The sequence below is a fragment of the Sceloporus occidentalis genome, unplaced genomic scaffold (genome assembly GCF_023333645.1).
Source record: "Sceloporus occidentalis isolate IW3139 unplaced genomic scaffold, rSceOcc1.0.p SCAF_71, whole genome shotgun sequence".
In the NCBI taxonomy this organism is placed as follows: Eukaryota; Metazoa; Chordata; class Lepidosauria; order Squamata; family Phrynosomatidae; genus Sceloporus; species Sceloporus occidentalis.
Window position 1 is genome coordinate 10,621 of NW_028317051.1, and position 72,089 is coordinate 82,709.

The 72,089-nt window shown below is 41.9% G+C and overlaps 2 protein-coding genes across 2 annotated transcripts; both read left to right on the forward strand.

Moving 5' to 3' along the window:
* The first annotated feature begins 26,941 nt into the window (after positions 1-26,941).
* Positions 26,942-35,071, forward strand: LOC149286236 (E3 ubiquitin-protein ligase TRIM63-like). The gene is made up of 9 exons (XM_089494291.1): positions 26,942-27,100; positions 27,816-27,979; positions 28,210-28,378; positions 31,706-31,801; positions 31,889-32,122; positions 33,397-33,419; positions 33,834-33,958; positions 34,506-34,568; positions 34,893-35,071. The coding sequence occupies exons 1-9, from the start codon at positions 26,942-26,944 to the stop codon at positions 34,913-34,915; spliced, it is 1,056 nt and encodes a 351-aa protein (XP_089350417.1). The 3' UTR covers positions 34,916-35,071.
* Positions 35,072-38,275: 3,204 nt separating this feature from the next.
* Positions 38,276-42,012, forward strand: LOC149286237 (proton-coupled zinc antiporter SLC30A2-like). Its single transcript, XM_089494296.1, has 7 exons — positions 38,276-38,480; positions 39,417-39,563; positions 39,719-39,872; positions 40,003-40,186; positions 40,593-40,698; positions 40,784-40,918; positions 41,867-42,012. Exons 1-7 carry the CDS (start codon positions 38,318-38,320, stop codon positions 42,010-42,012), a joined length of 1,035 nt encoding a protein of 344 aa, XP_089350422.1. The 5' UTR covers positions 38,276-38,317.
* The last annotated feature ends 30,077 nt before the right edge of the window (positions 42,013-72,089 follow it).

The window sequence follows — 72,089 nt, forward strand, 5'->3', positions numbered from 1 at the left end:
GGCGACCGGAGGAAGTTTTTCAGTTGGTATGAAATTAGCCATTTTGGTGAGTCAATCAACTACCACCATAATCCTTGCATACTGTTTAGAAGGAGGTAGATCAACAATGCAATCCATGGATAAGGTTGACCGTGGGCGAGAAGGGATCAAAAGAGTATGCAAGAAACATGGTGGTTTCACTTGACGTATCTTAAAGCATGCACATATGGAACAGGTCTTTATATAACATTCTATGTCAAGGAGCATAGAGGGCAACCAGAATGTTCTTCCTGTGAGGGCCTAGTCATGGTGGTCTTGGGGTATCTCCTGAGGAGGTGTATATCTTGTCCTGATATTGACACATCCCGTTGTGTTCTTCCAAGGAAACATGAGGAGGATCTAACGAGGGACTGAATGTGAGGGATGAAGGAGAGGTTAGAGTCAAGGATGACCCCAAGGGTTAATGGTGATAGAGAATGCAGGTAGTAGAGTGGAGATAGAAGGAGGGAAGATAGTGAGTTCAGTTTTAGAAAGATTAAGTTTCAGGTAGCGTTTTGACATCCATAAAGAAATAGCAGACAAGCAATTGGTAATACGGGACATGAGAGATGAAGAGAGATCAGGAGAAGACAGGTAGATTTAGGTATCATCTGCATATAGATGATACTGGAGAGAAAACTAGTTGATTAGTTTGCCAAGAGATGAAGTATAAAGAGAGAACAGCAGAGGGCCAAGGACTAAACCTTGGGGGACGCCAACCGAAAATGGAAGGGATGATGATGTCTTGCCAGAGAAGCTGACAGAGAAGGAACGGTTAGAGAGATATGAGGAGATCCAGGAGAGAGCTGAATCTTGAATGCCTGTAGAAGCAAGTGAGTCAAGAAGAAGGTGGTGATCAACAGTATCAAAAGCAGCAGGGAGATCCAATAGTATTAGAATGGAGAAGTGACCTTTTGCTTTAGCAGAGATTGTAGAGGGTCAATGATGAAATTAGAGGAGAGGAAGTTAGTAAGGCGATTGTACACAATCCATTCAAGCAACTTAGAGGTATAAGGAAGCAGAGAGATAGGGCGGTAGTTAGGCAGACAGATGGGATCTGAGGAAGGATTTTTTAGAATGGGTGTGATTAGCACATGCTTGAAGGCTGTTGGTACAGTTCCAGATGATAGAGAAAGATTAAATAGGTGGGAAAGGGATGGACTAAGGGATGGACATAGAGACTTTATGAGCATGTACTGAGTCCCGACTCTGCAACACTCAGTACAAAACAAGGAAGAGAGTGTGAGGGTTCCAAGATCCCAATTGATACGTAGAATGTAGAGTCTTGCCAAGGGAGAACCAAAAGCACAGTCAAAAAGAGGTGAATTACCACTTCAAAGCATAGGTCTTGTTAATGATTTTGTCCCAGTGAAACGGTCAGTGGTATATTCTCAGAGGTAATGGGACCAGACTTGGGAGGACTTCCGTCCACCAACTGAACATGAAATGGTATGGATTTTCTTTTTTATAGGGATATTGTTACAGTGCACAAGAGTGCTGTATATAAAACAATCACTGGCCACTGAATCAATGAAGGCTATACCTATTTGTATAGGTTCCTCAGCAGGTATTATTGGAGGACATGCAGGATGTAGAGGCTGGATGACTAAGTGTGTGAAAAGTACCCACATGAGCTACTTCATCCTTAAGAAACCATTAAGACCCCAACAGAATTAATCCAGGTGAGTTGGTTTATAATCTCTTTTCAGGGACAAACATCGGAACTCGGAGATGTACTCTTCCACTGGACTTTTCCTCTGCTTAAGATGATGCAGGGATAACTCTGAGGATGCTTTTTGAGGATCATCGTACATGGCTCCAGTAGGCCCAGTTATCCAAAATGGGGCTTCAGATGCATAGGAGATAATGTGTCCAGGCTGGGAGCTGTATGGAGGTAGGAGCCAGGCCATGCCCCTTATGCCAACTCTCCTGCATACTGTGGACATGTTCCCATGATAGCAGTCACTCCCAGGAGGTGGGTAAGAGCGAGGTTGTGCCTGCATACTTGGATGTTGGTGAGATCACCCTTTTCAGGCTTAGGAGCCCATCATGAATTGGATCTCTCCACCATTGACAGAGGTAAGGCAGCTGGGGACACGTGTTTACTCCTTACTTTTTAAACATGTTCAAAAATGGGGTATATGCTTGTGGCAGTGATGAGGTCTGTAGATGAGTGTATTCAAAAATAGAGGTATGTAGGCCCACACACCAGCAAATGATGCAGAGCGCCGGGATAGGACGTCACCCTGGGATTTTGCATCAATAGCTGGCATGTAGTGATGAGGGAGCACTAAAGCAGAGGTCTGAAGTGACAGGCCTCGCGCTCCCATGACAGGATGAAAGATAAAAGATGATCGAAGATGATTGAAGATTATGGAAGATGAGAATAGTAAGAGATGGGGAGACAGGGCTGTAAGGGCAGTGAATATGTGTTTGTTTGTGAGCTGGTGTGTGTGTGTATGGGCAGTGTATGTGTATGGGCAGTGTGTGTGTAAGAGCAGTGTAGGATTTTGTGTTTGTAAGCTGGTGTGTGTGTGTATGTGTGTGTGTGTGTAAAGGCAGGGGAGTGTAAGGGGCAGTAACATAGTAACATAGTTCATAAGGTTGAAAAAAAGACCAAAGTCCATCAAGTTCAACCTATATACATATTGTGTCCCTACTGTGTTGATCCAGAGGAAGGCAAAAAACCGTTATGAAGCAGATGCCAATTGCCCCATACCAGGGGGAAAATTCCTTCCCGACTCCCAATATGGCATTCAGAATAAATCCCTGGATCAACGTTCTGTCCCTATTAATCTAATATCCATAACTTGTAATATTATTGCTTTCAAGAAACACGTCCAGGCTCCTTTTGAACTCTTTTATTGAGTTTACCATTACCACTTCCTCTGGCAGAGAGTTCCATAATCTCACCGCTCTTACTGTAAAGAACCCCTGTCTGTGCTGGTTTAGAAACCTTCTTTCCTCCAGCCGTAGAGGATGTCCCCTTGTTATAGATACAGTCCTGGGTATACAAAGGTCCTGGGAGTGATCTCTGTACTGCCCCCTTATATATTTATACATAGCTATTAAGTCCCCCCTAAGCCGTCTTTTTTCCAAACTAAATAACCCTAATTCTGATAATCTTTCTGGGTACTGTAGTCCTCCCATTCCCCTTATTACTCTGGTTGCCCGTCTTTGAACCCTCTCCAGCTCCACTATATCTTTCTTGTACACTGGTGCCCAGTACTGTACACAGTATTCCATGTGTGGTCTGACTAGTGACTTGTACAGTGGTAGAATTACTTCCTTGTCGTGGGCATCTATGCCCCTTTTGATGCACCCTATGATTTTATTTGCCTTAGCAGCAGCTGCCTGACACTGGTCGCTACAGGTAAATTTACTGTTAACTAAAACGCCTAAATCCTTTTCCATGTCAGTCGTCCCCAGTGTTTTCCCATTTAATACATATTCCCAGCCTGGATTTTTCTTCCCCATGTGCATAACCTTACATTTATCTGTGTTGAACCTCATCTGCCACATCCCAGCCCAGGCCTCCAACCTATGCAGATCCATTTGTAATCGTGCACTGTCCTCTATTGTTTTAACCACGTTACAGAGCTTAGTATCGTCTGCAAAGATTGTTACTTTACTATATAATTCCTCTACAAGGTCATTAATAAATATATTAAAATATGTGTATATGTGTGTGTGTATGGGCAGGTGTGTGAAAGGCCAGTGTATATGTGTGTTTATGGGCAGGTGTGTGTAACGGCAGTGTGTAAGGGCAGTGTATGTGTATATGCATGTTAATGTGCAGGTGTGTCTTACGGCACTGTGTACGTGTATATGTGTGTTGATGAGCAGTCATGTGTAAGGACAGCGTATGTGTATATGCATGTTAATGTGCAGGTGTGTCTTACGGCACTGTGTACGTGTATATGTGTGTTTATGGGCAGGTGTGTGTAAAGACAGCGTGTAAGGGCAGTGCATGTTTGTGTTTATGGGCAGGTGTGTATAAAGGCATTGTGTAAAGGCAGTGTAAATAAAATAACCTCTTTAAAAAATAGCTGGGGGGCACAATTTTCCATTCTTCCCTCAACCGCAAAAGGAGCTAGCTATGGCTCTGTTTGGATAGAATGGGTTTGTTAAAAATTATGTTTTTTTTAATAAACATACAGGAAAAGGACAATACATTGACAAATTTTAAAATATAACAATATCTAATATCTCATGTATATCAAAGAAAAAAGAATAGAGCATCAAGTTTAATACATGAGAACTCATTCATCCATTCATACCTGTAAATTTATAACTAGATTAATAATTTTATACGTTGGAGGAGATATTCTGCAATTATTCATATTAATATTGTCTATAATGATTAGATTATCTTCTATTTCAATTATTAATATATAAAGTCCAAGGGTCCCACAATTTATTGTAGTTTGGCACCATTTTATTCTAATAATAAAATCTATATTCCAGATTATGTTGTATTTCTATTTGGTTTATAATTTCGGATTGGCTAATTGGGATTGTATTCTTCCAGTTTGTGGCTAAACATAGTTTAGTCCCCATTAGTATATATATTAACAGTCCCTTGTTTTCCTCACTTAGAGGTGGAAGTCCTATATGGAAAAGAAAAAGATGGCTTGTAAATTCGATATTAATTTGGAGTACCTTATCAATTAGCTTAAGACTCAGTTTTAAATTATCTAGTTCTCTACAGCTCCACCACATATGAATCATATCTCCGTGTTCCGCTCCACATTTCCAACAAGTGGAAGTGATTGAGCTTTTAATTTTTTTAAGCCTAGTGGGGACAAGGTACCAGCTGTAAATTATTTTGTAATGGGTTTCCCATATGTTAATTCCGTGTATATATTTCTTAACAATATTTGTTCATTTTAGCCAATCCTGACTCTCAAATTCAGAGTTCATATCTTGTTCCCACTTTATCCAAGATTTGTCTTTCTGTTGATTTGACTGGGACCTCAAGAATCTAATGATTCTAGAAACTCCTTTTTTCTCTATAATTTAAACCGCCAGATTGTTGATAACCTGCTGTCCCCTAAGAATGTTCTTTATTCTTAAATATCAGAAGATTTCCTCTGAACCGAGGTTGAATTGTTTCTGGATTTCTGCAAACGAGCTCAATTTATCCTCCGATAATATATCTGAAATATAGATAATGTTCTTCTTAGTCCACTCTTTTAGACTGATATTCTCAATACATAAATTAATATCTAAGGGTGCAAAACTAATTATTGCTTTATTTAGATGGAATTTCTTTTTAAAATAATTTACAAAATATAAAATAGAGAAAAGGATTGGATTATAAATATTCAATTTTTTTATCTGCATGTTGTTGAGCCAAAAAATATATAAAGGATCAGTTTTTAATTTATTGATTTATTAATCAAACTGGTTTCCCATTGCAAATGGTACAAGACAGGGGTGCCCCCTTTCTTCTTTGCTCTACGTTCTCTCGCTGGAATCATTAGCGAGAGATATTAGAGCCAACCCGGATATTGTGCAGGGGATATCCTGTCCTCCGATGAACTTCCGGGTTACGTCAGCAGTGACGCAACCCGGAAGGGAATGGCCGATCGTGTCATCGGGCAGTTTGAAATGTAACAGCTTTCCGGGTTTCATGCCGGGAGCTGTTACATCAGATCGGACAGCAGAAAGCCGGTGATGCCGGCTTCTGCTGTCAGTCGGAAGTCCAGCCTGATCTCCCGTGCAGCGGCAGGGATGTGTCCCTGATGCTGCAAGAATGGCTGGACGTACTGGGACGTCCATAGGGGTTTCTTAATAGGCGTTGTTTGGACGTCCCGGTATGTCCATAGGGGATTGAAGGGGTTAAAAAGAAATCTATGCGTGAATATGTCTGATGTGTATTTGAAAAAAGGTATAATCATGTTCGTTTAGGGTGTTGTATCTGCCAGCAGTCGTATAGCATACTTCTATCCATGAGATCTTGTATATCTGATATTGTTAATCTTCTATCTTCAGCGGTCCCCTTACAAGATTTAATTTTGTATTAATAATGCAGTTGAATTCTCCTCCAATCATTAAAATGCCTGTTAATACTAAGTCTATTAATGAGCGGACAAATTTAGAGGGGTGGTAATTGGGAGCATATAGATTTACCAATGTGTAAGTTATATCATTAATCTTGGCTATCAGAATGATATATCTTCCTTCTTTATCAATCTCATCATAGATATGTTCGAATTTAACATTACTTCATATGATAATTGCCACTGCTCGTTTTCTCATATTCAGTGAGAAATCAGTGAGAGGAAAAGTAAAGGTTTTGTGTCATTTACTTTATTTTACATATTTTATTAACCCCTTCGAGACAAAGGCTGATTTTACTTTTTGTACCCTTTGTGACAATGGCCTTTTTAACATTTCTGCGCTGCTTGTGTTTAGCTGTAATTTTCTTCTTTCCCGTCTACTGAACCCACACACATTAGATATTGTTTTTTTCAGGACAAGAAGGGCTTTCTTTAGATGACATTGTTTTGATTGTATCATATTATTTACTATTAAAAAAATTATAAAATATGGTGAAAAATTTAGAAAAAAATGACTGTTTCTAACTTTTAGTTGAAAAATCTTTTACTCATCTATAAAAGGTAATGAAAAAACCTGCTAAATAGATTCTACTATTTGTCCTGAGTTTAGAAATACCCAATGTTTTTATGTTTTTTTGCTTTTTTCTACCCATTATGGGGCAATAAGTACAGGTAGCGTTTTGCTATTTCAAAGCCATTTTTTCCAAATCTGGTAATTCTTCCCCCCATGTGCCATTTCGGGTATCTTTGAACCCGGCCAATGCAATTTACCCCATCAAATCATATATTTTTGAAAACTAGACAGCCCAGGGTATTCCAAATGCTAGTATTTTAACTCTTTCCATGCACCATATCTACCACCAGTCTTTGTCAAACTTTGTGGTAGTCATTTTTTTGCATTTGGTTTTCCACACACATTTTAATTCAGGTATGAATTAAAATGTTCTCGTATATGTCACTATCACAAAACACCCCAATATGTGTTCAGCAACATCTCCTGAGTACAGCGATACCTCACATGAATGATTTTGCCTGGCTGTTTTGGGGCAAAAGGGCCACATTTGGGGCATGCGCTTTTTTCAATGTTGAACTTTGGCATTTGGGATCCACTGCCCATGCCCTATTTGGTACATCTTTGAGCCGGGCCATTTCAGTGTGCCCAATAAACCCATATATTTTTGAAAACTAGACACCCCAGGGTATTTCAAATGCTAGTATTTTAACTCTTTCCATGCACCATATCTACCACCAGTCTTTGTCAAACTTTGTGGTAGTCATTTTTTTGCATTTGGTTTTCCACACACATTTTAATTCAGGTATGAATTAAAATGTTCTCGTATATGTCACTATCACAAAACACCCCAATATGTGTTCAGCAACATCTCCTGAGTACAGCGATACCTCACATGAATGATTTTGCCTGGCTGTTTTGGGGCAAAAGGGCCACATTTGGGGCATGCGCTTTTTTCAATGTTGAACTTTGGCATTTGGGATCCACTGCCCATGCCCTATTTGGTACATCTTTGAGCCGGGCCATTTCAGTGTGCCCAACAAAACCATATATTTTTCAAAACTAGACACCACAGGGTATTTTAAATGCTGGTATTTTAACTCTTTGCATGCACATATTTTACCACCAGCATTTTTTCAAAGTTTGCAGTAATATTTTTGTGTGTGTATTTTTCCCACACACACCTACTTTATGTATGAATTTACAGCTCCTGGTATATGCCGCTGTCACACGACACCCCATAATGTGTTCAGCAACATCTCCTGAGTGCAGTGATACCCCACATGCATGGGTGTGTCATTTTTTGGGGGAACTAAAAGGCCACATTTGGTACGTGTGCATTTTTCTAATTGGAAATTAGATGTGTGGCCATCCTTCCCCCCGTGTTAATTGGGACGTTGTTGAACCTGGCCCATTCAATTTACCCCATCAAATCATACATTTTTTAAAAGTAGACACCCCACGGGCATTTAATATGCCAGTATTTTAACTCTTTCCATGTGAGAATTGTTTTAAGCTAATATGCTAATTTTAGGACTTGCTCACAAAAATATATTTTTTATATATATATATATATTTTTTTTATTTTTTTTTAAAAAAAATTTAACATTTTTTTTCAACTTGGAGGTTCCCCTGATAGTGACATCAGTGGGAAATGATTTTTACATTTTACTGTTTTTTTACTATTTTTTTCTAATTATTATTAATTTTATTTTATTTTTTAATTTATTTTTACTAATCACACTGTGATTAGAAAGCTGGGCTCCATTGACTTGCATGGTGAATGCAGTACCTGTATTCAACCTGCAAGTGGAGCCAAAGTTCTCTAGATGGTCTGGACCGTCTAGCGAACTTTTAAAATTTGTGGTTCCTGTTACAGGACGGCGGCCATCTTCCTTGATGGCGAAGATTGCCGGCAGCTGCGGCTGTGACCGCTCTCCGGAGCGGTCACAGCCCATCAAAAGGTTAGTGTTTGGTGTCGCTGGATGCCTCCTGATCGAGGCATTCCAGCGACACCATTTAAGTTTAGGAGGCGATCGTCGATCGCCTCCTAAACGCTTTTAAAACGGGCGTCCGCCGCCATACAAAGTATGGCGGATGTTGACGCCCCGTGGAGGGGCCAGAGATGGCCCCTTCGTGCCGATCGCGGCGTTGCTGAATGCCTCGACCTCGCTTTCTGCACCCGTTTAAAGACGTGCCGGTCCTGGCACGTCAATTGTCGTAAAGCACATGCTTTTCCGTGTCGTGCCAGGACCGGCAATTGTCGTTAAGGGGTTAAAGGCTATATTTTCTCACTGTGAAAAATGAGTGCGACCCTCGCACGTATACAATTCCATTTTTGTTTAAAGTATTTTATTTGCATTTTAACATAAAGAAAGCAACAGTTGCCTAATCCATAGTGTTTACAGGAGTACCGAGCAGGAGACATAGACGCTAATACACATCACAATCACCATGTCACAAAACCGCAGACAGAGGCAGATTAGAGCAACACAAGTGTAACACAGAATATAGGCATAGGCACCCTGACCCCAGAGGGTACCGGGCGTGATTACTGAGCTAACACATTGTAAGGTAAGCAACTTACTGTCAAACACTTCACATGATGGGGGGAAGAAAAAAGGGAAAGGAGGGAAGGAAAAGAAAAGAAAGAAGAGACAAAAGAAACAGAACAGAGAGAGAGAGAGGAGAAAGGCTAAACCGTCTGAGCCGGGTTACCAATGAAGTAGTGCATGAACCGGCCGAGGGCCTGGAAACGTAGAGAGCCAGGGCTCCCATATGGCCTCAAACTTTGACATGGTATCAGAGAGCTTGGCGGTGATCTTCTCCATGCAGATGAGATGCCATATATTAGCCTGAATTTCGCCAAAGGTCGGAGGGACTCCTTGCGATAGCCTGCTTGATTGCAGCGCATATCCTATGAATAAGTTGCTGGTTCGGGACAGACAAGGCGCAACCCGGAACATCCATCATAAGGAGCGCCACCTCAGGGGACAAGCAGACATCGGTGGCTAACGCTCTCGACAGACCATATAGATTGGACCATATAGATTGGACTAATCCACACGCCCACCACGCATGAAAATAGGTGCCGCGTTCCCCGCACCCTCTGAAGCAGCAGTCGCTGGAGCCCCTAACCATATGGGACAGTTGCACGGGAGAAGTGTACCACCTTGCGACTACCTTATATGCCCTTTTTTTAACCAGCGTGTTGATCGTGAGTTTGTGCAAAGTCGTTGCCGCCGAATCCCAAACGTCGTCAGGGTAAGTAGAGAGTAGGTCAGCATGCCACTGGGAACGATATAAAGGAGGATGAGCGGACGTAACAGAGATAAAGCTGGAGTAGAGCGCTGAGATCGATCCCCTAAGCCTTTTCCGAGCCATAAAGCGACGCTCAAAAATCGTGGGAGCAGGCATCTCGCCTCTGGTCAGCAGGGAGCGAATAAAATGACGTACTTGTAAATAGCGAAACGTTTCAGTAGACGGGATGTGCTTGGATTCCTGGAGCGTGGCAAAAGAGAACATCCGTCCGCCGCGTACTAGGTTGCCAAGAGTAAATAAGCCAGCTTCCGACCACCAGCGAAACGGTGACCGATGCATTCCTGCCGGGAAAAGGGGATTGGACCACAGCGGCGTGAGTGGAGACAGAGGCCCAGCTAGGCGTAAACGGAATCGCCAGGGACTGGTGCGGAAGAAACGACCGTTCTATATCTACCCACGGAAGGGTGTGTGCAGGTAAGGACCATGCCTCCAATTGTGATACTCTAGCCGCCACATAGTAGAGGAAAAAATCCGGAACGGCGAGACCCCCGAGGTGTTTAGGTTTGTACATAGTAGACCTTTTGACACGCGCCCTCCTGTCGGCCCATACAAATTTGAAAACGGTAGACTGAAAGGCCCCAATGTCATCTTTCTGAACTGGAATGGGTAGTGTGACAGAACCCTCCATCACTGGGGCCCCTGGAGAGGCCTGAGAGCCAGCCTCCTCCCTATCGACTATGGGCCCAGGCCTTGTAGAGACTTCTGTGTGTGAATACAGGGGTTCAGTCTGCTGATGTACCCCATGTTTTAGCACTCAGAGTATCAGAACTGTAACGTCAGCTGGACATCCTGTGGTAGGAAGAAGGCTGATTGTCTGTGCATTGTTAATTGTATAGGTGTGAAGTGTTTCCCCTGTTATTGTGAGTTAGCCCTTGTCTTAAGACCCCCTGTAGGTATGACTAGGTGTCACTGCTGCATACCTAATTATCAATTACACAACAGGTAGCTGTTAATCCTGTGAGCTCCTGTTATCCCTGTGTCCTGGCCATTGTCTGTCTTAAGCCAATTATATGTCTATCGTCATTCCACGTCTACGTCCCCAATTAATGTAATTATTTACGTCTCATGTCATTCTGTCCTTCCCCCGGATATTGTGTTGCAGGATTTGATCTAATTACTTCCTTCCTGCCATGGTAATTAGATCATGTGATATTTGTCTTGCCCCTTTTCTTACTTGTGTATATATAGCTCTGTCTTTGGTTTTAATAAAGGAGTCCTGTTTTCACCTCAACATGAGTGTTGCCTGATGTTTGGGGTGGGCTGTAGCCACACTGTGTAGCTAAGCTTCGGATAGCCACAGTGCCAATGCGGCTTCGGTGCAGCGACGTCCCTGCTTCTATCTACAACGCTGGTTATGCCCGGTGCTGAAGGGGTTACTTGTTGGTGTCCCGTCAGGAGGAAGCAACGTTTGGCGGGAGTACCCAGTCGGGGTACAGGTCGGTCCCGTCACATTGGTGGCAAGCGGTGGGATGCTTCCTTAAAGAAATTTGTTATGGTCTGATTTCCGGGGCCGGAAGTTTCCTCTTTCACACCGGAGCGGGGACATCCAAAGCACCAGGATTGGTCACCCTTCGGGCAGAGAAGGAGCAACGCCAGGATCCTCAGCTATGGAACTGGAGTTCAGATGGCGTATGCAGGAGGCATGGGCCCAACACAACGGACCTGTATCGGCTGAGGACGAGCTGCGGTGGAGTGATCATATCCGTCGACAACTCTGGTGGGAGACTCTGCGATGGGAACAGGAATACTTGGGTAAGTGCCTCCCAACCAGCAAGGACATTTACTGGTTCCAGCTGGAGGCACGAATGCCGTTGCTGGGAGAGCAGCCCAAAGAGGAATGGGTGGCAGAGTTAGAGGTGCTGGTCCAGACAGAGCTGAGGTTGGACGATGGATATCGGGCTCTGCGGTGGTACGCAGCACAGCTATGCCCGGGGCTGGAGGATAAAGGTCCTACAGAGGGCTATGGCTTCGGCGGCCCGGGATTACTATTGGAAAGCATAGAAAAGGATCCCGACTTCGGAAGTACATCGGAGTGTCGGGGGGAAGACATCCAGGAGCGCAGGGCAGAGGCTATCCCATATGTGGCCGAGCTGTGGGCTGACCTGGATTATTTGGTCACACAAGAATGGGAACTGGAACAGGCATATCAAGAGTTGTTCGACCATGTTCAGCAGTATGCCCCAGTATCCATGGATTTTGTTGACTGTTTATACGAGGATGGTAACTCAGGATGGGTAGATGAGGCTGCGGTCTTCACACCGGGGTCCTCCGAATGCTGGGTAGTTCGCCCAGATCCATACCCCTCAGCTGAAGCGCTGACAACAGGGTGGAGAGCCCCTGGCTTCTGCCCCGTACCTGCAACAGGAATCCAGGGAGATGCGGCAGCCGGCCCATCTCCCCAGCGGAAGCAGGAGCACGAGGGAGTGGAGGGTATCGTCCCTCCTCCCCAGCGGCTGTTGGATGACCCGGGAGACAGCGCAGCCGGCTCATCTCCCCAGCGGCGGATCCCAGTTGAGGGAGCTGAGGGTATCGTCCCTCCTCCCCAGCGGCTGACGGATGACCCGGGAGACAACACAGCCGGCCCGTGTTCCCAGCAACAGAAGGAGCCTCAAGGAGGGGGTGCAGGTGGCATCCCTCCCCAGCGGCCAAGTGAGTGCACAGGAGATGGCGCAGACGGCCAGTCTCCCCAGCAGCAGCTCACAACTCTGGGAGCGGAGGAACCTGTTCTCCCTCCCCAGCGGCAGATCCCAGCTGAGGGAGCTGAGGGTGTCGTCCCTCCTCCCCAGCGGCTGACGGATGACCTGGGAGTGGAGGGTACCGTCCCTCCTCCCCAGCGGCCGTTGGATTACCCAGGACACAGCGCAGCCGGCTCATCTCCCCAGCGGCAGATGGAGCACCAGGGAGGGGATGCAGGCGGCATCACTCCCCAGCAGGTGGGTGAGTGTCCAGGAGATGACGCAGCTGGCCAGTCTCCACAGCGGCAGCTCACAACTCTGGGAGCGGAGGAACCTGTTCTCCCTCCCCCGCATCAGATCCCAGTTGAGGGAGCTGAGAGTGTCGTCCCTCCTCCCCAGCGACTGACGGATGACCTGGAAGACAGCGCAGCCGGCTCATCTCCCCAGCGACAGATCCATATTGAGGGAGCCAAGGGTGTCGTCCCTCCTCCCCAGCGGCTGACGGATGACCCGGGAGACGGCACAGCCGGCCCATGTTCCCAACAGCAGAAGGAGGATCAAAGAGGGGGTGCAGGTGGCATCACTCCCCAGCGGCCAAGTGAGTGCACAGGAGATGGCGCAGGCGGCCAGTCTCCCCAGCAGCAGCTCACAGATTCGGAAGTGGAGGAACCTGTCCTCCCTTTCCAGCCCCAGACCCCAGTTCAGGGAGCCAAGGGTGTCTTCCCTCCTCCCCAGTGGCGCACAGATGACCTGGGAGATGGCGCTGCCAACCCATCACCACAGCGACAACAGGAGCCCCAGGGAGAAGATGCAGGCATCATCACTCCCCAGCGACTGGGAAGATTCCAGAGAGAAGGTGCTGTAGGCACTTCTCTCCAGCGGCAGTTGTATTTTTCTGGAGAGTCAGAGGTGGGGCGGGGGAGTGCTGCTCTTGGAGGGGCAGATTATTTGGGGCACCAGTTTCGGGAGGGCATTGATGGGCTAAGTGAACTAACTGACTACGGAGTCAACCCGTTTGGGGTTTCCTCCTGTGTCAGTCCTATTTGGAAGGGGGAGAAGTGTGACAGAACCCTCCATCACTGGGGCCCCTGGAGAGGCCTGAGAGCCAGCCTCCTCCCTATCGACTATGGGCCCAGGCCTTGTAGAGACTTCTGTGTGTGAATACAGGGGTTCAGTCTGCTGATGTACCCCATGTTTTAGCACTCAGAGTATCAGAACTGTAACGTCAGCTGGACATCCTGTGGTAGGAAGAAGGCTGATTGTCTGTGCATTGTTAATTGTATAGGTGTGAAGTGTTTCCCCTGTTATTGTGAGTTAGCCCTTGTCTTAAGACCCCCTGTAGGTATGACTAGGTGTCACTGCTGCATACCTAATTATCAATTACACAACAGGTAGCTGTTAATCCTGTGAGCTCCTGTTATCCCTGTGTCCTGGCCATTGTCTGTCTTAAGCCAATTATATGTCTATCGTCATTCCACGTCTACGTCCCCAATTAATGTAATTATTTACGTCTCATGTCATTCTGTCCTTCCCCCGGATATTGTGTTGCAGGATTTGATCTAATTACTTCCTTCCTGCCATGGTAATTAGATCATGTGATATTTGTCTTGCCCCTTTTCTTACTTGTGTATATATAGCTCTGTCTTTGGTTTTAATAAAGGAGTCCTGTTTTCACCTCAACATGAGTGTTGCCTGATGTTTGGGGTGGGCTGTAGCCACACTGTGTAGCTAAGCTTCGGATAGCCACAGTGCCAATGCGGCTTCGGTGCAGCGACGTCCCTGCTTCTATCTACAACGCTGGTTATGCCCGGTGCTGAAGGGGTTACTTGTTGGTGTCCCGTCAGGAGGAAGCAACGTTTGGCGGGAGTACCCAGTCGGGGTACAGGTCGGTCCCGTCACAGGTAGCGCCCGAAAAAGATATAAAAGCCGGGGCAATAAGTTCATCTTGACGGCGTATATACGCCCTAGCCACGATATGTTGTACCGGGACCACTGCCTTAACTCCAATCGCAGCGCTCCCAGAAGAGGCGGGTAGTTGGCTTGGTACAGCGTTGTATAATCCCTGGTTAGGCGGATGCCCAAGTATATGATGGAGGACGGTTGCCAGGCAACTTTAATATTAGTAGCAATGAGTTGTTGAACATGAGGCTCTAAGTTAACATCCAACGCCTCACATTTAGCGTCATTTATTTTGTACCCGGAGATTCGGGAAAAATCCATCAGGAGGTGAAAGAGGTTAGGAAGTGAAATCCAGGGATTCGTCAGGGTGAGCAAAATGTCGTCAGCAAACAGACTTAATTTATATTGTACTCTGTGGACCACTATCCCCTGTATATCCGGACTGGCCCTAATAGCAGCTGCGAGAGGCTCCAAGCACAGGGCGAACAGGAGTGGAGACAAGGGGCAACCCTGTCGCGTGCCATTCTTAATATTCAGTACCGAAGACTCACAGCCCATCAGGGCCACCGTCGCCGTTGGAGAACTGTAGAGTGCCCGGACCCTGGCCAGAAAGCTGCCTTGAAAGCCAAACCGATGCATCACCTCCCACATATATGTCCAGTCGATTCTATCGAAGGCTTTCTCAGCATCCAACGCCAACAGCATGGACCTCTGAGTAGAAGCCTTGGCTGCCTCAATCAGATCAATTGTGCGCCGAATGTTGTCGGGGGCCTCTCTGCCAGGGATGAAACCGACTTGGTCCGGATGGATTAGGGATGCAATAACTGAGCTGAGACGGGTCGAAAGTAATTTAGCATAAAGTTTGATGTCCGAATTGATGAGGGAGATGGGGCGATAGCTCCCACAAGCAGAGGGGTCTTTACCTTCTTTATGTCTAACCACAATTTTAGCCTTCAACATTTCACTGGATGGAGGGTCACCTCTGAGGAAACGCTGAAAGAGAGCCAGCAGACGAGGAGTAAGCAGAGACCGGAACTTTTTATAGTATGAACCTGGGAGCCCATCGGGGCCAGGAGCCTTTGAGGTCTTGAGTGTGGCGATCAGCGTTTGGACTTCCTCCTCTGAGACAGGGCCGTTAAGTGACTCCAGCTGAGCAGGCGAGAGACGCGGTAGCGCTACCGAGTCCAAAAAGCGGCGCAGAGGTCGGTGGTCATGGAGATTTTGAGGAGCCTTGTTGCCGTCATATAAGACCTGGTAAAAGGTGGCAAATTGGTCAGCTATGTCTTTCGGATGTACCCAACTTTTCTTGTTGGGATCTATAATCCTGGAGATGTTCTGAATTTTCCGCTGCACTCTCAGGCGTCTAGCCAACATGGCATCTGGCTTGTTCGCTTTGTCAAAAAATTTTTGTTTGGTAAGGTTCAGGGAATATAAAACATCTTGACTCAACAAAAGGTTCAGCTCCCCCCTTGTCCGGACTATATCGTGCAGTGTCAAGTTATCAAGAAGCTGCTTGTGACGGGTTTCCAGGGCTTCCAGCTGAGACGTGAGGGACTCAATCTCAGCCTGTCGCAGTTTCCGGCGCCTCGCTGCAAGTTTGAGGAAGGAGCCCCTAACGTAGGCTTTGTGCGTTTGCCAAACTAGAAGAAGGTCAACGCCCGGGGTCTCATTAAAATCGAAAAACTCTGTCAAGTCCTTATTGATTTCCGAGACTAACGACGGATCCGTCAACAAAAACTCGTCTAGTCTCCACTGCCTTGAGCCGCCGTGCCAGTCAGTGAGATGAAGTACACACTCAACCGCGCCATGGTCCGACCAGATGATGGGGTGGATCTGTGCAGCATGAAGGGAGCGAGCCATGTGTTGACCAATAAATATATAATCTATCCGCGAGTAAGTCCGGTGAGGATGGGAGAAAAACGAGTAATCGAGGACTTTAGGATGAAGCAACCGCCAAGCATCGACCAACGCCACTGTTCTGGCAAAGTCCTTAAGGCGACCAGAGAGGAGAGGCACTCTTCCTATCCAGATAGCCATCCCAGAGCGTGTTAAAGTCCCCACCAACGATAAGATTGTGTTTGCGGTATGGCAACAGGAGATCCGTGATGTGCGAGTAGAAAGCAGCAGCCGCCGTAGAAGGGGCATAAACATTTAGGATTGCTGTAGGTTTATTTTGAAGGAGCCCCAGGAGCAGGATGTATCTGCCCCACTTATCCTTGTGTACAGACTGCAGTTGAAATCCTATGGAAGAGCGAAAAAACACACTGACCCCATTTTTCTTTTGACTTGGATGCACGGCGTGGAAGTGTGACCCGTAGGATTTATCCCAGTAGGCAGGTAAGTGAGTACTGCGCAGGTGAGTTTCCTGAAGGAGCAAAATGTCCCCACGTAGTTTACGGTAGTAACGCATGGCAGCTCTACGCTTCTGGGGCGAGTTCAGGCCCTTGACGTTGTGAGATATAATTTTAAGAGCACTAGCCATGGTGTCTGAGATAGTGGCACCGCAAGGTAAGTCTGCAGGTGAGTGGGGAGATCAACGCCAATCGCAACCTAGAAGAAAAGAAGAAGAGAAGAGAAAGAGAGAAAGAAGAGAGGGAATGAGGGGAAAGGGGAGAACAACACAAATATGTATGCACAATGCACAACCGACACAACGGCATAGAACATAAACACTGGTCTCTTGAAAAGGTGCCATATGAAGCGCATATAACCAGTAAAGCACTGCTCTGACTTAGCAGGTGGGGCAGTGTGTAAGGCATAAGTGTACGTCAGGCAGAGCGTGGACCAACTCAGGTCAAGGGGGGTGTAAGGAAAGGAACCTCAAAATGGAACCTCCAGCCCTTCGTGAATGAGAATCACCTGACATGGATGAGTAGCTGAGGCCCGAGACTATATAATCTCAAGAGCCATTGGGGAAATAAGCCAACCGCTCAATAACTTTGCCCAGTTTAATAGCCAACTAGGCTGTAGTGTGTGCAGAAAATTAAATCATAAATCAAAATAACAGAACGTGCGTGACAGTGTACCGATAAAGTGAAAACACAAGATAAACGACGCAAAAAAAGAGAAAAATACGCGAGACGGATATAACGAAGAGCCGAACTTAGCCGTGTCAAGTCCCACTGAACCGCTGCGGTGATAGCAGCACTGCACGGATTTAGAGCCGTGAACGGTGACCTGACCTACCCGGGCACACCGGAGCTGTAGATCTCCATCAGGGAGGTACCTCCGTTGTAATGGCAGTGTCCCAACGCGACCTTGGACGCCGCCTGGGCAGGACCAATCTGACATCTCCGGAATGCCGAAGGAAAAGATGGAGTCCCGGAAAATAAATCACGATCGGGTAAGCAAACGGCCGAAAAACATAAACAAGAAAAGCAATAAAAGCACAGCTAGTCATCCGTCGACCTGTCCATGGGAACGGAGTCTTGATCGCGCCTCCTCGGTGTCGAAGGAATCTCGAACCATTCCCCCGCTGGTAGTGATCCCGGGTCCTGGCGGCTTCTTTTCCGATTCACAGGCAAGGGCAGCAGATCAAGATAATGCAGGAGCTCGGCGGCCTCCGACATGTCTTTGATCGTGTAGCTTTTGTCAGGGGTTTGTGGGCCTTTCGCCGCAGCAATGTCCGCGGAGACAAATCCGCAAATATTTGGATCTCCAAGTTGTCGAGGGATAGCTTGGTAGCTCTGGCCGCTCTCATGACCTCTTCCTTGACCGCATAATCCCGGAGCTTCACAATGATGTCACGAGGCTTATCGGAGGGCCTAGGCCTAGGCCTCAAAGCTCGATGAGCCCGGTCTATGATAACCTCGTCGGTAGGCTTGTTCGGTAGGAGTTGCTGGAGGATAATGCCCAACACCACCTCGGCATCTTGGTAGGTCTCAGGAACGCCTCGTATCCTGAAATTAGCTCTTCGCGACCTGTTCTCCAGGTCTTCATGGGCCTCCTGCAGATCTTGAACCTCGTGGCGCAGCGCGGCTATGTCAGCCTCCATTGATCTCTTGTCCCGCTGCATGGCAGACTGGGCCCTCTCCAGTTGATCCGTACCCGTGCCTATGTCATTGATGTCTTTCTTCAGATCTCGAATTTCGTCCCTGATGTGAGCCATCAGGTCGCGCTTGACAGACAGGACGAGGTCCTTGAGCTCATCTATGTCGCGCCTCGTGCAGGCCACCGCATCGCCATCTGGATCCTGGCTGTGGGACGCCATTGGGGAAAGTGCGGGCGCTTCGAGGTAAGTCGCTTTTTTCTGAAAAATGTCCGGCACCACTTTCTTTTTAGCGGACTTGCGGACACCTCCCGGCATTCCAATATACAGTCCTGCCAGAAAAGCTGGAAATCGTCAGGTGAAACGCTATTTTTAAGTGCTTAATACAGGGCGGCTTGGAGGAGCAGAATCACTGCACAGCCATTTCGGAGTCCAGCCAACCACGCCCCCCCGCACGTATACAATTCTGATGAAGTGGCCCACTGCAGAAAAAACTTGGACACCCCTGCACTATAACATCTCTCGCTGCAGATGCCGCTATATTCATAAATTGTAGTAAGAAATTTTGTAAATACGTAAAAAGTTAATGGTTACCAATTGTTTCTGGTATTCCTCTGATACATATATTTTTTCTTCTTAATCGATCTTCTAAATTGATACATTTAATTTCCATCATTTGTATTTTATTCCTCAATTCAGAATTTTGCAATAGTAGGTTTTTATTCTCTTCCTGAATCTTGTTGAGTGTTTCCCCTTAATCAGATAAGGAGTTGGCTAATTGGCAAATATCTTCTTTTAGCTTCTGCACATTACATCCCAGATTTTTTTTTTGTTTTTAATATAGTTTCCAGTAGTTCTGACAATAGTTCCTTTAATTCTGTTGGACTTATTATTTCATCATTTATAATACTAGGATTTTTCATCATCTGACCCTCTTTTAAATTTATTGACCTCCTTTGTAGTTCTTGTCGGTTGTTATGACCCTTGGGTGAATAATATAAATTCAGTTTTCCTTTTTCCATGGATATACTTTTGTCTTTGTCTCTATTGTCCTTTTTAGGACCCCGGATTTTTCAAATAAAATTTTACTGATTTTGTGAATTGCTCTAATCAGAGGTCAACAGGAGAGAAAAAAAATGCAGATTTGTTTATTTAGGTCACATATATTTTTAGTACATCCTTAGACCCATACATACAAACATCATCAAATTATATTTGTGAGTATAAAATTATATTGTAATACTCACTGTGGTCTTAGGTGATGTTTAGAATCGTTTGAGTGAGTATTTCAGGATTTATCAGTCTCTATAAGCTCTCCATTAAGTTCAGCTGTTGCACTTTGGTCCCCAATTTTATTTCATGAATTCCTTTTGGTTTGGTCCCCTTTTCCTTTTTATGCGGCTGTCAGTAGTTCATCACTTGATTGTATATGGATGCAGCTTGACAGCATACAATTATACAGCTTCGCGTCTTCCCAGCCTCGCAGCTCCATAAACTTCACGGCTTCCCAGCTTCGCAGCTCCATAGCTTCACCGCTACGCAGCTTCACAGATTCACCGATTCGCGTTATTTCGGCACCTCGTCGGTGAAGTCTTCGGGGCCTCACCGCTTCAAAGCATCGCTACCTTCAGGTGCCATCCTCTCGCCAGCCTTAGGATGAGGCGCTCGCCCTATGCCAACACGTCAGCACATCATCCCCGTTCCGGCACTCGAAGTACTTCAATTTTTATAGAAGAACTTAAAGGTAAGGGACCTCAGTTTGAAAGGAGGAACAGGGGGACACAAAACAGAGATTCTACTGGAACGTAAAGACAGACAAATTCTACGATGGTATACATACAAAATCATTAAAAGAGATTTGGAGTGTGCTGACAAAACCATTAGCAGACTTATTTAGCCAGTCACTTTTGTCAGGATTAGTATTAGAAGATAGGACTGCAATTGTGGTGCCACTTCACAAAATGGGTAGCAGGGAAGACTTTGCCAACTACAGACCAATAAGTCTTACAAAAATTAATGGAAACCATGCTAAAGGAAAAGATTGTTAAATATTGGGATGTACGTGGTTTGCAAGATCAGAAACAAATTTGAAGAATCTTGTCAAACTAACTTAGTTAATTTATACTAGGTAACTATTATATACTAAACCAGGACTGAGTAGTAGATATACCCTATCTATTTATTATTGTAACAGGTTCACCAAGAGAGCTGTAGTAACTCCCAGAGATCACCCACATGTTGTCCCCGAAATCACTTCCAGCACCAGTCAGCATCCAGACCTTGGAACCCTGCTATGTGTACCCAATAAGTATCACAACTACTAAGTTGACACACAGAACTTAATTAACATAAAATAACATTGATAAACAGGTACATGTAGACAACCCAACCTTTAATCCCCTTTAGCTACCGAATCTCCCCCTGGCAGCAATCCTGTTAATGAGATTAGTTTCATCTTGAAATTTCATCATGAAATTATGCTCATCTTGACATCAGAGGGAGTACCCCTCCCTCCTTCCTATAAATCTGTGTCCTTTGGTACACTCAGTGCTCAGATATACTGTGCTCCGTCCCCGTGCGTGACGTCATCGACGCACGTTCCCCGCCATCTCCATTCGGGGAAGGATAAATTGGCAGGCACACACTGGCAGATGGCACATGCAGTCCCATGGAGCAGGACTGAATTTCCACAATATTATATATGATACATGATATTGTCACCAATTCTTTATCAATGAAGAATAATAGATGATAAGATGAAAAATGAATAACAATGAAAAATAATTTAAAAAATGAACGTGCACACAAATTACAGGTTTGGCTAGTAGCATAAATGGCCAACAGTGTTAGTAACATAGTAACATAGTAACATAGTTCATAAGGTTGAAAAAAGACCAAAGTCCATCAAGTTCAACCTATATACATATTGTGTCCCTACTGTGTTAATCAACTAAACGCTACTTGTCTTACTCTCTTCTAAAAACAAAGATTTATTTGGACTGAGGCAGAAGGAGAAATTCGCCTCTGCTTCTATCCTTCAACTACCAGTTCCACAGAGACTGTACACACTCGAAGTCGATGCATCCGACACCGCTGTAGGCGCTGTCCTCTCCCAGAGACAAGACTCCGACGGTCAACTTCACCCCGTAGCCTTCTTTTCCAGAACTCTCACACCTGCCGAAAGAAATTACTGTATTGGCGAACGTGAATTGTTAGCCATAAAATTAGCACTGGAAGAATGGAGTATCTACGTTCGGCTAGACATCTGCAACCTCGATTAGCAAGATGGTCACTATTTTTTACCAGGTTTCCACTGCACATTACTTACGGATACATTCAGATCAGGACACAATCCTCTCCCCTTACCATTTCCTAGCTGTTACCCACTCAGTATGGGACTCTGTGCGTCGACATTCGAGAAACATTAATCCCCCGGAGATTCCCGGATTACGATATCAACACGGTTATTATTATCATAATTGTCCACGTTCCACCCGAGGACCGTCTGCTGATACTACAGTCATTCCATGATCCGTTGGAAGGGGTACGGCCCTGATGAAGATTCTTGGCAACCAGCCAATGAAGTCCACCCTCCTGACCTTGTCTCTGCTTTTTACCATCACCATCCTGACCGCCCTAAACCTTCTAGAGTCGGAAGGCCAATGGCAGGTACCAAAAAAAAAGGCCTTTGACTACTTGAAGGAGAAATTCGCCTCTGCTTCTATCCTTCAACTACCAGTTCCACAGAGACTGTACACACTCGAAGTCGATGCATCCGACACCGCTGTAGGCGCTGTCCTCTCCCAGAGACAAGACTCCGACGGTCAACTTCACCCCGTAGCCTTCTTTTCCAGAACTCTCACACCTGCCGAAAGAAATTACTGTATTGGCGAACGTGAATTGTTAGCCATAAAACTAGCACTGGAAGAATGGAGTATCTACGTTCGGCTAGACATCTGCAACCTCGATTAGCAAGATGGTCACTATTTTTTACCAGGTTTCCACTGCACATTACTTACGGATACATTCAGATCAGGACACAATCCTCTCCCCTTACCATTTCCTAGCTGTTACCCACTCAGTATGGGACTCTGTGCGTCGACATTCGAGAAACATTAATTCCCTGGAGATTCCCGGATTACGATATCAACACGGTTATTATTATCATAATTGTCCACGTTCCACCCGAGGACCGTCTGCTACAGTCATTCCATGACACATGTGCCGCAGGCCATGGAGGTACTAAACAGACCCTCAATTTGATCCAACGGTCCTTCTGGTGGCCTGAAGTAAAGAAAGACATTGCATCCTGCGCTCCCTGTGCCCGCTCCAAAGAAATACACAAGATACTCGCTGGTCTTCTACAACCTCTTCCGATTCCCTCGAGACCCTGGACCAATATCACTGTGGATTTCATCACAGACTTACCTCCTTCACACAACCAGTCTACTATAATGGTGGTAGTCGACCGCTTCACCAAGATGGCACACTTTATTGCCTACAATAATCACATTCATCGCTCCATCTACATGTCTCCTTTTTACACCTATTACGGATAACATCCTTCAATGCTCCCAGGCTCCCCTATTCCATGCGTTATTCCTTCAGTTTCTGAACAGATCGGCAAGCTTGCGAAGACGTACGACATGCTACGGGAGACACTAAGAAGGACTCAGCTGCAACACAATTTTTTTGCTGACCAATGTCGTTCCAGTGCTACTGTTTACCACCCGGGTGATAAGGTTTGCTTGTCAACCAGACACCTTCGTCTTGACTGTCCTACAAAGAAACTGGGTCCAAGATACATAGGACCTTTTCGCATCTCCCGCCTCATATCCCCTTTGGCTGTAGAGCTTGAGCTACCCAGCACTACGTCCGTTTTTTCATATCTCCCTCCTTAAACCATGGACAGCGAATCCATATCCTAATCGGTGCCCCAGTGTTCCTGCTCCAATCATAGTCGATGACATCGAAGAATATGAAGTCAAGGAGATATTGGACTCTCACGTCACCATGGACACTTACAATACCTGATCCGTTGGAAGGGGTACGGCCCTGATAAAGATTCTTGGCAACCAGCCAATGAAGTCCACCCTCCTGACCTTGTCTCTGCTTTTTACCATCACCATCCTGACCGCCCTAAACCTTCTAGAGTCGGAAGGCCAATGGCAGGTACCAGCCCACACTCCACTGCCGTCCTCGCTTCTGCTCCGTCTGCTGCTTCGCCGTCTGTGTTTAGGAGCGCGCGCACCCCCACCTCTCTTTGTGGATTCCTGAAGGGAGAAGGCGGGCAACACGCGTCAACGCTGCTACGCACTGGGGCGGGGCAGCCCCTGGTGGTAGCTTTAAAAACCAGCACTGAGTATCACTCAGTGCTCAGTTATTGTGCTTAACGGAGCGCTATTGTGTTGCTGATTTATCCTATTGATTACTGTTGCTGTACCCTGGCTATTGAATTCCATTTTCTCCAATCCTGACCCCTTGGCTACTTATTTCTGGACTTTGCTGTGTTTGCTACCTGCCCTCACCTGCTGTGAGGTATCCTGCATACCGGGTTCCACATCCCGAACCTGACACTACTAAACATGGGAAAAAGGTCTGCTACATTCCCTGTACAGTCACTACAGCTTCTCCAATTCACCCTACAATAGTACATTTTCTATACTAAAATAAACTATTAATTAACTTGCAGTATGGTAGCTGAGCAATTAACAGTAAACTCAGCCTCTACTAAGCTGTCACTGTCTCACACTCCAACTCTCTATTAATTGGAATTACTAATCACATTACATATGCTCCCTTTTCCATCATTCTTCTCTATATTGCTTTCCCATATGGTCCTTTATTTATTTACAACTTTGTAACAATACTCAGTTTCATATGTCTGTTTGTTTACCTAATAGTCACTGCAGCCTGACACCAGACATCATGTGCCTCAGTAACTCTTAATGTGAAGCAATACCATTCCTCCCCCTGTAGCTACCCCTTGTCTCTTTTGCTTGTGCGTTTCTTAGAAGCACTGTACCTGCTACAGGGACTCATCTGGAACATCATATGACCCTATTACAAGCTGAACAGAAACATGTTATGAAATGTCGAAACACTTTATAGCTGTGTAATGGCATAGACAAAAAATTAACGTGTGTGTGAAGGAGAACATTTATATTTGCACAACATCTCACATATGCCCCCTGTTAAAAATTCATGGGGAATAAGGTCCTTCCCCTTTTCCCCCAGAATTTTTTTCCTATTTTTCACATATCCTTGGATAAATAATATTTAAATTATATATTTCACCACACATCTCTCTTGCATTCATGAATTACCTTTTCCTTCACATATCTATCTACCTTTTGCTTGACAACCAAAAGACTTGAACGTACTACTGAGAATTGCAATGCAGAGCGAACCTTTTTTTTCTTAGCAAAGTTATACTATTCTTGAAGATCTTCATCCTTTTAGCCTGAGTTATGTGTCTCCCAATGTGGAGACAGTGTTTGATTCACAGTTTGAGCTCAGTAGGTTGTATGACTAATTAAAGTTAATTGCTACACAATGATTAACACCTAATGCATGTGCTAGTTTGGAAACATGGTAATATGAACATCTCATAAGAATCATTTATTTGGCAAGATGTTGACCCCCCTGCGAAGTCAGGTTACATTGAAGTTGAATTAGAAAACTGTGATATCCTGCATACATTTCTCTAAAACCACATACTCATGCCATGCTTTCTCATATCATTGTGAGCAATTTTTGAAATAGTTTTGAACCTTGGGGCTATGGGAGGTATGCCCAAGTCCTTTGCAAATGTACATGCAAAGTACAGCCACTGGTATTGCCTACCAGGAAGTGGGCAACAGACATTCTATAGTTTCTGAATGACATAATGTATGAAAGACTACAGTGAAGCAGTGTTGCCTGTAAAAATAATTTGGGCATTACTGACCCCAAGTCTTCTTATCCAATGTCAGATAAGTATAAAATGTGTCATTGGAACAACATATTTATTTGTTTCACAAATTTCAACAACACCAAAAACCATAATTGGAACAACGTATTTAGTTAAGAACGATACACTGTGTTCATGTCATTCAAAAATGAAATGACTATTTCTTAAAATTTTCCAGCACAAATGATCAAGATGCGCTTGGAAGAGTTGTCGACTTACACCTCTCATTTTCTTTAAAATGTTATTTTTCACCTTGAGCCAAGATCGCTCATATATAGACTGGATGTGAGCTTCTGTCCTTGGGTCAATGTAGTTTTCCTGGTGATAGTAAGTTGACGAAAACCCAATTTAAATTGCCATATGCCAGCCATTTATCTAAGGGTATTACAGAACACATTGCACACTCCCTTTCAATAATGTGAACCAAAGTCGCTCTGTTGCTGCTTTCTATGTAGAAGTAGCAGCAGTGTGATCCCTGATTGCTTCAGGTGGTAAAACATGAAAGCTGGTAGAGCACACACTAAAGGGGCACCAAAATATCAGTATAGGGCTGAACTGAAAAAAGGGGACTGTTGCCTTCAGGGGTTTTTTGTTATTAATTAATTAAACTTCCTCAAGTCATTAATACCCATTTAATATTTAAAGGTGCTGTTCTAGTATGCTAAGAGAAAAAAGTTCAGTAGATCTGACATGTTATCCTTTCCTCAGAAAGTTTATTTACATAAAAGACATGTTTTCCAATTTCTATAGTTACATTAGTCTGTGTGTGTTTGCGTCACACTTCTAGTAAGTCTCCTGGGCAAAAATATTAATAAGACTGGTAAATTATGTTTCTAGAGCTACATGTATGTACATTTCAGAAAGGTAGGTTGTACAGTTCCTTTAAAGTTCTTTAGATCATACTGATATCAAGAGATATCTCAATGTATTCTTGCTCGTAAAGTATTTTCTAAATTAATTAAAGTGAATTAATGAATACTCACTTTTGATGTCAGAAAACACATGGGCAACCCATTTCTAAATCCAACAAGGTGTTAAAGCTTAACTATAATTTATGGAGTGTTTACAGCAGTATCATGCATGTTGATATTTCTAACCTTTCTAGAAAATATCTAGACTTTTCTGGAAATGTTGTTTGTGTTTGTATTTTTCCTGGGTCCCAGGAAAAGACAACGCAACTCCATATCATAAGGAGGCCACAATGTTCCCCTGTTTACAGATTGTCTGAGATTACTCACTGTTTCATGTGACAGCTCTGAAAACTTTCAGAGGCCGCAGGAAACCTGAACCGTTAGAAGAGACACTGGAATGTGTGACATGTCCGTCCCCAACATATGCATGTGACCAGCACACAAGTTATATATAGGATGGGCTGAGGGTCTGCAGAGAAAACAAGAGCTAATCTGGGAATAACCGAAACCATTTATAAGAGAGGCAAAGAGAACAGATAGCCCAGGAAGACGTTGGTAAACAGGACTGGTGGGAAGACTCAGCAAGTAGAGTTTTTCAAACATGGATTACAATACAGAAATTATCAGGGACAATAATCCAATGGACAGTCTGGAGAAGCAGCTCATCTGTCCCATCTGTCTAGAAATGTTCAACAAACCTGTTGTGATTCTTCCATGCCAACACAATCTGTGCCGGAAATGTGCCAATGATGTGTTCCAGGTGAGGGACATTTCCAATGCCTAGAGAAACTAATACCTAGAACAAGTGCGACAACAATCAGCTGCCTGTACTTATATCTGATGAGCTTTGCATGTGCTGCCTTATTACATATATGTTGTCTTTAAATCTTTTGTCCGGTATATCCCAAGCCCTAGCCCTCTACTGCATGCACATGTGATTGATATGTTTGAATATACATACTATGTGCCCTGATGTTCTGGTGCATTTTTTGTTTGCCCCATACAAATGGATTTGCCAACATGACTGTTTAAAAACAGGCACATATGAATTCTACATACTGCAAGTCAACCTAACAAGTGCAGCTGTATGTTAAACCCATCCCCTTCACACATATTGATTGCCGTTTTGCGGCCTGGTAGTATATTTTTCATACTAATCTTCAGAGAGTAGATGTCTTAAATGATCAAGGTGGCAAATATACCTTTGACTCTTATGCATGCCCAAATGCACAGTCAGTGGGTTGAGCTGAATGGTAAAGTTATTTTACCCGTTGGATCTCATGTTTAAGTCTCACAACATGCCATATTTCTGTGTTCATTTTGAATGCACTAGGAATATGTTTAATGAAGTATTACATCAGCTTATTGGAAGCATTTAACTACAGGTGTAAGTTCATGTGTTTCTGCTGTGGGTTGTAATCAAGGTTTGAGTCTCTAATCAGAAGTTCCAATCTTTTCCTGGTCTGTCCCTTTAGGCTGGCAATCCATATTGGCCCACACGAACTTCAGTGTCTGGGGGTCGATTTCGCTGCCCAACCTGTAGGCATGAAGTAATTCTTGATCGCCATGGTGTTTACGGCCTGCAGAGAAACCTACTTGTGGAAAACATAATAGAAATTTACAAACAAGACTGTACCAGGTGAGCAGCACAAGGAAACTTAGGAAATAAGTGACTTACACACAAGTAAACACAACTTAACATTAATGACATTTGCCCTTGTGAGCAAATACATCTGCCTCTCTTTGTGTATTATTACTCTTGTCAGTGACACGTTGAAACATAACATAAAAATGAGAATGCTCACATTGTAGAAGGACCTTTCAGACTAAAATGTTTGTCTTGTGCTTGTTTCCTGTGTATGCAACTAGCCGACCTGAAAAAAAGCAAAACCACCCAATGTGTGAAAAACATGAAGATGAGAAGATAAATATTTACTGTCTAAGCTGTCAAGTACCTACCTGTTCTATGTGCAAAGTGTTTGGTGCTCACAAAGACTGCGAAGTGTCTCCTCTGCAGAGTGTTTACCAGTCCCAAAAGGTAAGCACTATACAGTGACCTGCACATACATGTAGGTTGCCATTGCTCATCTAAATATAATTCTGAACCATAGTTACTTGTGTTCAGGTAAAGAAACACAGAATGAGAAAAGAGTTGTCCAAAATGAGGTGTCTTTAGTAACTATGTGAACATGTTTTAAAATTAATTTATTGAAGTTTTATGTGACAACATACATACAATATGGGTAATAGATTTGAATAGTGATTCTGGGGTTAGAAAATGTTCTTAGAAGCTAATGGAATGGTACAGTCAGCGTGGACAACCTATTGGTGGCCATGGTTGTACTATCACTGTTGAACCTTGTGTAAACATTTTAGTTTCCCCATTTTTAAATTAAATTATATGTACATCTTTATTATTTTATATAATCTCTTCGGCATTGTGTTTAGTACAACCCAAAAAGTGATAGAAGCCCTAGCGATGACCAGCAAACATATGCAGAGGGCTAAATATCATGATTTTTTCATCCTGGCAAATATTAAAAATGTTTAGCATTTCTTCTCTTAATTTACCAGGTCATTTTATAAGACACAATCTGAATTGATCTTAAGTATTTTAATATTTAATAAAGATTACTGAATGTTGCCTTGAAGTAAATGCATGGAATTTACTTTGAGATTTGTGTTATTTTAAATATTGCTTTGAGATGCACATCCATATACTTTATTAAACATGTATTAAACATTTCAAATGTAATATAACAACGTGAGATAGAAAAAATGGTCCGACTAAATAGGTCGAACAGGTTACTTGCTAACGTACAGTTGAATTCTATTAGGATTATGTTTAACAAGAGAATATGATAGTAAGTCTGAAAAGTGGTATTATCAGCCCAAAGTGGATCATTCCACTATACTTTTGTAATAAAATCACTTTTTGATACATAAACATTTATGATTCTGTGTAGTATAAATAGCATGGCACATGAAGAAGGTTTTCCAGTAACTTTAGTTCAAAATACAGTATATGTAGTACACAAGTATATACTATAGGCAAAATTGTGTGTAAAAAAATATATATTTTTGTGAAGAATAAGTTCTGCCACTAACACTGGGAGTAGCTGACAAAACTTTTATTATTCAAAAATATGAAAGGTAGATAAGAACCAATTTGTCTACTTTTTACAAGACTAGCTTGGTAGACTTAGTGGAGTATCTCATAAAAAAATGTTTCTAGTATTCGAAAGCAATAGACAATGCATATTTTGTAGCACAAAACTTAATGTCCAAAGGGTTTTGATTTAATATGTAATTTACAGAAGTATATGGTGTATCGCCTATTTTGAAATTAATATTTTTTTAACCACAACGGTGGAATCTCATATAAGAGCCTTTATTGTTTTGATGTATAACAATTTCCAGTTCAAAATACATTTTAGGACTTGCTAAAATAATTGTAATCATATTATATAAGTCATCTTATCACCATAGCTAATTGTACTCTTCTGTTTTAAACTTTGCTCCACAATCACATTTTATACATTACCTATTGCTTAACCTGGCCATCTATTCTACCTATTCCCTATCTAAAAGCTCATTGTCATGGCAGCTTCACTTGTGGAAACTTATAGCTTGTACTTTGATGTTAGAGGCTTCTTACATGAGGTCCTGACTCAACGGTATCTAATCTCCATAGTCACAGACTAAAAGCCTTTGTAATCATTGCTTCAGTGTTCTTGTCTCAGTACTTCTGTGCTCATGTATGATACACCTTTGCATAACCCTTTTCCAAGATATTATTTAAAAAGTTCCATTTGCTGTAATACTGTAGCTTCCACTGCCACCGTGCTACTAATCAACAGAGTTATTCTTAGGGACAGCCCTAGTCAGGTCACTTGTTTTTTTTTAGAAACAGATGAGGCTGCAGTATGGTCTCACAGAGGGCACAGCTGTGTGGGGGCAGGACAGGTTAAAGAGGGATATTTGCTAATAAAGTATCTGCAGAGCTATCCTTCATCAGCTTGAAGCAATATTAATATTTTTAATACCACACCAATTATTTTTAGGAGACAGTTTGATTTTTTAGGAGTGCGAATAAAATGCATCCATAGACTTCCCTTTGAAATAAAACAAAAAAAAATGGACACAGCAACAAAATGTTAAAGCCATAGTCTCTGGCTTCTAGGACATACCATCCTTAGTTACTGATGATGTGTAATACGGATTTAAAAAAATAAATAAATCCTTTTTTTACAAAAAGTTAAAAGTAAAGAAAATGTCAAAATAAAGGACTATTATAAAAGTAAATACATTTTGTATGGTTCTCCTAGTCTGATCTGTATTGCCAACTTGCCTCACCCCACGAGCATTGATCTATCAATAAGCTTTATTTGTCAGTATTTCTGTCCTACTCCATTTGGACATTGGGGCACCTTGGACTGTGATGATATGCCAGCAAATTAGTTTGTGTAGCGGAGTGAATAGTACATACATGCATGCTTCCAATTTTGTCTGAATATGACTGGATGTCTGAAAAAGTTTCATTAATTTTAAGAACATGAAGATTTATTCTATTTACCGGCTTGCACACTGGATTGTGCATTATATATCATTCAAGACATGTAAGGAACAGTCATGAAATATTTGATTTTTGTCTGGTTATTTCTTAAAAGGATATCAACTTTGCTAGGAACAATAAGCCATAGCTAATCCTACTTGCAGACCCCAATATTTTGGTATGACTCCCCTTAAAATTATGATATATGGGATATGTTGCAGCTGTAGTCTTTGGTCAAATGTGGGACAGCTTTTGGGACCACATAGGTATCTTCTGCATACCCTCTGACGAAGAGATCTCTGAGGTTGTTAAAGCATATATAACCATGTCTTTTGTTCTATATTGGCTGAAAGAAAGTGGAAGAAAAAAAATCTTCTCTTGGACCAATATGGCTATATCTATTTCCCCTAGTATACCTCACAGCTGAGATTGATTTGATATTCTCCAAGAACTGCCTAGTACATGTGGTATGTCCTATGAGTAATTTGATTGATGCTGGCAATATATTGACTTAGTCACTTAGTGGTGTTATTTGATACATTATAAAACGAACACATGGCTTTCTCGAAATAGAATAAATAATCTGCTATGCTAATGCCGCCTTGCAACACAATGAGCATACATACATGCACAATTAATTATGGTAAAGTAGTCCTGAAGCACTTAACCAATATTGTCTTTGTTTATTTGTCTTTGTACATTAAAACACTTCATCATGCTTGGTCTCAAAAACTTAAACTTCTGTGTTTTACTATTTTTTTTAAAATATTAGGCTCATATGTAACAATTTCCCATTGTTTTTCTTTGTAGACAGAACTCAATAGCTGTATATCTATGCTGGTGGCTGGTAGTGACAGAATACAATGTATCCTTAGTCAGCTGGAGGAATCGTGCCAAGCCATAAAGGTGAGTCTATATCAGTCCACTCTGATTATACAGATAACCGGTGCCTTTTAATTCTGACACCAGGTCTTTTCCATTATCCTAATGCAGGAAAATAGTCAGGGTAGGAAGGAGTGTGTGGATGAAATGTTTGAAACCTTGCGTAGGATCTTGGAGGAAAAGAAAGCAGATCTCGTGCAGAGGATTTCAGAGGCTGAAGAGGAGAAACTTAATTTTGCTCGTTCCCTCATTCACAAATACCAGGAGCAATTGCAGTCTTCCTCCAGCCTGCTGCAGAATGCTTTCCAGGCCTTGGAGCAGCCTGGACCTGCTGGCTTCCTGCTGGTAAGTCACAAGCAGAGATCTCACAAAACAAGAATCCACGATCTTCCTACAATAGTCTAAGACCATTCAGTACTGATAAATAAGTGGACAACTTTGAAGACATGATAATCATACCTGGAGCATTACAAATGAGCTGGTTGTTAAACTATTCAAAATAAGCCTTTCACACTTGGTAACAAACATTCTAACGTACTGACTCGGTAATGGGAGTATCTTAATGGTTATTATAATGAAAATCACTACTTGTCTGGTGGATTGGACTCTTTCTATTCTATTGGGTGCCATAGTAATTTTGCTCCAGAATCACTTTTTATGTAGTGTAGCCTGACCATCTAGTCTACATAGTCCCTATCTAAAAACTCAAACTCAAAGGAGAACTGTTGTCAGCTGTTGGCAGCTTCAGTTGTGGAAACTTAAAGCTTGCACTTTGATGTTAGAGGCTTCCAACATGAGGTATCCTATCTCCAGTCACACACTAAAAGCCAATGTAACCATTGCTTCAATGTTTCTGTGTCAGTACTGCTGTGCTCATGAACGATACGCCTTTTTCCAAGATATTTTTTTAAAAGTTTAATTTGCTTTTATATTGTAGCTTCCACTGCCACCGTGCTACTAATCGACTGACTTATATTTAGGGACAGCCCTAGCGAGGTCACTTGCTTTATTTAGAAACAGATGAGACTTTATGAAAATCACTATTTATCTGGTGGAAAAGATATTCTGAATACAAATCGCCTGTATTTCAGCTGTGATATATTAATAAGAAAAGTTCAGATTCCAGCAGCTGTCATTAGCGTAAAATCAGGATTGAATTCCAAACTGTGTGACCCTGAAAATGTGTTTAATCACTCTGAGTTCCCTACATATGTTGATTACCTGGATAAACAAAATGTGCCTGGGTCCAAAAGCTGTACTCTGTAAAATGTAACTTTCACTGAAACAATCATATTTCTGCTGACATATTCAGGAGCTTTGTATACATCAGGCAGGCACTAACTGCTATTGCACACAACGGGCAAATGCCCATAGCCTGATGGTGCCTACCAAATATTTTGTAAAAGTGCATTCTGTAAAAGTGTAAGAATATAGCCACATTTCTTTTATCATCTGCTGGCTTAGTGCTAGGGCAGATTTTTATCTCAAGTCTGTTCCTGACGTTAGGTGACCATTCATGACGACACGGTGCATTCAACATTTAAATCAGCAACTTTACTTTTACCCTATTTTTCTCTTTTCTCTTCACCGACTCCTCTCCATGGCATTTTTTTTTACAGAAGTCCAAGCAGCTGATGAAAACGTAAGTGGCATTTCACATTCAAATAAAAAGATCATATGATATTGTAGGGAGAGAACTGGTGGTTGCTCTGATACTGATTGTGGAAAACCAAAAATAAACTATGGTCCAGATCTGGATTACCCATTAAGTAAAGGAATTGGGGAGTTTGTGGGATCTTGCCCTTTGAAACGAATACCTTAATATGTATATTATTTTTCTCCTATTATTTGAAAATACTTAACATCTACAGCCATAATTTTGCATGTGGATTATGTTTAAGCCTACCTCTTTTTGTAGTTGACTAGACCAGATAGAGGTATAAATGAGGTAATGTCCGGCCACTATCAGGAGCTAGCAATATGGAAAGTCAAGGAAAAGAGTATTGTGGCCTGTGAATTTAGGAATGCGAGTGCTGATTACCTTTCCAATGTGCAGGATTATGGATGCCTCAAAAGGTTGCCAGCTGGAGAAAACAGAGCCTGGATTTGAGAATATGGATGAGTTCATGCTGGACATGGAGCAAGTCATTCAGTTACTGAGAAACATTGATTTCAGTCCAAGTAAGAAATATGTCATGATGCCATTAATAGGCTTTCAGGTTAGACAGGAAAGGGAATGGTGCTAGGTAGATTTTATGGGTGAGAAAGGGCAACCTTGTAAGAAAGGAGACTGGAACAGACATGCTTAAAACAATACCATATCTCCCAAGTATCCCTGTTTAGGATGGACAGTACCTGTCTATGGATCCCAAATCCATCTGACCTTCTTTCCTTCCTTTTTGTCCCTCTAATGACCAATTAGCCTATTAAACTTAAACTTGGATTGGCCAACACAATGTGCCATTGGAACACAGTGGTGGTAGAGCCTCTGTACGCCTTTTATCATTCATTGTTTTATATTCTGCATTGTTGTAGAGTGGGAAAACCGGATATAACAAGTTGTACATCACATAACAATTTGACTTATAGAAACAACAGGTTGGCAGGGCCCTACTCAAATGAGCTTACAACCTAGAGAGTTATGGTATATCTTTGTGTCTCTCTTTGGTCGGGAGGTGAGCACTACTAATGTGGGTAAACAAATCCTTTAAGAGTGCCTTTCCTGTAGGCTGTGATGATGAAGAAGAGGACACAGAGGAGTATGAAGAGACAGAGGAAGACAGGCCTGAGGGTAAGACCTGACTTAGCACAAAAAGTAATAACTCAACCCATGTATAAAGGAGTACACATTTAGGGCTGGCCCGATTCCTAAGGCCTTTGTATTTTAACCTCTGCTTAAAAATTAGGGATATTTGATCCCCTCTGACTTATTACAGCCATGGCGATGTTATATGAATGTGAAACACAGCGTCCATAATATTAGCAGATATTTCTGTGTCCCTGGAGCTGTCTACCTTTTTACTGTTTTTTTCCATGGTTGTTGTTGCTTCTGTATACCATTATCATGTACTATTAGTATACATATGCTTTTCTCACCAATCTGTTTATTTTGCAGGGCAGCAAGAACTGGAGAACTAGCAGACTGTGTGAAAACCTTTTGGAAGAAGGGAGTAAAGGTTGTGCCAAAATCTCCCTGGAAGGAGAGCAACATGAATATCACATGATTCTGTATGAAGAACAGCCCACAGGCATATAACTCAGGACTGCTGCTATTAATCAGGAGACCCCTTTTTCTAGGTCACCATGATCTTGGTGTATATAATTATTAAATATATTTTATAACTTTAATAGGTGCTGTGACTCTATTGAAGTCAGTTCACATGTTCTGGGGAATACTGCCTCCAGGTGGAGGGGATCCGTAACGGGCCCACGGATGGCACCTATCTGTGTGTGATGTATGCCTGATTACTTTGTACTGCACTTGAATAAAACGCTTTAGTGTTGCTATACGCGTTATGTATCTACTCACTCAATGTGATGTCCTGTGGGGATGACTGTTGTACCAAAAGCCAATAAAAGTGACATCGTCAGACTCGATTAGCAAATGAGACACAAATGAAGAGACCATTGAATGTGAGGGTAAATTGCGATGTGAATTACATGGTGGTCGAACCTACACACTGACACCCGAATGAGTTAAATGGAATGGTTAACTCTTGCATGGCAGGTTTCCGAGTGCCTTCCACGTGCTTTGCACTCCGTATTAGAAAGTTTTGCGCTCGGTCCTAGGCTTGGATGTTACGGGAGAAGAAGCTGTCCCAGCCCCATGGGGGGATGGGACTGGGACGCGATCTGAGTGCTATTCACAATGGGGTCAGAGGATAGTATACAGGGGGAGGCGCTGTTTGGGAATTTGGGAAGTTTTGCAGCCGGCCCTTTGCACCCGACGCTAAATTCACACGGATACCGAGAAGATAAAGAGGCATCAACCAATAGGGAGTCCATTCATAGACAGCAAGAGAAAGAAAGCGAGCTGGACAAGAGGGTTTAACAATTAATTAAATAAATAAACAACCGAGGCACCGATGGACGCAGACGAGAAAATGCACCTTTTAAGAGAGGACAGGAGGTGAGAACTTTAAGCGTGTTTGGCGGCTTAAAATCCTATAACACAATTCCATACATCATTATCCTCCTCCTCATCACCACCATCTGACCCATAAAGCTCGTCTCCGTATATACAGCCAGCCTACCTGTGTATAGCGCCCCAGCATTACCTGGTAACCATGCACTCCATTTCCCATAAAACGTCGTGCAGGTATCGCCAATGCCTGCGTGACCCGCGTTGGCATAGTTACAGTTGGCCGTTGAATTGCCATCGTCCATGGGGGGGGGGTCAGCTAATCTAAGCTATTGTTTAAATATAGCTTTTAAAAAGTTATGCACCTGATATGAAAAATAAAGACCAACAGCTGTGGAAAGGGCTATTCCTTTTTTATATAGTTAAATCAGCTGGTCCTGTCTGGTTTGGCCATGGGGAGAAAGAAGTACAATTCTAAAGTTAATTTTTGGTCTGGTTTGCTACAAATTACTTATCATTTGCACCACTTTGATGTCGCATTTAATCAGTTATGCCATCTCTCCTCCTTTTTATTATCCACTAATATTAGCAGTCATAAGTAATTAGTAATAATAATAATTTAGTAGTAGTTACTAAGTTAGACATTCTTACAATCCAAAAATTAACCAAATTACATAATGTCTTACACATTCACTTTTCTAAAGCCGTGTTTACCAGTCCTGCTTGTTGCTTTTGCTACAACAGATTTTGTTTATACACCAATAAAAATACACATTGCTTCCAGGTTTCCAACCTTTTTATTTTTAAATGATTTATGTATATTTGAACTTTTATTTTTATTATGTTGTGCAACAGTTGCAGTTTTTTTTACATAGAAATACCAACTTTTTCTATCTGCATTAAGACCTTAAACCTTACTTGAGCCTTGGCCTTCTGTTAAATTCAAGATTGCCTATCTATCCTGGACATGCATAAGTCCTTTACTGTATTACCAGTAGTAATGCCCATTTTTTTCAGGGCCAAACGCCACTTATATATTTACTGGCAGTCGCCATCTGCTTCCTAACAGGTAGCACCAGTGGGTGTACTGGGAATGTGCAAGTGGCTTCCAAAGGTTTTCTTAGCTTTCCGTTGACAAAGAGGCAGTAAACTTTGTCTATACTCAAGAAAATGATTAAGCGACCCTAATATTTTATCATAGCGTGAAGGTGGGTGGTCGGAAGTGGTTAGTGGTATGGTAAGCAATAACCATTTTACTCTTTATAATTAGATGATTTGCTTTCTTGCCAAAGGGTAATAAGTGTATTATGTGATCACAGCAGTTCTGAAGTGGTGCAACTGTACTAGCACAGTACAGGCTTACTTTTAGGCATTCAAATACATAAATGCATTCCCTCTTTCACCAAAGTATTGGTTCACCTTAATCTGTCAATTCTAGTCTTATCATACCACTGAATCTATGTGCTGTGTAAATTGTTGCCACTATATAAAAGAGATGTTGCTTTTTTGTAACAAATAAAAAAACAATAACATAAACTGAATTTTATCTGTGGCATTGCACTAAATCCTGCAAGTAAAACACTAGGAAATTGGTGGATCTGATCCTGGGATTGGTGAATTCCTCAGCTGTTAAACTGCCAACTCCATGAAGTTCAGCCAGCCATTTGAATGTGCTTCATGGGAGGTTTATAGTTCAAGTGGAAGAGCTGCTGTTCATTCTTTGTAAATAAGCTGTAACTAGGGCTCTTGGCACCTGAGGCAGGAGGTCTTGCCCCATGCTGATGTCTCATCTGCTTCTAGAATCTGAAAGCAGTTCCTACTCATCTGCTTGCATGCATATAACTGCTTGCACAGACTGATTCCTGCTCGAATGCTTTTGTAGATGTGCTCACATGCATATTCCTTTCTACATCCAAACTGTCCAGTCAGTTAGGGAACCATGGCCATCAAATATTGCAGTGCTGGGGCTGCTATAGGAAGGAATTCTGCATGTATCTATCAGAGTTCTATTTCTGAATATTTTTCGCTCAGCTAAGAATATCTGTCCCCATGCCAGACTTTGTGAAATATGAATATGCGCAAACAATATGGCGTCAGGATTTTTACATTTCTGTAAGCAATCAAGCCTTAAAATTGGAATTTTTAAAAATCAAATGAGGCCATGAATTTACTCAGTAAATTAAACCATATGAATAATGACCTTCTTACACATTTTTAAAGTTTTAATGCAAAACTGATATTGTACATGCTGGTTTTGCTTTTCTCTGTTCCCAATGTAGCTACTGGCACTTCTGTAACATGCGGAAAAACTGAAGAGTTAAGGACAAAATAAATTGTTGCCCATAATGAATTGAACAAATTGTGCACTGGTTTCCTTTTAATTGCAACTTTGTGTTCCATCTTTTAGAAAATACTCTGGAATATCAGGGAATGATTTACACAATCAGGTTTTTGCATACATGGCTGATCTAAAGGACATTGAAATGGGTCAGCAGGGTAACAAGCACTGCCATTCTAACCGGTCACAGGAAGGCTCTCAAAGCACAGCAAAGGAACGTGCAAGGAGGAAACTTTACGTGGCATCTGTAGTCTGCCTGCTGTTTATGACTGGCGAGGTGATAGGTGAGCATTGTGTGAAAGGCAGAGGTTATGGTTTCTGGGCTTTAATCTAATACATTCTGCTTGGTATTATTGGAAGCATAGTGCTCTGATGTTTTTCCACCTTGCCAAAATGTTACTTAAATGGCTAATAGGATAATTCATGCATACATGGTTAATGGATTACATAAATTTGCCTAACTAGTGAGGAAAGATTAATGCATTCTATTGCTAAAAATTGCTAGATAACAATAGCATTAAAATAGTTATTTCACAAGCTAGTTGGTTAAGGTTACTAGTTCATTGATCACCTTTTGAAGTGGTTAAAGTAAATAAGTTAAGTAAGAGTAAAAATTACCTTTTGTGTATAATATGAAAACAAACTTAAATCTGTATTAACTTGCATGTCTCAACATATTTTAGAAAGTAGCACCGGTGGTCCAATATCAATAATATTCCCAGGAACACAGTGGATGTGAACGTCTGTATGTTTTCTCCCCTACTTGGGACTGCCAAATATAGCATCTTAAACAGTGCATACAATTTAAGAATGCCAAACGATTCAGTTCGTGAAAATGTAAGACATTTTTTTTAGCTCATTAGTTGATTATGGAAATGGTTCTTATTTAAAATAGCAGAAACCCAGTAACAGGCAGGCCTAACCTGTAAGGTGTAGCAATGTGTCAGTCCAGTGCTTCAAGTCAGTTCGGCCAAAACCATTTACACATTCCTTTTGGCACAAGACTTTCTGGTGCTTTGGTGTGGGAACAGGAAAATCTACACAAATAGAACACCGTTGGCATGTGCAAATAACAATGAGAAGGAATAGATCTGACTGGCAGCTTAACCAAACCACCAGGACTACAGTAAGCCTGGACCCCTTGGGTCTTGAAGCCCTTGTATGTCTATATTCTAGCAAATTGACCTGTTCATGATCACTAGCTATGTTTCTTTTGGCAGGGGGATACCTGGCACAGAGTTTGGCAATCATGACAGATGCTGCCCACCTTCTAACTGATTTTGCAAGCATGATGATAAGTTTGTTTGCCCTGTGGGTGTCTTCACGTCCAGCTACAAAAACGATGAACTTTGGTTGGCACCGTGCAGGTATGGAGGTATTTGGTGACAGAATAACTCTTGGGAGAGTGGATGGTGCTCTTGCTTTCACAAGACTGGCATCATATATTAAACATGATTACTATGTGGTGTTTAATAAGATCAAACAAGGAATGTTTGCCATCATGGTCTGTTCTTGTTCTCAGAGATTTTGGGAGCTCTTGTTTCTGTCCTGTCCATCTGGGTTGTGACTGGCGTCCTGGTGTATTTGGCTGTTGAACGTTTGATTTCTGGACAATATGAAATTGAAGAAACAACAATGCTTATCACCTCAGCCTGTGCTGTAGCTGTAAATATTATGTAAGTGTGTTCACATACAGTATAATTTGGATTTGAAAGATAATGGGTTTTACACCTCCCAGTCTATCCCTTGATTACTTTGTGGCCCCAGACATGTTTCCAATTTGGTTGTGTGATTTTTGTCTTTCAGAATGGGCCTGATCCTTCATCAAACAGGGCATGGGCATAGCCATGGTGATAGTAATTCACACAGTCACTCACACAGTTCTGGAAACCACCATAACCCCAGTGTCCGGGCTGCCTTCATACATGTGCTAGGAGATTTCCTGCAGAGTGTTGGGGTTCTAACTGCTGCTTTTGTAATATATTTCAAGGTATGGAAAATCAGGGTGCCTAGCTGGCTGTTAAGTTAATGTAGTGTAAGAAATATTCCAGTAGCTTCTATGCATGAATACTAAACATACGATGCCACCCATTGTTCACAAACTATAGATTGTTTCCTTTATGGTATAGTCTCATTCTTTTTGATTTTGCACAAGCATTTGAATTCCTGTGGGAGCTTTCTCTTTCAGTGATTTGTGTATGTGTGGAGTGTGATTAAAATGTTATGTATGATGAAAACTAAGGGGAAATGATAGATGCATGTATTAGCTTGGGCAGACTTAGACTTGTGTTCTGGTGGAAAATACAAGCTGAATGTTTAGTTAATATCGACTACGGAATTAATTGTTGCGAGCACGTATGAATTGTTAGAATGTGCCGACCTTCATATCTTTCCAGCCAGAGTATAAAATGATTGATCCCATCTGTACGTTCCTGTTCTCTGTTTTGGTCTTGGGGACTACACTCACCATCCTCAGAGATGTTTTGCTGGTACTAATGGAAGGTAAGAAAGAGAAAGAGGCTTTGAAGTGTTGACCGTGGAGTCATTGTTTAAGGAATTACCTCAATTTTCACTGATTGCTTTACAGGTACCCCCAAAGGAGTGGACTTTAACTTGGTTAAAGATACTCTGCTGTCCATCAATGGGGTGAAAGCGCTTCATAGCCTGCACATCTGGGCTCTTACAGTGTCCCAACCTGTACTGTCTGTTCACATAGCAATCAGTAAGGAACATCTCATCCTATTCTTTTACAGCAAATTGTTTATAAGTATGCTTTCGTAAGTAACAAGTATTTACATTTTAACCCATTAGCAAATAGAAGGGCTTCATGGATCTTTTGATGGGCTTTAGCATCATGTACATGAATATGGTTCCATAATTTATGGTTGTTTGCAACTTTACTGCCTTTTCAGAGAAAACATAAGGAAGAAATCCCCAATTTATAACCCTAATTCTTCCAAAGAGAGTAACCTTAGATGACTGAATCGTATATCCTTATCCACTTTAAAAGTATGTTGCAGCTTGATGTACTGGTGTATACAGTTATCTGTTAAGTTGTAACACTAACCAGTGACCATAACATAGCTGCAGTAGTGACTTCTTGTATTAAAGTAAGGGTTTAAACAATAAAACACCTAAGGGAAAGTTGTATGCAACTGCACCTTCCTCCCTGCCTTTCTATCTATTAAGAATTAAAATGTCTGCCTACAGTGCAGGAGGTTGTTAAGCAATTGGTGTGTCCCTATCAATAAAAAATTGATCTAAATTATGAATAAAGAATGTTATTCATTCAGTGCTAAGTAACATGAATGTGGACGTTAAGGCTAGAAGAACCCGACGTGCTTTGCCATGATGGCTTCTTCGGGTATCACTTGGTACACCAGAACACTATGCCGCAACATACTTTTCTAGTGGATAAGATTATTTAGGATTTAGTGTGGCAATATAGTAATTTTAGATTTATTCCTGCCTAGTGTATCTTATTAAGAAAAGAAGCTTATGGTTTACTGAAACTCTGGAAAATCACAACACAGCCTGGTGAAGCTCATGTTTTGGGTAGAAGATGTGTGTAAATCATTCACCAGTGGAAATTATAATGTTAAGTATATAAAGAAATTGCTAGCATTTGAGCCACACTTGCTCTTAAACCTCAATCTAAACTATTTTCCAGATGCAGATGCAGATTCCCAAGTAGTTTTGAAAGAGGCCAGTACTGTGCTGCAGGAGAAATTTCACTTTCACACCACGACCATCCAAATAGAAAATTACTCTGAAGACATGAGAGATTGTCAAGAGTGCCAGGATCCATCAGACTGAGCACATTGTACACTAACAAGCAGATGTTCAATTAAGGGTTCCCAGGAACTTCAAGAACTCCAGCACAACTACCTCAACCACTGACCAGTTTTGTCATGGGCCTGTTCTACTTGCAGTATTTGCTCGCTGGTGCCAATATTTAAGAGATCTTGACAGTGTTATACGAATGCTTGCTGTTTAACTTCTCACTACTCCACCAGGATTCAGGTGTTGGAACATGCACTGGCATAGGAAGGAATGTTTGCTTCCTGTTGCTCCTCTCATTCTAGACACTTGCACATTGCTAATAAGACTCCATCATTGCTCATAGAATGTTAATAAAATATTTTATCATTTTATGATATTTCAGCCATTACAAAGTTCTTAAACATTCTACATGGTAACTGTTTCAGATGTCACTGGGGCACCTTCGGGGGTGTGGCTAGAGGTGCAGATGTGAGAAGATGTTTGGTGAGGAGCCACTTGGTGATGCTCTGCTGTAGTGTATTTTGGGGCTGCCATGGAGGTCTGTGCTACTCCATTGAGTATACAGCTATTAAATCTTTTTCTGCTTAAGGTGACAGGAAGGTGCTCCCATTGAAATTAATTTCAATCTGCACAGAAGCACAAAAACCATGGAATTTGAAAGAATGCAATAAAATGAAACTTAAAAGGATTGCTCATCTTAGCATCTCCTTGCTATTTTTTAATTAATGTAAACTGTTAATGGTTTTAGGTTTACGGGGTAGACCCAGTAACAGAGTAGAGAAGTCTGGATAGTTGTGGCATATGAGGATTTATTTGTAAAACTTATCAAGCCAGGAAGAGATAAAGGGGGGGGGGGGGGAAATAACAAGCGTTATGTATTCTGTGCCAAACTGCACTACTCATAGGCATGATAGAATGATGGGAAACCATGCATACATTTGTGGTGGTTTTTTTTGTGTTGTAGTGGGCCACATCCATCCCTTACATATTACGGTATAGTGTACTGTTTTTAATACTACTGGCTTAACCCACTTGCGTCCGCAGATGTATCCGGTAAGTCGTGGGGAAGTGGCCCCAGCAGTTCCACCGCGTACCTGGTACGTCGTCACTATTGTGTGATCCCGCATCTCTCTGCATGCCGGGATCATGCGGGCGAGCAGTAGATGACAGTTGTGCTGCAGCCAATTCCTCTGGAGAGCAGTCACAACTGCCACTGCAAGATACTTTGCCACTTGCCAGATGGCGGTGCATCCTTTAAAATAAGAAGGAAAAAAAAAAAAAAAAAAACTTTCCAGGAGGGTCCACAACAAACCATTGTGTGGAAATCTGTTCATAAACAGGACTATGCATAGGACACGTGGTCACACATTTTGACCGGAAGAAAGGAGATTTAGTCTAAGGCAAAGGAAAGGGGTTTTTCACAGTAAGGACAATAAGGATGTGGAATTCTCTGCCTGCAGAGGTGGTTTTATCGGAGTCTGTACAGGCGTTTACGGAGCAACTGGATGAATATTTGGAAAAACATAATACTCAGGGATATAATCTTTAATTATGGGGGGAACAGAATTATTGATCCAAGGAGAAATCTGAATTTTTTTCCCTGGTTAGTGCAAAATTGGAAAGAGCCAAACTGGGTTTTTTTTTTCCTTCTTTTGGATCAACAGCAACAAATTAACAGATATAGGAAAGGCTGAACTTGATGGACGCATGTCTTTTTTCAGCCTATATAACTATGTAACTCTGGCTCCCCTTGCAGGTTGAATACATTCAACCATGCCAGTCAATGGAGCCCAGCTTTCTAATCACAATGTGATTATTTTAAGACAAACCTGATTATATGATGACCCCTTAACATTTGAATATTAAGTTAGGAAAAAGCCTAAATATTCAAGTACCCTATAGGAAAAAAAGTTTTACTAGTAAATATTAGTGCACATGTAAACTTTTTTCATAATTAATAAAAACTATGATTGAGAAAAATGCATTTTTTGTTTTTATTTAACTTGCCACTCTGCCCCTCAGATATGCCACTCTGGCTACCAGATAAGCGGTATACCCACCTATTTGCCACCACCTAAATATATGATTTGAAAGGGTAAATTGAATTGGCCAGGTTCAACAAATGTCCCAATTAACACAGGAGCAGGATGACCATGTGTCAAATTTCAAATGTAAAAATGCACACATCCCAAATGTGGCATTTTAGCCCCTAAACAACCTGGCAAACCCATGCATGTGGGGTATTGCTGTACTCAGATGAACACATATCACGGTGTTGTGTGACAGTGACATACCAGGAGCTGTAAATTTTACCTAAATTACGTGTGTGGGAAAAATAGACACAAAAAATACTACTACTGCAAACTTTGATAAAGTCTGGTGGTAAAATACCAGCATTTGCCCTTTATAATTTGCAGATAACGCTAAAGCACAAAAAAAGAAACTTGCTCTCCCTCGTCTAACAACTGATAAACTAGAATTGTTAAATCAGCCCTTCTCTGATATAGAGATCAGGGAAACAATACCTTGAAGTCACGTAAAGCTACAGGTCCTGATGGATTCTCATCACTGTTTAATAGAAATTTTAGATCCGGTCGTAACCCTGATCCTTAAAAGACTTTTTGATGCAGTGGGAGACTCTGGGGATTTTCCCAGACCAAACCGGCTTCATTTCAGGTAGATCGGGAGAGATTAACACACGTAGGGTTTTCAATATATTAGAAGAAAATCCCCTCTGTTCTATTAGCCTCAGACGCAGAAAAGACATTTGACAGAGTTAACTGGAAGTTTATGGAGAAGACTGTGCGGCCATTTGGATTAAACGGTTGGTTTAAAAGATCTATTATGGCCCTATATTCTACTCCTAGAGCTAGGATAAAGGGAATGGCAATTGACTAAAATGTTTTCAACATTAAAAATGGCACCCGTCAGGGTTGCCCCTTGGCCTCCTTGATTTATGCCCTAACCATGGAACCCCTAGCAGCTCTGATAAGAAATACCCAGTCGATACAAGGAATAATAGGCCCTCAAGAACATGCAATAACACTATATGCGGACCATGTTCTTCTAACATTATCCTTTCCAGAACTTTCTTATCCCTCACTCTTAGAGGCAATAAATAATTATTCATGTTTTTCTAATTGCAAACAAAACTTGGCAAAGACACAGGTTCTAAATTTGACTGAAATTCAGCTACAACTTTTTGCAAAGGATAACCATGTGATTAACACTCAACATACAGTGGATTATTTAGGAATTAAAATTTGTAAAAATCTATTATTTCATTCTAGTAAATTTTGGGGGCCTGTTAGAAGAACTAAAAGTCCTAACCGCGAAATGGAAAAAAAATAGAATTATCTTGGTTGGAACGTATCAATGTCGTTAAAGCTTATATAATACTTAAAAGTTTATATCTGTTTAAAACTATACCTTATACAGTCCCCAAATATATATTAAAAAACTTCGACATGTTATTCTCATGATTTGTTTGGGCCGCTAAGAAAATCAGGATCCCTAAGAAAACTTTGAGGAGGGGATCTCCCACGTTGGACTTGGTTATCCAGATGCTTTTCAAATATCACATGTACTTGCATGGGGCTTAAGTAGTAAACATAATTTAGGATGGTTCGAATGCGAGAAATTTAGTTGTAATAATTCACATTCACTTAAATTGGCTTAATGATAGTATTGTCAAATAATTGACGATTACAAGACCTTTAGTGAAAGACTTATTGAACTCGATATTCAGAATTCGGAAAATTTATGGTTTATCAACACTTCTTTCTGAATTCTCACCAATTGAAACACTTCACTTTTACATAAAAGATTTGAATATCCTCTTGTGGAAACATTGCGGGATTGATCCCCTTGCAGATATTACTGCAGGACAACTAATGATTCCATTTGCCGATATTCAAAAACAATACAATATACTACATAGGGAATTATTCTCATTTACGAATTAAGCATTTTTTTATATTAAATCAATTAAGGAAACAAGACAAGACGAGCTCTTTATGGAATCTCCCTAAACCAACATACTATCGAAAGTAACAAAGTTATTAGCTAGTTTTACACCCCTTGAAAAACTAAAAGCCATTCAAAAATGGGAAGAGGTCTGCAGACAAAACTGGCACAAGGCATGGCTTAACACCTGAAAAGCAGTCCACTGTTTAAACCTGCAGGAACAATATTACAAATGACTCCACAAGGCATCCCTGAGGTCCTCGGGTCACGAACAGATCACTAAACATGGAGCATTAATGTGGTATTATTTGTGTATTTGTATATGTTTTAATGTTCGTTTCAACTCATCTCAAGATAATCCTGTTGACACAACATAACATAATTGTTATGTTATATTCACCGCTGCTTGCGTTTGGATATTTGTTTTTACTGAAGTTTTGCTATATTTATATATATTTTGTCTTTTAAAAAAATCTAATAAAAATACCAGCATTTTAAAAAATATATTTTATTCATATATAAACATATATAATAATACAAACATGCAACGTAAAAAAGTATGAAAAATATATACATACATATAATAATCTAATTGCGATTTAAACAGTTTGCAAACAGTATAGAGCAAAGCTATATTAGATGCTCATGCAAACAAGTTAGAGCATAGACCATAGAGGATGCCAAAAGCAAATTCTGAATGGGGCTTGAAAAACAAAACAAACAAAAACAAAGGAAAACAGACCATAATGGGCCTAACCTAGTATATATATTAAACATACTTATTAGCACATAGACATTCATACAGGACGTATAAATTCATCAGTGGCGATGGGGGGAGGGGCAGAAGTTAGTTATCAATGACTGGAAAATATCTCTAGGACACTAAACCCATTGGGGTGTTAAAAAAATAAATAAAAGAATGGCGGAAAAAAGCTTAAGGAGAATACGATTTGCGTCCAAATAGGAAAAATATCTAAGTAATAGAATTGGAATTATAAGCGTGAGTGCCTTGAATATAGTCAAACCAACGAGGCAAAAAATCGTACAATTAGAGAGATTTTGATTCAGAGAATAAAAATATCTTTCCATATTTGCTTGAAACGAAATTTGATTTATAATCTCATTCCAAGTAGGAGCTTCCTCTTTTCTCCAAGATCTAGCCAGGCAAATTTATAGATAATAAGATGTTAACTGCCAATAATTTGCGTGAACTGCATGAAGAAGGTAGGCCCAGATGAAACAGCCAAGTGTAGGAATGGACAGGGACAGCTAGAAGGAAATAAATACCATCGATGTAGCATCCTGCTCTTTCCCGACCTCTCGCCACAAATGCTGCAGTTCCGGCGCTCTCTATGCCCCGTTACTGAAACATTGCGACGTTTGTCGATCCCCTACCAGTGGGGTTTGCCTGCGGCTCTGCTAGTCAGAGGAGACGTCCATACCATAGCTTCTGACGTCCCGGACTTTCTGGACCATCTCGGTCTCCCTAAGGTACACGTTGACACAATGTTGCAAACGCCAGCACAACTTGAAAGATCCAATGTCTGCCTGATTGCCGTACCCTGTCTCCTGAGATAATACAATTTACCTCTCTTAATGTCAGAGTTCTTAACAAACCCCAGCAACGGTCCAAATTGCTCTATGTTAAGATCAATGAAAACTAAGATCGCTTACATTCAAGAAACACATTTTCTGGCTGTGAAACAGTTCAAATTATCTGACAGATATTTTCATACGGTGTATTATGCCAGTTGTCCGAATTCAAAAACCAAAGGGGTTGCTGTTTTCATTCATGAACATATCTCCTTTAGGGAGCTTAAGGTTTGGCGGGACCCTGGGGGACGATGTCTCTTTATCAAATGCTATATTAGTCAACAAAAGGTCACTCTTGTTAATATCTATGCCCTAATAAGAATCAGGCTGCGTTTCTGGTGCAAGTATTAGCTAAGTTATCTGTCTTCAAGAGGGTCTCACTGTACTAGGGGGGGATTTAAACATGGTCCTGAATCCTAAATTGGATTGTTCGGTTTCGACATCCCATATTTCTTATTCAAACATCAACAAGGTGAAACGCCAATTGCACTTCAATCAATTGGTTGACACGTGGAGGGCGCAGCATCTTGGGACCGAGACTATACCTATTTTTCGGCCCTATACAACAGATACACTAGAATTGATACGTTCTTTCTCTCCCATCACCACTTGCCTCTCTTATTACAGACATTGGAGTCCAAACACTTAGCGACCATGCCCGCGTCCATCTTTCCATTAAACTCCCAAGCTTGCCTACAAGACTGTGGTCCTGGAGATTAAACGAAAACCTATTGGGGAACCCTCAGGATATAACGGACTTACCGAATCATCTCCGTAACTATTTCCAGGAGAACACTTCTTTCCCCACCGTCTGGGAGGCCCACAAATAGGTTATCAGGGGTCACTTGATTCAGCTGGGCTCTCAAAACAAAAAACTAGAATTGGCAAATATCTTAAATGTTACTCAACGCATTGCACGCTTAGAAATGCAACATAAATGTACTGGTGACGCTACCCATCTACTCCAACTACAGACATTGAGGGATCACCTGGCTTCCCTTTTAAATGACGAGCTCAAACAGAATTTCTTATTAATGAGAAAACCCTTTTACGAACTGGGGGATAAACCCGGAAAGTCTTTGGCCAGAGCCCTTCGACACAAATGCTCGACTACATACATACCTAAAATCCGGGACACCAAGGGATCCTTACACTATCACTCTGAGAAAATTGCACAATGTTTTCAGTCCTTCTACCAAAACTTGTACAATCTGCCCTCCTCCCCGGGTGATTCCATGCAGGATGCCATAGATGCTTATTTGTCTAAGTATCAGAAAGCTAAGATCTCAAGGGATGATAGGGCGATGCTAGATGCCCCCATCACCATGGAGGAGCTGGATCAGGTTTTGAAACTGCTTCCTCAGTGTAAATGCCCAGGCCCAGATGGTTTTACCCCGTTCTTCCCGGTCCTGGGCCCTCAATTGCTAAAACTTTTTGGTGCCCTTTCCAATGGAATACCGTTCCACCCCTCCTCAAATACCGCTGTGATAACTGTAGTCCCCAAACCTGGCAAGGACAATGAATACTGTGGCAGCTATCGGCCAATTTCGCTGATAAACACTGACTTGAAAATACTGGCTAAAATATTGGTGTTTAGAATCCAACCTCTGATCCCCTCTCTTATCCACCCTGACCAGGTGGGTTTTGTCCCAGGTAGAGAGGCAAGGGATAACACGATTAGACTTTTGAATCTTATCGCTTATTCCCAACATCACAAATGTCCTACTGTGCTGGTGTCTATGGATGCCGAGAAGGCCTTTGACAGGGTGGCCTGGCCCTTCTTGTTTGCGGTGCTGGATAGGGCTGGTCTGTGTCCCATCTATTTAACTCTGATTAAATCTTTATACTCCAATCCGACGGCCCAGGTCAGAGTCAATAGAGTCCTGTCGGGTCGGGTCGCCCTGTCAAATCTTACCCGCCAGAGCTGTCCCCTTTCACCATTATTATTTATCCTGTCCACGGAGCCACTGCTTAACGCAATTCGTCTCAACCCTTCAATTTCGGGCTTGCCGATAGGGGAAATTGAACGTAAGGTTTTAGTCTATGCAGATGATATGTTGTGTTTCCTGCGGAACCCATTTGACTCTATCTCTCACGTACTTAAGGAATTGAGGGAATTCCAGGCTATTTCCAATTACAAAATCAATCTCCAAAAGTCGGACATCATTGGGCTTAACATTTGCTTCAAATTCGCTGTGCTAACTCCTTCCCCTTTCAATGGCATACGGATACCATCAAATATTTGTTCCATTGAAACTGACTCTCCTGGTTTGGGAAAATGTGTGTTCTCAAAATGAATATTCTTCCCAGATTACTATATCCCATTCAGACCCTCCCTATATTTTTGCCGAAAGCCTTTTTTTAAGGCCTGTCATAGAATCTTCACTGGCTATGTTTGGGGGGGGTAGGACACCTAGGCTCTCTTACTCTCATTTAACTATACCAAAATCGCAAGGGGGTATGGGACTTCCTAATATTGAACTCTATTGGATGGCTTCCCACCTCAGGTGTATTGTCGAATGGTCCATCTTTGCTGCTAAACTCTGGGTCCACGTCGAGCACTCGTTCTTTGACCAACATGTCTCCATCATACCCTGGGTTCCCGAGCAGCTGCGAATCCCGCTCATCCCACATCACCCAACTATTGTGCCTACCTTAAAGGTTCTCAAGAGAGTACTGACCAGAGGACGTATCCTTTCGCACCCTAGCCCTCTTATACCTATCTCTCATTACCCTGCTTTCACTCCGGGTTTGAGCGCTGCACGGTTGAGCGCTCTGCTGCCAACCGGAACCCATGTACTCAGACTGCACCTACATGGTTCATCCTTGCGACCACTACACAATCTTTGTAAAATTCGCCCCATACCGAAGTATTTTAATTTTTTTTATTTTCAACTTAGACACTTTGTTTCTGACCTGCTCAAGGATCCCCGGGTGCTGCGCCCTCTCATGTCCTTTGAGACCCTGTGTGATGCAGGTAAGGAGACCCCTCATCTTCTCTCTCTCCTATACTCTGCCATTTTGGACACTGATTGTATGACTAAACCTTACTACTACAGTTTTTGGAATGGAGAAATATTGCTTACTTAACTCATAAAGGGGTTATTTCCAGCAAAACACAGGAATTGGCCTTTAAAATACTTACCAGGTGGTACAGGGTTCCGGCGGAACTACACAAGTTCTTGCCACAGGTTTCTGCACAATGCTGGTGTTGTGAATCTCATACGGGCTCTTATGTCCATATCTGGTGGGATTGTCCCTTGGTCCGCCCATTCTGGTCTAAAGTGTTAGCAGTTATTAGGGAGGTTTGTGACCCCGACTTTCAGTTGTCACCTCAGTTGGTCCTGTTGCAGGCCTCCTCTATTCCTCTATCGGAAGTTACAAATGCTCTCTTACTCTACACTTTTTAAACGCAGCCAGGGCCTTGATCCCACAGTTTTGGAAATCTCATTCCACTCCCCTGATTCAGATTTGGCTTCCATATATCATATGGAATACCTGGTGATGGCTTTTAAGGGATTAGCGCACAAGCATGATCTGCGCTGGTTCCATTGGAAGGTTTTCCTCCTCTCTCCGCAGTTCAAAACCATTGTGGGGGTCGAAGCGCTGCTGTCTACTTGAGTAATCTTATTGTATTAACCTTAGCCACGTGCTTATGTGACCTTTTTTACACACCTGCCTTGACCCGTTATTCTCTTAATTATGTCTATAACACCGCTCACTGTTTGATCTTGGTTTCTGTTTTTGGTTTTGTAATTTTACCTTTTACCCAACTCTCTGTGACTCTGTATACTAAGGCAGTACGCACACACCTACTGCCAGTACTTAGTTGGTCTTACTAGACCTGTTCATCCTCTTCTCCTGTCCATTTCACTGAACCACATTCTGTGATACTCACCTGGCACTGCCTTGTCGCTGTAGGTATATGTACCGTATTTGCTCGATTATAAGACGAGGTTTTTTCCAGAGCAAATGCTCTGCAAAATCCCCCTCGTCTTATAATCGAGGTCGTCTTATAATCAGACCTCATTCTGCTGGGGCCAGGCTGCTTACCGGGCTTTGGTCGTGAGCAGCGTCCAGGAGAACAGGAAGCTAGCACAGTCCTCACATAACTCTGCCTCCCCCTGCTTCCTCTGGGGGCGGGGCCAGAGAAGTTGCTCGCACAGCCGGACCCCTGCAGTTCAGGTAAGGGGGTGGGGGAGGGTTTTTGCACAAGTATGGAATGAATGAGTATTTAAATGTTTGAATGAGTGTGTGTGATAGCATGGATGTGTAAGGGGGGTGGGGGTGGTAGCATGGCATAGGGAGGCTGTAATCACACTACTATCATCCACAGGTTCCAGCATGTACTGGCTGCCTTGGCTTGATAGGAGTGTGATTGCTGTTAGCAGTTATATATATATACCTCCAGAAATGCATTTTAACCCCCTATATGCCACTCAGCCCCATGATATGCCTTTTAACCCCCTATATGCCAGAGTGGCATATAGGTGTATAAGGCATATCATGGGGCAGAGGGGCATATAGGGGGTTAAAAGGCATATCATGGGGCACAGCGGCATATAGGAGGGTATAAGACATTTCTGGAGGCAGTGTGGCATATAGAGGGTTAAAAGGCACATCATGGGGCATGGGGCAAATAGGGGGGTATAAGGCATTTCTAGGGGCAGAGTGGCAAGCCTGGGGGCAGATGTGCATAACTGGGGGGGGCAGGTTGGCAAATAAAAGGAAATAAAAAATATATATTTTTCTCAATCATAGCTTTTATTAAATATGAAAATTAGTTTACATGAATTAATATTTACTAGTAAAACTTTTTTCCTATAGGGTAGTCTTATATTCAGGTTTTTTGTTTTCTTCCTAAATTAATATTTTGATTTTGGGGGGTCGTCTTATAATCAGGGTCGTCTTATAATCGAGCAAATACAGTACTTTGTTGTATGCAATTTTGCTTGCTGCAGGTGCTAAGTAGACTGGAGTGCCTGGGGATACCCAATATAGTACAATATAACCTGGCAGCGATACTGTTGTATTGTAAAAACATGCAGCCTTATATACAGAACTCAGATATCAGATAAGGCGCATAATTACATCAACACAAACAATACTATGCCCAGACAGCCTGCCGCCAGAACCCAGCTGCCAAGCATAGTAATGCCCACATAATCCTAAGTAATTTTTTTAGGGTGATCCAGAGGGTGCAGCAGCGATCCCGGGTACAAATGGCATTCCTACGGATCCTAGCACCTAAACAGTTCCAGAACATTACGGTTAAGACCCTCTCAGGCACAGGGCAAGGGAGACGAGGATCCAGCAGAACTGGCCAGAATAAAATATTGACTCGAGGAAAATCAAACCTTTAAACATGGCCATTCTTCTTCTAAAATGTTCATCTTGCTGGGTAACAATATTGTTTGAAGATGGACTCTATGATTAAGTTCCAGTGACACATACACTGCCTGTACAAACGCCTGCCCATACACACATATTCACTGAACATACATACGCATATACACATATACTACCCTTATAAACGCCTGCCTATACACACACATATACAAACAGTTGTGTGAAAAAGAATGTATACCCTCTTTGAATTCTATGGTTTTACATATAAGGACGTAATAACAATAATTTGTTCCTTAGCAGATCTAAATATTAGTTAAATACAACCTCAGGTGAACAATAAAACATGACATTACATTGTGTCATGATTTATTCAACAAAAATAAAGCCAAAGTGGAAAAGTGATATGTATGAAAAACTAAGTACACCTTATGATTCAATAGCTTGTAGAACCACCTTTAGCAGCAATACCTGGGAGTAATCGTTTTCTGACTTTATCAGTCTCTCACATTGTTGTGGAGAAATTTGGGCTCCCTCTTCTTTACAACATTGCTTCAGTTCATTGAGGTTTGTGGGCGCTTGTTTATGCACAGCTCTCTTAGGTTCCCACCACAGCATTTCAATAAGGTTGAAGTCTGGACTTCAGCCATTATTTTTCAGCCATTCTGTGGTAGATTTGCTGGTTGCCCTGTTGTATGACCCAATGTTGGCCAAACTTTAGCTGTCACACAGAGGGCCTCACATTTGACTCTTTAATACTTTGTGTCAGGCATCCAACCTACCTCGGCGGCCGTGCAGGGTCCCACCACGAACTGCCTCCATGTCCGGACAGCCAAGACGCCGTACGAGAACCACGCGGTCGCGGCGTGGGCCGCATCCCCGGCCTCGATTGAGAGGCATCTCGCGGAAGATGGCCGCGAACACGTTGTCCATGGCGGGGGGGCGTGTCTAACTTCCCAGTTCCATTGAAGCTAGTGCAGGAGGTAAGCAGAGGGCGGGGAATAGGGAGGATTGACAGCTCTACACTGATGGTGGATAATTAGAGGGGAGGAGTCAGGATCTGGCAGGGCTATATAAACCCCCAGCACTGTTCAGTCAGTGCTGGCTTGTTAACTAAGCGGTGCTCCATTCCTGTATGCTGATTACCTGAATCTTACCCTTCCTTACCCTTATCTTGTTTGTGGATTTCCTGGCTAATTTGACCTCGGCTTGTTTACTGGACTACGTAAGTTTCCCGGCTATTTTTGACCTCGGCTTGTTTACTGGACTCGGTGCTTATCTATTACCCTGGAACTCGGCTACGTTTAAAAGGACTCTCGTGTATTTCTGTACTCCCTGACTACGGCTTGTGTTAAGACTTCGCTTCCGGTATATGCCTGTCTTTTGTGAAATAAATACCTGCTTGCACCACTTTGGCATCACCTGTGTTTAGCGTCTCACTGCGCTGTGCTCCGTTCCCCTACCTTCTGACACTTTGGTATACAGAGGGCCTCCTGCCCTTACACACACATATAAACATACACTGTCCTTACAAACGACTGCTCATACACACATATACTCATACACTACCCTTACACACACACATAAACATACACTGCCCTTACAAACTCCTCATATTTACACATAAATTTCCCTTACACACACACTTATACACATACACAGAAATGTGATTCACCACAGGGTCTCTAAAATGCAGGGCACCTAGGCAACTGCCCAGTGTGCCCATGCGTTAAGACAGCACTGGAGATAGGCACTCCACTATTTCTCAGACGATAGAGGACAGTCCTGTGGGGCAGGATGTTACTTTATGGAGGCATCATTCTTGACACGGTTTGCATAATTTTTGCTCTCCATTACTAGATCCCACTCTTTTCATGGATAGAGCAGTCAGAATAAATTAGAGTTTGGGATATAGGCAAATAAGTGTGCCGTGATTGCAATCAAAGTTTTAAGTCCCAAAATTACTACCGCTATTAGAAGTACTACCAGTATTTAGGATATTATTCATCATATTCTGCAGCACTGTAAATAAAACATGAAATCCATCTAAGTGAAATGTATCAAAACAAAATACTAACATCTAAAGATATTAGAGTTGTATTTACAAGTTTTTATTTTAAAACAGTGAATAAAACACACGTGTTGTAGCTCAGGGGTGCCTAATGCTGTCCTTGGGGCTGGAATTCACTAACTTACATGTTCTTAGTAACATAATGGGTCTCTCTTCTGACATAATGTAAAATTAAGGCCTGTGGAGCAGAGAAACCATAGAAGAATTTTGAGTATGTTAATATGTGTAGTTACTATGTTATTTGTGGTATATATGGTTATATTTATCACGGAAGGGTGGGGCTGCCTCCAGTCTCACCCGAGGCTTACACGGGCTAACCTATAGTTTTTCAATGTGAGTACACCCCCTCACATTTCTGTAAATATTTTATTATATCTTTTCTTGTGACAACACTGAAGAAATTACACTCTGCTACAATGTAAAGTAGTGAGTGTACAGCCTGTATAACTGTATAAGTGCAAATTTGCTGTCCCCTCAAAATAACTCAACACACAGCCATTAACATCTAAACCTTGACAACAAAAGTGAGTACACCCCTAAGTGGAAATGTCCAAATTGGGCCCAAAGTGTCAATAGTTTGTGTGGACATCATTATTTTCCAGCACTGCCTTAACCCTCTTGGGTGTGGAGTTCAGTAGAGCTTCAGGTTGCCACTGGAGTCCTCTTCGACTCCACCGTGACCATATCACGGAGCTGATGGATGTTAGAGACCTTGCGCTCCCCCACCTTCCGTTTGAGGATGCCCCACAGACGCTCAATAGGGTTTAGGTCTAGAGACATGCTTGGCCAGTCCATCACCTTTACCCTCAGCTTCTTTAGCAAGGTAGTGGTCGTCTTGGAGGTGTGTTTTGGGTTTGTTATCATGTTGGAATACTGCCCTGCAGCCCAGTCTCTGAAGGGAGGGGATCATGCTCTGCTTCAGAATGTCACAGTACATGTTGGCATTCATGGTTCCCTCAATGAACTGTAGCTCCCCAGTGCTGGCAGCACTCATGCAGGCCCAGACCATGACACTCCCACCACCATGCTTGACTGTAGGCAAGACACACTTGTCTCCTCACCTGGGTGCCGCCACACATGCTTGACATCATTTGAACCAAATAAGTTTATCTTGGTCTCATCGCACCACAGAACATGGTTCCAGTAATCCATGTCCTTAGTCTGCTTGTCTGCAGCAAACTGTTTGCAGGCTTTCTTCTGGGACGTCATGCAGACCAATTTGATGCAGTGTGCGGCGTATGGTCTGAGCACTTACAGGCTGACCCCCCACCCCTTCAACCTCTGCAGCAATGCTGGCATCGCTCATACGTCTATTTCCCAAAGACAAACTCTGGATATGACACTGAGCACATGCACTCAACTTCTTTGGTCGACCATGGCGAGGCCTGTTCTGAGTGGAACCTGTCCTTTGAAACCGCTGTATGGTCTTGCCCACTGTGCTGCAGCTCAGTTTCAGGGTCTTGGCAATCTTCTTATAGCCTAGGCCATCTTTATGTTGAGCAACAATTCTTTTTTTCAGATCCTCAGAGAGTTCTTTGCCATGAGGTGCTATGTTGACCTTCCAGTGACCAGTATCTGTCTATATCAGTGGCAGATTGGATCGTGCTCTATTCCCAGCATGAAAGGGTTAATAGATGGAAGTCAGCCCTTTCAGGTGAATCCAATTAACCTGCACTGCAATGTTTAAAAGGTCAGCAGTTGGAGGCATTATCAGTCTGATAACAGGGAGAGAGGCAGTTAACCGTGACTAGGAACTGGATTAGCTGGCCAGTTGGTTAGTGAGGGGATTCTTTGTATAGGTAAGTGGAGTTTGAATGATACCTTTATTGGCTAACTGAGTAAATATAGAATGCAAGCTTTCAAGACCTCTCAGGTCCCTTCATCAGGCATGTTATACAATAATGTGAAAAACCTCTCTTTAAGTATCAGTCCAACAGTATGGTTACAATTGGGAAGCAGATAACATCAAAATGTCCAGGACAAGGTTCTTTGATCAGTCAATAGTGTTAAAATCAGAGGTGGATTGGAGTTATAAAAGGAGGTGTCAGGAGGTATTCACAACTCTAATGGGGTCAGGTTGTGTGCATGTCTGGTTTGTTATCTACAAAGTGATAATGGGATACAAATTCCCTATCCCGGTTGAGGCCAGTATTTAAAGAGTTAAATTTAAGTATTAATTTAACCTCCCATATTTTTCTCTCCCTCTGAGTTTTGAACAGTCCCATTAATACAGCCAGTCTGATGTCACTCATGCTATGTCCATTTTGGCAAAAATGTTCTCCCACTGGTGTCTCTGCTCTCTTGTTGTTGATGTTAAATCTGTGTGAATTAAACCTTTTATGCAATGGCTGGCCTGTTTCACCCACGTAGAGGGCTGTTGGACACTGTGCACACATAATAAGGTAAACCACATTAGAAGATTTGCAGGAGAAGGCACCATTGATCTTATGGAGTGTATTAGAATTTGGTATAGGCACCATGTCCACAGTGTGGATGTGTGCGCATGTTTTACACCTTCCTTGTAGGCAGGGGAAAGTGCCATTTTTTGTGGACTTGTTCAGGGCACTCCTGGTTAATAGTTGTTTAAGATTGGGGGGCTGTCTGAAGGACAGTAGGGGAGGCTGTGGAAAAATTTCCCTGAGTCTGTCATCCGTGTGTAGTGTTGCTTGAAGTTCTTTAGATATTTTGCGTAGAGCTTCTACCTGGGGGTGGTAAGTGACAACCAGGGGCACACGGGTTCCAGTATGATGTTCTTTGTACTTTAGTAATTTTTTTCTGGGAATGTTGGTGGCCTTCTGTATCTGGTTGTCAATTATCCTGAGAGCAGAGACACCAGTGGGAGAACATTTTTGCCAAAATGGACATAGCACGAGTGACATCAGACTGGCTGTATTAATGGGACTGTTCAAAACTCAGAGGGAGAGAAAAATATGGGAGGTTAAATTAATACTTAAATTTAACTCTTTAAATACTGGCCTCAACCGGGATAGGGAATTTGTATCCCATTATCACTTTGTAGATAACAAACCAGACATGCACACAACCTGACCCCATTAGAGTTGTGAATACCTCCTGACACCTCCTTTTATAACTCCAATCCACCTCTGATTTTAACACTATTGACTGATCAAAGAACCTTGTCCTGGACATTTTGATGTTATCTGCTTCCCAATTGTAACCATACTGTTTGACTGATACTTAAAGAGAGGTTTTTCACATTATTGTATAACATGCCTGATGAAGGGACCTGAGAGGTCTTGAAAGCTTGCAATCTATATTTACTCAGCCAATAAAGGTATCATTCAAACTCCACTTGTCTCCTGTAATTCTACGGCTAACACGGTACCAACTCTCATCTTTGTATAGGTAGTCTCCAAGATGGAGTAGGATTTGTTTATTTACCACTGTGAAGCACAGCACTGTGTACCTTAAAGAGAAGGCACAATAAACCACATTCTACTTTTATTTATTTTAATGTTTGACAAGAAACTCCAAATTCAATAACTGGCCATCCAGCCACAATAAATATATAACTATATTTTATTTTTATAACAAATAATAAATTGCAATTGGTGTATAAATAGCCAATGAGTTTGTCAGCTCTCACGTGGATGTACTGAGAAGACTAGATACTGAGGCAAGGGGAGCAGACCTGCGTAATGGAACTTTATTAAGATGTTAAAGGATATAAAAACGTATATCCAAAGCCTTGAAAATGCCAGTCACTATTGTTGAATCACTTATTATGAAGCAGAAAATTCAGGGATCTATTGATACCAAGCTAAGGTCAGGTAAACCAAGAGATTTCAGCCACACCTGCCAGAAGAATTGTTCGGGATACAAAGAAAACCCCACAGGTAACCTGAGGAGAAATACAGGGTGTTCTGGAAAAAGACAGTGTGATTGTTTCAAGGAGCACAATATGACCATATTTAAATAAAAATTAGCTCCATGGTCGAGTTGCCAAAAAGAAGCCTTTACTGCACCAATGCAACAAAAAAGCCCAGTCGCAATATGCTCAACAACACCTTGACATGACTCACAGCTTCTGGCACACTGTAATTTGGAATGGCAAGACCAAAATAGAGCTTTATGGTCACAATCATAAGCGTTATGTTTGGAGGAGGTCAACAAGACCTATAGCGGAAAGAATACCATCCCCGCTGTAAAGCATGGTAGTGGCTCACTGATGTTTTGGGGGTGTGAGCTCTAAAGGCACAGGGAATCTTGTAAAAACTGATTGCAAGATGACATGAATTATGATGTGTGATCGTACGTACATACACACACAGCCATACACATAATTACATACAGACATACACACCCTCTAAGCGCTATACACTTATGCATACATACAATTGTTTATGCCAATGGGGCCATTTGGCTTTACTTGCCCCTCCCACAGGCCAGAGTATGCCAACCCTCATCTGGCATTATGCATTAAAGTACATATGAGAGCTGTACAAAGTTGTCAGAACTGCTTGTAATAGGACTCTTCCACTGTCAGCATAACAATGTGCTCTGAGGTCCAGATGCTCTATTGAAACCTGAAATACTGTATACATTAGTGAGCTACTCATACACAATATGAGTTTTCTTAAAAGCAATCTATGCAATCTATGCGGACAAACACATGAGTACCTCAGCTGGACCAGTGCCAGGCAGACTAGCGACAATAACTGAGATGGTGTAAGTGATCCAGGAGCTAGTCTCGGTTGCAGCATACAAACAACAACAACACAATTACCTTGGACAAGCATTAGTTCTTAAATAGCTAATTTGAAGAAAAGGAGGGTGCTATGTTCAACAGACACCACAAAGACTTAACAATGGTCACAAGTCACATTATTGCGATGAAAGTATGTGTTCTGCCACTAAAAGAACCCCTGGAGTTTTAGCACCATCTAGTGTCCATAATCATTTACTACTGTAAAATTGCATTATTTCACTTTCTTGGTAACATACTAACAGTAATTTAGGTTGAAAAAATAGACCTAAGTCCTTCGAGTCCAACCCTTCTACCAATCCTTCCTTTTTTTGATCCAAAATAAGGTAAAAACAATTTAAATTAATATAAAATGAAGCTATTTTTTTTTAAAAAAATTGTCATTTATGAGGAAAAATCCTTCTTGACGCCAAAAGGTAGTAAGATTTCTCATTTGATCAAGCTCTAAAACAGTATTGTTATATTCTATTATTTGACTGGCATTCTGACGTCTACAATTATTATTAAATCCTTCTCCTTAGTAGTTTTTTTCAAAGAGAGACACCATTTGAAGTAAATGATGGATTTTTTATTATTGTCCGCATAATGCATAACTTTTACATTTGTCTAAATTGAACTTTATTTGCCACTTTCCTGCCCAGTACCCTACTCTGCCCTCCCAGAGAAACAACATCAAGGTAAGACTGTATTAGCCTAATTTTGTGTCATCAGCAAACACCAAAACATGGCCCTCAATGCAATATCGGGGGTTATTAATAAACAAATTAAAAAGAAGAGGACCAGTTTGAAAAAATTATATTTACAACTACTCTTTGCATTCAATTGTTTAGCCCCTTACGAAAAAATTACTGCAGTTTTTCTGAAGTAATACTGCAGTTTTTTGGACATGAAAAAAACTGTAATACTGCACTTTTACTGCAGTATTACTGCACATTTACTGCAGTTTTACTGCATTTGTACGTCACTGTACTGCAGTTTTACTGCAGTTATTTTTGTACGGAAGTACAAATGCAATAAAGCTACAGTACATTGAAGTACAACTGCAGGTTTGCAATATAAAAAAAAAAGTGCGGTAAATGTGCAGTAATACTGCAGTACAGTGAAGTACAAATGCAGTAAAACTGCGGTAAATGTGCAGTAATACTGCAGTACAGTGAAGTACAAATGCAGTAAAACTGCAGTAAATGTGCAGTAATACTGCAGTAAAAGTGCAGTATTGCAGTTTTTTCATGTCCAAAAAACTGCAGTATTACTTCAGAAAAACTGCAGTAATTTTTCGTAAGGGGCCAATTTCTAATCCAAGTACATACATTTACCATTAAGCCTATTTCTGACAATTTGTACAGTAACATTTTGTGTGCAAAGCCTTTGCAAAGTCCAAAATCCATTAAAAAGTTCAAAATTTCAGTTGAGGGGGGGCAACCCGTAGGTATTCCCATCCCCCGCACACAAAATAGGATTGTGAATACCGCCTCCTGTGTGATAGAGCTGTCACGAACCGAGGGAGCAGGTCTGATAGGAGCCCAGGTGCAGGGAATACGAGGGGCTCTGTCTGTACCCCACGATGCATGATGGCTTTGGGTTGGTACACACACAGCAGGAAGCCCTCGGGATGGGGCACACACGGCAGGAAGCCCTCGGGATGGGGCACACACGGCAGGAAGCCCTCGGGATGGGGCACACACGGCAGGAAGCCCTCGGGATGGGGCACACACGGCAGGAAGCCCTCTTGCAGGGCACATGACTAGAAGCCCTCTTGCAGGGCACACGACACGACTAGAAGCCCTCTTGCAGGGCACACGACTAGAAGCCCTCTTGCAGGGCACACGGCAGGTTGCCCACTTGCAGGGCACTCGACTTGGGAGTCCACTTAGTGGGGCGCTGGCCGTAACTCAGAACCAAAGCAGGCACCAAAGCAGGCACCAAAGCAGGCACCAAAGCAGGCACCAAAGCAGGCACCAAAGCAGGCACCAAAGCAGGCAGTCCTATAACATCAATGTCAAGGCCCAGACTGCAGGGCTGGGCAGGTTTATAAAGGCTGTCTTGATCAGGTAATCAACTGCAGCTGGACCTGATAATCAGTCTGAGTGGTTCTGAGTGGCAAGGGCGGCCACTAGTGGCTGGAAACGTAAAATTAGTCCATACAGCAAAGGATGAACGTTACAAGAGCTAACGAAAAAAACAGTTGATCTTACCGGATCTAACCAATATCTACCAAAATCCATTAAAAAAATCCAAATTTCAGTTTGGGGGGCCAACCCGTATGTATACCCATCCCCCACACACAAAATAGGATTGTGAATACCGCCTCCTGCGTGATATATCTAACGAAAAAAACAGTTGATCTAACCGGATCTAACGAATATCTACCAAAATCCATAAAAAAAATCCACATTTCAGTTGAGGGGGGGCCAGCTCATATGTATACCCCCCCACACAAAATAGGATTGTGAATACCACCTCCTGCGTGATAGATCTAACGAAAAAAACAGTTTATCTAACCGGATCTAACAAATATCTACCAAAATCCATAATTTTTTTTCCACATTTCAGTTGAGGGGGGGCCCCCCCTTCATTAAATATGCAATATCTCAGTAATTAGACTAGATCTAACAAAAATGTGGTCTGATCAAACCTGATCTAACGCGGAGTTATCATAATCAGTAACATTTTGTTGACATTTTTGTTGAGGGGGGCTGGCTACGGGTTAACCCCCCCTGAAAAAGATTGTTAATATTGCCTATTTTAGAGTAGATCTAACGAAAAAAACCAGTTGATCAAACCTGATCTTTTGTAAAAAAAATTAATATGGGGGGGCTAACCAGGGGGAGGTTTGGATGTGTATGATCTGGGCCTGTAACACGGTCTAACTTAACAGTGTTTCATGTTTTATGCAATGGTTTTGTAAAATCAGATAGCAGGGGCCCAGTAATCGGTTCATCCTTAGAGAAAGCGGATATTTTGAATATTTTTTCCTTCTGTTTACACCCTGTCCTCACTTACCAAATCTTACAATTCAGATTGCAAAGAACGAGCATTTTCTGTTAACTTTTTTTCCATTTAGTTTTACTCTACTTAGCAATCAGTATTTCATTTTCCAATTTAGCCATTTTAATCTCCTTTTTGCAAGGTTTGTTGGCATCACTGTACTGTAAATGATGCTGCTGTTCATATTTATAAAGTTTGAATGTCATTTTTCTTGTCTATTGTTTCCTGTGTTATGCTACTGGTAAGCCACATTGGGGTTACTTTGCATCTTTTTTATTTGTTTCCCAAAGGAATACATTGATGTGTGCGGTGGCCACTCTAGGAACTATATATAGGGGGGACATAAGATACCACAGCCAAAATTGGGGGGGGGCACTAATCTCTACCACTAAATCATACCACTGAAAAAACTAAATAGATATAGATAGACAGATATATAAGATGACAAAATATCAAAGTAATGTGGTACGTAATGATACCTTTGTTATTGGACTAACATAATACTTAAAAGAAAAGCTTTCAATAGTTTTCTTTTCTTCCTCAGGTCTGAAGCAATACCTATGCTTCGTCATGTGGAAATATGCAGTATCTGCTTTAGTAATGCAGACTGAATTAGCTATATTAGCCCATTAGACTAGATGGCAAAATACCAGAGTATTGAAATATGCAATGATACATTTTTTTATTGGACTAAGTAATAAATACACTGGAGATAAATTTTGGCTTTACAAGAACAAAAATTTAATCAATAGCAGGAGATGATTCATCAGTGAAGCTTCCCTCTCCCCTGGTATGTCTTTTGCGAAGTTTGTCACCCTCGCAACAACAGCAAATTTCACAATTGTTTTCAACTTCTGAAAACACCAAGGCTCTGTGAATAATCACCTACTTTAACCCCTTAACACGTCATTTCATTAAACAAGCATAGAAAGTGATCTATGTGTTGCTGTTGCCTCGATGTTGAGGCATTCAGCAACACCAAGAGCGGCATCAAGGGCCATGTCTGGCCCCTTCCCGTGGCGTTAACGTACACCATATGCTGTATGGCAGTAGACACCCATTTTAAAAGAGTGAGGCATTCAGCAACACCGAAACACCCACCTCAGAGAGCGGTCACAACCACCACTGTAAGAAACTTTGCCGCTCACAAGTTGTGCAACCAAGTTGCAAAAGTTTCCAAGAGGGTCTCTCCAGGTGTGTAAAAAATCAGCTCTACTAAGCATCAATAATTAATGCCATTATTAATTTATTATTCCACGCATATGAAGCTCTAGATACCTACAAAAGATCCCTGACAGTCTATCTGCATAATGCAGCAAAAGCTGTCATACCTAGACAGTGGAGACAGACCTCAGCCTCCCCAGTGTCGGGGAATGGGTAGACGTAGCGGATTATATACTTAAGATGAAAAGCATTGTTCAAAAGTCAAGGGCATACCTGGAAACTTCTGGGCTCCAGTTATTCGGAGCCTACCCTTGCATGACACAGCCAGTACTGCCCACTGACATCAGTGGATGTGCCCGCTGACATCCTGGGAAACACCCAAATTTAAAGGGGAAATGGGTGGGTAGTAGGGCGTGTCAGGACCCCACTCATGCGATCTGGACCATTCGGGTGTTGACAAACCTGGAGAGTTCCCATGGTCAAGGGGCAAGGGGGCTGCAAATGAGATGAAATGGCAGAAGATATATTTTGCAGAGTTCTGGAACAGGTCCTTTTGATGACCCTGTCCTGCATTATTTCTTCATTCTGTGTGAGCAGGATAAGGAGAGGTGCAGATGCATCTGGGGCCTTGATTATTTGTGCTTCTTCAGTTTCTCAAATCCCTGTGAATTGTTGTATTTCATATGATATGAACTTAAAAAAATGTTACACATTAATATGTGACTTTTTGTCTTACAATTTATTAACATTTTATATAATTTCCTATAATATCCTATCTTTATCATACTTTCTTCAAACTATTGTTCTGTGGCTGGCAAATAGTACAGGCTCCTTTGTACATTGCTTGAAACTAAAGTTGATATAAGCCGTATAAAGAAAAACCAACATTTGGTCTCAAGTGCAAATACAGTCCAGTGGTCCAGTAATGTAGCAGCTCAAAACATGTATGCAGAAAGTGAATGTACAGAAAAAAAACCACGCACAATGAAAACAGATGTAAAGGCTTTGTTAATAGCTCAAAATATTTAAAAAATTACAACCCAGAGATCAGTTGCCCCTTTAGCAATACAGGTTGGAAGTTACTGCATAAATTATTTGACCTTTTTTTTCTCTATTTGATCTCAGCGGATTTTAAGTTCCAATGCGAATACATATGTTGCCAAAGCAGAAAGTGACATATATAACTTTAGGGTATTTAACATTCTAAAGGTTGCTAAACAAACTCAAGTGTGATTGTAGGGATTGCAGTTCCAAGAACCATTACGCAAGTAGCTTTGACAAGATGACAACTTCTTTCTGGTTTAACCCCTTCAATCCCAGGGGGTTTTGGTACCTCAAGTCGCAGAGCAATTTTGCCATTTTTGCGCTATGCCGGTTCAGCGACTCCTTTCCTGTGAATAGTGTACCCATGTAAACTATATATTGTTTTTTTCAAGGAGAGATAGAGCTTTCTTGTGATACCATAGTTGGACGATTAGCTGAAAATGTAGAATGAGAAATTTTGTAAAAACTAGCGAAGAAAAAAACCCCACATTTTTTAAATTTCCCTCTGAATCCTTACAAAATTGCAAGGTGCGGCCTTACCATTGATTTATACAGAGGCAAAATTATATTTTTATCCCGCGAATTGATGCCCCTTTTTATACACGACAATACCTTACTGGCCTTAGCAACTGCTGACTGACATTGCACATTGTTGCCTAGTTTGTTGTCTATAACAAATCCCAAATCCTTCTCATTTGTCATTACCCCTAATTCACTACCGTTTAGGGTGTAGGTTGCTTGTGCATTCCCTACCCCGAAGTGCATAACTTTGCATTTATCTACATTGAATTTCATCTGCCATTTGTGTGCCCAGTCCCCCAGTCTATCTAGATCCCTCTGCAGCACTGTAATATCCTGCTCGCCCTGTATTACTTTACCTAGTTTAGTGTCATCTGCAAACACAGAAACATGACTTTCAACGCCTACTGCCAGGTCATTTATAAATATGTTGAATAAAATTGGTCCCAGAACAGAACCCTGAGGGACACCACTTACCACTTTTGACCAGCTTGAAAATTTACCATTTATAACAACTCTCTGTTCTCTATCTCTAAGCCAATGTTCTACCCAAGAACAAGAATTTGCATCTAGACCAATTTCCTTCAGTTTGAATACTAACCTATTGTGTGGAACTGTGTCAAACACCTTGGCAAAATCCAAGTAGATTACATCCACTGCAACACCCTGATCTACACTTCTACTTACTTCTTCGTAGAATGCAATTAAATTAGTTTGAGAGGACCTATGTTTCATAAAACCATGCTGATTTTTGCTAATAATACTGTTCTTACCAATGAACTCTTGAATATTATCCCTAAACAGCCCTTTAAATACCTTCCCAACCACAGAAGTTAAGCTCACAGGTCTATAATTTCCGGGCACAGATTTTGAACCCTTTTTGAATATAGGAACCACATCTGCCTTCCTCCAATCCTCTGGTACAATTCCTGAAAGAAAAGAATCCCGAAAGATTAGAAACAGAGGTTCACTTATTTCCTGACTCAGCTCGTTAAGTACTCGTGGGTGAATACCGTCAGGCCCCAGAGCTTTGTTGACATTAACTTTATTTAGTTGCTGCAGCACCTTGTCCTGAGTCATCCAATCACAGTCTGACTGCAAATTTTTTTCAGTAGTCCTATGTATATCCATTGACATAGGTTCCTCCTTAATATATACTGAGGAAAAATAGTTATTTAAAGTTTCTGCTTTTTCCTGGTCCTCCTTAACCAACACTCCCATCTCTGTTTTTAATGAATCTACTGTCACAACACAGCGTACAGAGGAGACACCGAAGTCAGGTAGGACTGGCAAAGGATGGTCCAGAGAGCAGAGGTCAGGATACCGGAGAGCAGGATCGTCGTAGGAATAGCCGAGGTCAGGATACCGGAGAGCAGGATCGTCGTAGGAATAGCCGAGGTCAGGATACCGGAGAGCAGGATAGTCGTGGAATAAGCCGAGGTCAAATAACAGGAAACAACAGGAACGCGTACTGGGAAGGCACGACCATCAGAAGGCAAAGTCTGAGTGTTAGAGCGTCTCTTAAATAGGCCCGGGAGTTAGGGCACTAATTAGGGATTTCCCGCCAAATTTTCAAACTGCCGATACGTCACTTCCTGCGTGGCCATCTTGTGTGTGGCGTTCACGTAATCTCCCAATATAGGTCGATGTAGTATCTGTCGGCGCCAGACACCAGCGCCGGACCTGTACTCTGTCTGAAGCTGCTGGGAACTCGGCGTGGATGAGGTAAGTCCTCCTTCAAGTTGCAGCGGCTGCCTCTGCTGTGCAGAAGCAGGGGGTCTCCCCCTTCTTCGCTGCGGCTGTGGTTGCCGTGCTGAAGCGGGGGGTCTCCCCCTACCTCGCGGCGGCTGCTGCTGCCGCTCAGAAGCAGGGGATCTGCCTCTTCTTTGCGGCAGCTGCGGCTGCCGGACCGAAGCGGGGGGTCTCCCCCTACCTCGTTGCCGGCCGGGGGAACTGGAGGATCTCCCTGTCGGTAGCGTGACACCTACGTTTTCATTTTTTTTTTAGAATTTATGTACTTAAAGAATTTTTGGGGGTTAGTTTTGCTCTCTTTGGCTATCACTCTCTCATGTTCTAGTTTAGCCCATCTAATCACCTTTTTGTATGCTTTATTGGCTTCCTTATATCTTATATAGGATGCCTCTGATTCGTCTGATTTAAATGCTGTAAAAGCCAATTTCTTATTTTTAATTTTCTGCTTAAGGTCCCCACTAAGCCACATCGGTTTCAATTTGTTTCTTTTATATTTGTTTCCTAGTGGTACATAATGAGACGTGTACCCTCCTAATATTTGTTTGAAAATACTCAATTTTTCCTCAGTGTTTTTATCCCTGAAGAGTTTATGCCAGTCAATAAGTTGTAAAGCTGCCCTCATCTTATTGAAATTGGCCTTCCTAAAATTATACGTTTTAGTATTCCCCATGGGCAATTTCTTTTTTGAGTTTATTTCAAAAGAGACCATATTGTGATTACTATTACCCAAGTGCTCCCCCACTTGAATGTTAGACAAAAGATCAACATTGTTTGTTATCACCAGATACAGACAAGAATCCTTTCTAGTTGGTGCTTATACCAGTTGTGACATGAAGGTGTCATTTAACAGGTTCAAAAACAGGTTCAATCCACTTGCAGAATTACTAGTCCCGCTATCCCAATTTATGTCCGGGTAATTAAAATCTCCAATAATTAACGTGTTACCCAGATGTGCAGCTTTCTCAATTTGCTCTTCCTCCTCATTATTAACATTAGGTGGCTTATAACATATCCCAACCAGTAGTTGATATCTACCCATAAAGCTTCCACATTTCCCTTGTCGCATTCAAGATGCTTAATATTTGACTTTAGCTCGTTGTTAACATACAAGCATACTCCACCTCCCTTCCTACTTTTTCTGTCCTTCCTATATAACGTATAACCTTTTAAGTTAACTGCCCAGTCATGGGTCTCATCCCACCATGTTTCTGTTATGCCTATTATATCATATTGCTTAGTGTATGCTATTGCCTCTAGTTCCCCCATTTTGTTATTTAGGCTCCTTGCATTAGCAAGCATACATTTAATATTATCCTGATTCTCTTGAATTTTATGAGAATTTTTATTAATACATACCTCCTCTGTTCTGATCTTGCCCCTCCCCCATCTCCACCCCCCTTGTTCTGATCTGAAGCGCCTCTTCTTTCTGTGCTATCTCCATTTTCAAGATCTCTGTGTCCCTCCCCCCTACCACTAGTTTAAAAACCCCTCCAGCCTTCTAGCCATCCTCTCCCCTAGCACAGCAGACCCTCTTCCGTTTAGGTGCAATCCATCACCCCTATAAAGATTGTACCCAAGCGCAAAATCAGCCCAGTGCTCTAGAAAGCCAAAACCCTCCTTCCTACACCATGACTTTAGCCACGCATTTACCTCCCTGATCTCCCACTGCCTTTCCACTGTTGCGCGTGGCACAGGTAATATTTCTGAAAATACTACCTTGGAGGTCCTTTTCTTCAGTTTATTTCCTAATTCCCTGAACTCATTCTTTAGGACCTTCCATTTTCCACTGACTTTGTCATTGGTACCGATATGGACCATGACAGCCGGGTCTTCCCCAGTCCCTCCCAATAATCCATTCACTCTGTCAGCAACATGCGGGACCCGAGCACCCGGGAGACAGCAAACTGTCCGGTTGAGCCTATCAGAGCGGCAGATTACCCTATCTACTCTCTTAATAATAGAGTCCCCTACCACCACAACCTGTCTAGCCTTTCTTATGCTGTCAACCCCACTCATACTAGAGGGGCTGTTCCCTCGGCTATGAGAAGGAACAGCTTCCTCCAGCATAGCTACTCCAGAGCTGATGCACCCAACATCTTCACTCAAGCGGGCAAATCTGCCTTGTCCTTAACTGCTCACGCTCACAGCGCGTGGTTGCTTTGGTGCTGCCTGTTCTGTTTTGTGGTCTGTTATGTTACTTGTATTTATTCTTGTTTAAATAATGTGTAAAAAAAAAAAGATAAAATAAAAATAAAAATAACAGAAAAACAACAAGACCAAAACACATAAAGACTGCAACATTAAACAAAATGACGGTGACTATATTGCAAAATATAATTGGATACATGTGTTTGTGGTTGTATTCATTGGCATTTTGTCTCTTTTTAGGTCTCTCTTGTTTTCAAGTTTGGATCCTCGGGCACTTGTTTGTGTTCTGGGCTGCTCATCAGGCCTCCATCCGGAGCACGGGCGAGCAACTTGGTTTCCTCCCTTCGCGGGTTCACATCGGCTGGATAGGTGTGCAGGGTTTACGTTGGTCGGGGTTGTCGGACCAGATTTCCCGTGCTGTTCTTTCTGTCAGGCCCCCTCAGGTCTTAGTTCTTCATCTTGGGAGTAACGATCTTTGCTCTGTTCCCCTCCGGGATCTGTTGCACATGATGAAGGCTGATATTCTCTCGCTCCTGCGTCAGTTTCCCGGCCTCATTTTGGTCTGGTCCAATGTGGTGTCTAGGTTGTGTTGGCGTGGGGCCTATTCTCCTCAGGGTGTGGAGAGGGCTTGTCATAAGTTAAACAGTACTATTTCCTGGTTTGTCACATATCACGGTGTGGCCCTGGGGAGTTCATATCGGTTTCGCTACCGTGCAGGGAGGATGCCAGTAAACGCTCTTAACATCGTTTACGCCTGCGCCAGCTTTCCAGGGGGATCCCATCCTAGTAAGCTAGGACGTTAATTGTTTAAGCACTTCATTATGATGTTACTACCAGGGGCTAATTGCGGGATATTAATATGTTTATATGTTTGAAGTTTACGTTTATGTTTGTCGCAGGTGTTTTAATAAAATCTGTGACCATTTTAAAATCCAGCAGGTCTCCTTGTCTTTATTGGGTAATTGATGATCAGCCAGGCCCATGTCATGTTAGAACAAGAAAACTAGAGGGCCATAGGTTAAGGTGTAATGTAAGGAAGTTTTACTTTACTGAGAGGCTATTAGATAAATGGAACATGGAACAGCCATTAGAAGTGGTGGAGGCTAATACAGTAAATTAAACATGCATGGGGTAGGCAAAACACTACCCTGAACCAAAAGCAAAGTCTGATTTACTCATATATATCTGTGTCTGTCAGTGTGCCATTAGGAGCTACATACATTTCCAACTTACCTATGTAACATGGTAAAAAAACTGATAAAAGTATATAAAGTGTGAATGATGTAAATTTGCACTGATACATAGCACCATCAAACATTTCAATATATTCTATAGAGCAATAGGGAGGAATCTTTTTACTAGAAAATGTGGATCAAGTCCTAAGTATGATAGAGTACTTGAACCATCACACCATTTCAACAAAATAAGTGACCATAATTTTACCATGTGTAACTATATACCTCAAGATTGTAAGCTTGCGAGCAGGGCTCTCTCTACTTAATGTATTGGTTTGTCTTAGTCTGTCAATTCTCGTCTTGTCATACCCCTTGAATATATGTATTGTATTAAGAGCTGCGTATATTGTTGGTGCTATATAAATAAAAGATAATAATAATAATATACTGCCTGTAGGCATTGCTATGTTTTTTTTATTAAGTGAGTGAGAAGAGTATACACTGCTCTTGATTCACAATTGTTAAATATTATATATTTACTCAACAAATCCAAAACATGGCTGCAGAATGTAATACAAAATATAGAAAATAACAGAATAGTTAAAATAGAGAAACTATGGATAAAAGTTTAAATTGTAGATATATTTACTCCCTCTAGATAGTAAGCACATTTGAGCAGGGCCCTCCTCAACTGTTTCTGTATGTCATCTTGTCATTTTATATACTAATTGTTATGTCCTGTCTACCCTTTGTACAGTACTACAGAATCTGATGGCACTACATGAAATAATAATAATAATTTATTGTAATATCCAGTAAAACAGTCCACTGGAAACAGTAACTAAAATTAGCATTTGGTCATGTTTCTTTAAAAATATTAGAATTCATAGTGTAGAGGACTATTCAGTTAGTTAGTTTAGTGGCTTTTAGTGTGTATCTGACTTTCAGTAGATCATCCCATCCAACAAGTGTTTTTTTCTTATACATAAAAGACAGATGAACTCTCCTTACGTAGTCCTTTAGAAAGTGTATTTCAGACAATGTGTGTGCGTCAACCCCTGCAGTTGAATTATTGCTTGGCTTCAATGTGGACACACCTTGTTTCTACTAAATCAGTATATTTACTAAAAAAAACAAACTAGAATATCCTGTGTAGCAAATAACACAAATTCTAAATTTTTAAATTTTAGTGTTTGCTTCAGGTGAAATTCAATATCACATGCTTATAAGGTAAATTAGATAATTTTAACTTTTCATGCATTTTTTATGCTTTACTGGAAAAAATCTATATACTGTTTGTCTTCTGCAAATCCTAGTGTTCATTCTGCCTCCCGCTGTCTGTTTTATCTGTTATTTGTTATGTCGCCCTCTGTCCACTCAGTATTCCTTTTATTTTAACTCTGCTCATGATATATTTTAGTATACATTTAGTCCTTTTATATTATACTGTTTTAATGTCAACTGTCTATTCTATGTGTCCTTTTTTCTTCTTTATAGACCCTCTGAATAAAATCTGTGCTTGTATTGCTAATATTTGTAATTAATATTTACTTTTTCTTCTTACTAAATGTGTCTTTTTGTTTTCTTACCCTCTGCAGGCTGTTTTAATATGTCTTAC

Excerpts from the sequence above, each read along its gene's own strand:
- LOC149286237 (XM_089494296.1), top strand. The coding sequence starts at position 38,318 with ATGGCTGATCTAAAGGACATTGAAATGGGTCAGCAGGGTAACAAGCAC. Across the intron at positions 39,873-40,002 it reads GCTGTAGCTGTAAATATTAT|AATGGGCCTGATCCTTCATC; the intron begins GTAAGTGTGTTC and ends TTTGTCTTTCAG. Across the intron at positions 40,919-41,866 it reads GTCTGTTCACATAGCAATCA|ATGCAGATGCAGATTCCCAA; the intron begins GTAAGGAACATC and ends ACTATTTTCCAG.
- LOC149286236 (XM_089494291.1), top strand. The coding sequence starts at position 26,942 with ATGGATTACAATACAGAAATTATCAGGGACAATAATCCAATGGACAGT. Across the intron at positions 31,802-31,888 it reads AATCGTGCCAAGCCATAAAG|GAAAATAGTCAGGGTAGGAA; the intron begins GTGAGTCTATAT and ends ATCCTAATGCAG. Across the intron at positions 33,420-33,833 it reads TCCAAGCAGCTGATGAAAAC|GATTATGGATGCCTCAAAAG; the intron begins GTAAGTGGCATT and ends TCCAATGTGCAG.